Consider the following 72089-nt stretch of genomic DNA (forward strand, 5'->3'; position numbering starts at 1 on the left):
CTTCATTTTCCCATGAGTCTTCTCCCAGTGCATGTGTTTAATGGATAGTCCTTAGAAAATGTTTCATATTTAGTAAAAGTATAAAAAGAATATAAACAAACCTTTGCCACTCTTACATCTAAGGAAAATGTTTTTAAGGTAATACAACGTTTAAATTACCAGGACCGGAGAGATGGCTGAGCTGTTAAGAGCACTGGCTGCTCTTCTACAAAATTCAGGCTAATCCCCAGCACCCACATGGCAGCTCCTAACTGTCTGTAACTCCAGTTCCAAGGGGTCTGACAGCCTCACCCAGACATACACGCAGGCAAAACACCAACATGCATGAAATAAACACAGATTTGAAAACCTTTCCTTAGCCGTCATTTCATGACTTCAACGAGACTTCAACTACAAAACCCACAATTTCTCTTCTGTATCAATAGATTTTTATTATCTCACCTTAGTTTGGCTGCTCTCAAGGATACCTTCATCTAACAGTTGCTCTTTCTAAAGACTATTTTTACATCAAACTGTAAACTGAAAAATTGTGATTATATATTTTAATTATAACTAAATGAAGAAAACTATGCTGTAAAATGTTATAAAGCGTTACTTTATAACATTTTATTTATGTTAAGATATTACATACTGCTTTACTAGGCGATTATATAAGCATGCATGTTTAAATCCTCCTTACTATATTTTATATACATATACAAATATATATATACATACACTATATGTATAACTCTTGATACATGTGTGTTTCTATGTGCATGTGCTCGTGTGTGTAGCTAGGAGTCAGTTCCAGGACCCTGTATATTCTAAGCAAGCACTCCACCCCTGAGCTACATCTCCAGCCCTTCAGGTATATTTAATGTACCAAAAGAAACAAACCACCAAATGAAGCATTGTATTGACATAGTTTTTTTATTTCCTTTTTAATCTTTGGATCCTACATTCTTTAATACTTTCATTATGAAAATCAATATATTTGTTTTTTGTATAATATTATATTTTATCATATCTTACATTTAAAGGAGTATCTATATGACAATAATTAGTTTTGGCCTAATAGAAGTGACTGTATTATCAAATAGCATGTAAATACAAACCTGTATGGCTTCACTTTTTCACACATTGTTACTGAATTAACAAAGTGGAAATTGGGGAATCAGAAATTTCTGTGAATGTTGTGGCGACTATTCTTGATTGTCAACTTGACACACCTGTGAAAAGGGACGCGCCTATGAAGATGAGCCTACATCAGAATGGCGTGTGGGCATGTTATGAAGCATTGCTTGATTGGTAATTAATGACGGAGGGCCTAGCTCAGTGTGGGCAGCGGCATTCCCTAAAAGGTAGTACAGGATTATATAAGAACGCAGGCTGAGTAAGCCATGAAAACAAATCTTGTTCTGCACAAGCAGCATCCTAAGCAATGACACTCCGAAATTGTGAGATGTTACAGACGTGCTTCTGGGCCTTTACTTCTCTCTTTTTAATAAATCTAATTCTTCACCTCTTAGAAGCCTTCTGTTTGTGTCTGTTGAAAAAAAAATCAAACTTAAATACTTAAAGTGAAACCCAAAATATGCTGGCATAAACAGCAACGAAGTAATGTTTCCTCATAACTTTGTGAACTGCTCACATGGTTCTTTGGGGAGTAATTGCCTATGGTTATCCACCGGATCGCACTCCACTGGTGCTGGGCAGGGAGCTGTGCTCAACTGGAACTTCTAGGATGGAAGGGTTCTTGCTCCCCCATCTCTCCTTCTCTTCTCTCTGTCTCCTTCTCTCCCTGCTTTATCCCCTTCCCCACAAACACATACTCTTTCACCCCATGCTTTGTCACAGTCCACTCAGGAGCACATTCCGAGGAAGAGAAAGAAAAAGGTAAAATGTTTCCCTTATGTTCTAGTTCTAATTGTGCAAATACTACAAGGTCAATAGTCAAGAAAATGAAATGCTCTTCTTGGCAGAAGAGACAACGAAGCTGAAGTGCAAAGGCCATGCTTGCTTACTGGAGCAAAAAGAATTTGTTCCCAACATGCAGTCTTCCACACATTCAAAGACAAAGTTGGAGGCTAGTTCTTATTCCAGTGGTCATCTGACGATGGCTAGCTATCTTTGCAAGGGGATAAATTCCTGCTGGGATAGGAGATTATACTCTATGGGGAGAGAGTATCTTATCACAGGACAAATGGGGATGAAAGGCAGCCCAGCTTCCCTTCATCCAGCTGAATCACACCACATCACTTTTAGTAAGGAAAAACTGTCATTCACTTGCTAGGGCCTGGACCCAAATGTGAACTTTACAATGTTTCATGACTTTCCTTGGGGAGATCTACAGGTATGTCTATTAATTCCAGTTAGGACACCAACAAACAACTTCTTACAAATCCAGCTTGGGAAAACCAGTGAGAAACTGGGATTATTTAGAAAAGCATTCATGAGAAATTACTTCCAGGAGCATGGATAACTAACCAAAACTCAGTAATATTCAGAGCCAAAACTCAACTAAGCATGAGGGAACACTCATAAAAGCTGCACCAGGAGAGTCTAGCCAACATTCTGTTTTCTATATATTCTAGCACATCTCAAGACAGCGTGCAGGGTTATATGCTGCTGGGAGAGGAGCTAAGGAGTGTTAAGAGATTCTTGAGAGGTTCTAGATCTGCTCTGATGGTCAAACCCTTGGAAGACAGAGCTCCACAATACAACACCCACATTTCCTACGGCACACATAAGACCGTTCAAGTGATGCCATTAGTTACTTGTTAGGTTGCTGTATTGTCAGTAGCAACTGGGAGGGAAGGGGGAAGAAAAATAGGGGTGGAGGGAGGGTAGGCTTATTTTGTCTCACAGTTTTAAAGATCACAGTCCATTCTGGGAGGGACAGCACAGCTGCAGACACAGGAAGCAGAGAGCTGAGGAATAATGAATATTGTTGTTCGACTCCGTTTCTTCTTTTTGTTTATAAAAAGCTTAGGGCCTTAGCCCATAGAACGGCGTGGCTCACATTTAGGATGGGTATCTCTACTTCAATCTAACCTAGAAAACGCCTCACAGACATTCCCAAGGCCGTGCTTCCATGGCTATTAACAATTCCATCAAGTTGGCAACCAAAAGTAACCATCAAAACCACACAGGCCTTGTTGGACACTGTCTTGGTCAACATTTGGTGGGTGTGAAGAAACACCATGACTTGGCAACTCTTATAAAAGAAAGCACTTATTTGGACTTGCTTACAGTTTCAGTGGCTTAGTCCATTATCATCAAGGCAGGAGACACCAGCGTGAAGACAGGCACGGTACTAGAGACGGAGTTGAGAGTTCCACATCCAAGTGCAGGCAGCAGGAAGAAAGAGACTCTCGGCTTAAATTGGATTTTTGAAACCTCAAAGTCCACCCCCAGTGACACAATTCTTCCAACAAGGCCACACCTACTAACCCTTTCAAATAGTGTCACTCCCTGACCAAATTTTAAAATCTATGAGTCTATGGAGAGCATTCTCGTTCAAACCACCACGGACATCATTCTTCCAAGAACCAAATACACTGGATTCCAGTGAAGTCTAACATCCTAGCGACACTGTTGAGGCAATTATATCAAATCTCTGTGGAGCTGAAGACCGTTGGTACCACTCCTGGTTTAGTTCTTTTCCTGTATACTTTCTGAAATGAAGCCTCCTTGACTAGACCTTGATGTGGAAAGTGTCCCCAAAGTCGCCTCAGGCCTTCAGAGGATAAACCACATGACTGATTTGTTTGTGTTTTATTCTTCCACTTCTCATTTATAATCCAAAGTCCTCAGCATCTTTCCAACTATGCCATCCAACCCAAATACTTCTTTTGTGGTATCCATCAGCTATCTTAAGAGAAATAAAGAAAATTATTATAAATGTTTCAAGAGATGAAGGTTGCGGTTGTTCCAGAACCGTCTGAAGCAGCGAAGTTTGGAAGCAAGAATCATTGTCCAACAATAACTGACAAATAGATAGGACCAGACAAAGGGATACCAGGCAGCCACTTGAAATAATATTGAAATGAGTCTATTGACTCAGAAAGTTATGTTTAAAAAAAATTGTGGCTATAAAACAAATTCCCCAAATGATCTTGCCTTTTTATTTGACAAGCTGCTTTCTATGTTCATTTTTCTACTTTCACAATGCCTTTAATAGTAAATATATCAGGAAATATATTTAATAGAAAATGTTTGAAGAGCCATGAGTGTTGCTAAGTGGTAGAATGCTTGTTGCTTCATACGTGAAGTGGTCCTGAACTCAACACTCACTATCCAGCACACACGTGCACACACGCACGCACGCGCGCGCGCGCACACACACACACACACACACACACACACACATACACACACGAAGTCATGCATCTTGCTATGAACAAATCTTCCTGCAGTGAGTGTGAATTTTTTTGCCATGAAAAGAACTCACTTTCCAGAAAAAGAAATATCAGTCTAGGAAGAGTATCAGCCAGGGATGTCTGGAGTAGATCACGAAGGTCCACATCATGCAAGACCATTGTCCTATTTTTTTTTCCTATGAAATGTCCTTTTGTGCCACTGTCAGAATTCAGAGCTACTCAGATTGAATATTAGTCTGACTCAGCACGGCATTTCTTTTTGCTTTTATGCTAATGCTTAAAAGCCTGCAACTCTTCTCTCTATTCAATATATTTCATCAAATATTTATTAAGCACCTACTGTGTGCCAATGATCAAGGAAACAACATTAACTAGACAATTCGACTGTAATTTAAGTCAATAAACAGCTTCATAAATTTGTCTATCTCTTTCCAAAACCCGGATGGTCATTCTGACGCTATTCTTAAGGCAGCCCCTTCAAAAAACCCCAAGAAGTCCAAAACAGTTCAAACATGAATAACTTCTTTCTAATGACTTCATTGTGTCGTCTAGTACAATACAGGGTTAGCTGGTTTATCATCTTGAAAACACTCACACATATTTGGTGTCACCTCGCAGACACGCCAACACTGTTGTCCTCTTTGAACAATAGCATTTCAGGTCTTTTGTTCCTTTGAGGTAGAAATTGCTCCAATCTGTTTAGTTTCTGAGCCAAATCTCTCAGTTAGGCTTTGAGCTCAGGAGGAGGATGGCATGAGGTAAAACTGTTCTCAAGTCTCAGCCAAGGCATATGCTTCAAACTACAGTGAACAAGTCCTGTTGAATCGGCAATGAAACAATTAACAAGCTATAAGTAAATATATAAATGCCGCACGAAGGCCACAATTTCATTCATTAAATTGTATATTTTACAAAGAATTTTTACTAATTTAATTTTTATGTAAGTTATTTCAATGTTTCTTCCTTGTTGTACATTTATGTATATATGTGTATAAATGTACATAATATATATTATGTTTATATATATGTAGGATTTCTTAGATTCACGACAATTCTTGCATTATGGCATTTAGATGAATTTGATTGTAAAAGAATTTTTTACACATTTACATTTTACTTTGTGGAAAGGAATATGCCTCGTGAGAGTGGAAAGAGCTTGACACAGCGTCTCCGAGAGGAGAGGCATCTGAAAACTGGCCGTACTTCAAACCATGTACTTTAGATGACCAACCCACCACTTCCCTTGCCCAAGATGATTTCCCGATATGTGGCCTTAAGCCAGCCATTCTTTGCATCTCTATTTTGGTAAAGATGCCACACACATTGTTTTGTTTTGTTTTCGTGGCATCTGGTGGACTCGTTCACACGTTTCCTGTGGAGCTGGTACACAGCAAGTCTTGATCTTGGTAATAGTTTAAATGTTAACAGAAATGATTTATCAGTGAGTGCCTCGGGTCTACACAACTGAGCAGTCTGTGACTAGCTCTACATGTTTGAACATACATGTGTGTGTTGAGGAGAGAAGTGCTGTTTGTGGCACGTCTCTCCTGTGTAAAATCTGCCCAGTTTCCTCATGTAAGTATAATCATATGCCAAATATGTACTATTAAGTAGACTTGTTTCAGAGACGCATATGTGCACGAAGCCTCCTGGAGTTTATTGTGCGCTGAGATGTTAATTTTACTTCTATGAAATGAATGCTTGGTTTCATAATTACGAATAGGATGGTACTTTCAAGTTTCTTACGTCTAATTAGACTTCGGATATTAAATTTTTCAGCACAATAATACTTGTTCTTAGCCTTTAGCATTCTAATTTTGATGTGAAGAAGAAAATTTTGAAATTAAATTTAACACTTTGCTCTCAGAATGATGTAAAATAATAGTTCAGATACTGTGTGAACGGAACAAGCAATGTTAGATTCAGAAATACTGAGGACCTGGGTACCATCTCTGTCCTTGTAAAACTGGCAGTGAATTTTTCCCATAACTCAAACACCACCCACATCTCCTCTGTCCACTCATCTTGCACCATTGGGCCTGTTGTCTCACACTGTCTTGTGGCTTGCCTGCCCTAGCTGCCCTTCCCAGTCCCTCTCTGCTGTAACTGGTCTTGGTGTCACCGCATCTCCTCCTGTGACTTTAGGATGCCATCCTGTATCACGTGCTCTGGCCCTGCTCAGTGGGCACTGCCACAGCCCTGCCTCATTCAGGGTGGGTTGTGCACAGCAAGGAGGCAGGAATGTTGTGGTTTATGCACTAGGATTTCCTCTAAATTCCCCCAAAGATCCTCTCTCCATTTAGATACAAACAAACAAACAAAAATCACAGAACCAACAAAATAAAATGAATTTAGGAAATTCATGTTTTTACTTCTTGGCCTAAAGACCCACCGTGGAAAGTTGTTATGGTAACTCACACAATATGCACGTGTCTCTTAAATCTTTATTTTCGGAGGAAAAAAGAAGAAGGAAAGTAAAAATGCTTTTAGATGCTAATGCTAAAATGTCACACAAAAGTTCCCAGATTCCCATAAAAACAATCAGAAATATGCAAAACAAAGAATTATCTGAGTTTTAAACCTAATTATAGGTGTTAGGACTATAAAATGGTGCTTGGCTAAAATGAATGTTGTACACAAGTAAAAATAACCTCTGTTGATAGTGTCCTAGTGATTTTAAACCTTAGTTTCAAGACACATTTAAAACTCATAAGCTAGTAAAGCGGTGTCAGTGGCGAAATGTAGGAGGAAAGCCTTCGTTGTTTGTTACAGGAAAACCTAACCCTACATGATCAAACACGTTGCCTGAAGTCCTTAGCTGATTTTCCCTGTCCCCACATATTTTTGAGAACAGTCAAGTACCAATTGCATAGGACCGCGTAAAGGCAAGTTGAAGCCCTAGTTTTGGGTGTCAGGGTCCCAGGAGCGGAAGGCATTGTGAAAAAGAAAGGGGGAAACACGACTTAAGTGTTTTAGACACATCGGCAAAAACCTACCATGTTTAAGAGTTTAGGTTCTCACCTTGGTCTTTCAGACCACTCTTCAATAAAAACAATCCCTCTCCAGGAAACCACAAACTCTCGTTCCAAAACCCTGGCAGAGGGATTCTCCCAAGGGCGCTGCTATGCCTCTCCGGTGGATACTGGCTCGCCTTGCAACAGACAGCAACTTACGAAGGGATTTGGTGGTGCACCTCAAATCAGCTAAACTTGACCAAATACTAGAAGCTCTACTTTGGAAGAGGGGAGGCGCCTCCTTGGGACGTGAGGCATCCCTACCCTAGCGCCCGCGGCCAGAAACGGAAACCACTAGCTGCGCTCAAGTGAGTGGGGTGATGAAATCAAGGCTACCAGGGGAGGAAGCTCACCGACCTAACTGGTGATAAGCGGCCGGGCCCCGTGAGAAAGCCACGCGGTCCCATCGTGGTCCCCTCCGCATCCCTGGCTTTGGACCACGCGGAGAAGCAGGGGAGCCGCGTAAGGGGCGGGGGGGGGGAGTGAGTGAGGCTCAGATTTCGCAAGGTTCCCCCCCGCCCCCCGTCTGTGGGCTCCGGGTACCGGGTGGCCGCGGCGCGGGGCCGCGCAGAGCCGAACGCGGCGGGGCTGGGCAGGAGGCGCGCGGGCTGCGGAGGAGTTGCGGGGCGCGCGCCCGGCCGGCTCGCCCGCCGCTCACCTGGAGCGCTCAGGTAGGACCTGGGCGGGGCGCGGGGCTGGCGCGCAGGCGCGGGATCCGGCCTCGCCCCTGCCGACGTCGCCGGCGGGCGCTCACCTGGGAGACTCGCAAAGGAAGAGGAGCCTTGGCCGCCGCCTCGCCTGGCAACGCGGGAGGCCCGGCGGGCAGGCAGGAAGCGGCGGCGGCGGCGGAGGAGTTGAACCGAACGGCCCACGCGAGTCCCAGCCACCCGAGTCGCCCGCGCCGCCACCTGCACTTGGCTCCGGGCCGGCGGGCAGCGCCCCCGGCCGGCCACCGCTTCCCGCCGCCTGCCCTGCCCACCTGCCAGGTAAGCCGGCTCGGAGCCGGCGGGGACCCCGCGATCCGGGAGAGGGACAGGCTGCGGGACGGCCCCCCGAAGCTGCCCGCGGCCGGTTAGACCCGGTCTCGAGAGCGGGTTTCAGTTGCCCCACTTCGGGAGCGGGAGAGGCCGGCGGGGACACGGGTCACTCCTGTCGCCGATGCCCCTCGGCAGCCCCGGGGGCAAAGCTCCAGCCCGAATGCTCTACCCGGACCGAAAGTCCCTCTGACCCCGGGCTGGTCCTCGGGAAGGCGGATCTCCGGCGGAGGCGCTGGGCAAGGCTCGCCAACTTGGGTTAGCAGGTTGCCTGCCCGCTCCCCGGGTACCTAGTGGGGCCAAACCCACGACGGGGAGGATTGTGGCTGTGCCGGGCAACTTTCCCCGCCAACCCCCAGACAGTCCCAGACTGGAAACCGCGGCAGCTCCGAGCCATCTCGAAGCTTTCCGAATGGTTTGGAAGGCGCTCGGTGGTCGGGACGCGGGCATTCGCGCTCTGCACTTTCCGGGTGCACTCCCGGAGCCAGAGCTGCGCCCACTTTCCGGTTGAAGGTGGCAGAGTCCAGGTCTTCGTGGCAGGAGGAAATAGAGCTGCGGTTCACCAGCTGCACACCCTCCTCTTAGAGGACCTGTTGACTTAAGGACCAGTGTATCTCGGATCTGGTGTGCCTGTGGCAAATGACTCAAAGGTTCAAAAAAAAAAAAAAAAAAAAAAAAAAACTTTGTTTCAGCATCCTGCCACGTCTGAACCTGGGAGTGCCAAGCCCAAATTCCTGTCTACCTAATTAGGATTTTCGAAAGCCTAAAAATTAAGGTTAAAACTGCTCTTACCATAGACTTAATTCCTTCCTTCTGTTTTGGGAATTGAATCAAGTTACCCCCTTCCCTCTTTTTCTGACTTATTTTTAAGGAACATGTTACTAACATGACTTGTCATTGAAGTTACACTACATAATGAACATCTGAATTCGAATCCTTTGTTAAAAATCCAGAAAGTTACATTTGCGCTTCAGAGTTTCTGTGTTGTGAGAAAATCTGTAGTCAAACCAACTAACTTTAGAGTTTGTTTCTTAGGCATCTAAGTTCAAGGCAGAACCCTATAATTATTTCTTTTTAACCTTTACCATTATCTGAACCTAACATGCAGGTTAGTTGAAACATTCTGGACAATATATTACTACCAAGCATTTTTCATACATTTTTAACCAACATTTTTCATAGAAAAAAAATTAATAATAAATAGTAATTCCACTCCCTAGGTGTGCTTAGTTCTGCCTTTACTAATTTTTAAAACATATATTTAGATTGTATGCTTAACTTAAAATGCTTTAGGCTATACAGATGGACTTTTTTATGAGGTGCAATTAAATCTTTAACAACAACATCATAGCAGCACATAATAGTTAATTCAAGCAAAGGCCTTTCAAGAGCCTCACCTACCTTTAAGAAGGTCTTGTCTCCATAGTGAGAAACTGATGTGCTAAGTGCTGTTTGAACACTAGTAGTTTTCACTGGCTCTTGGGCAGGTTTTATCAGACTATCTTGACTCTAATTTGAGGGGGAAAAAATGTAGCATGTTTTTGTTAGTTGCAATAACAATGCAGCCTTAGTTTCTGTCTGTAAAGTATTGGGGGGGGGGGGGGGGAATGATTTCCTCCCCTAAGCTCACGAAGCCTTAAGAACATTCTTGGTCTTCCCTTCTTGTCTTGGTTGTCCAGTCAAGCCATCCCAGTTGACTAGCAGGAGCCCCGAGGGGTGTCCTAACTGTCATGCCGCAAGTGCTAGCGATGGCCCTGTTGTGGTGGCTTTTGTATCACTCATCACAAGATGCTGATCTTCTCATTCCTGCAGCCTGTAAGGGTGGTCCATTGTCCTGGGTCCAGCTCTGATTTCCTCTCCTCTCCACCTTGCTCTGCGGAGTCTCCGGGAGGCCGGCGTGCGTCCCCTTGGCTGAGAATTCCGCGTGTGTGTCGATGGGGCCATATGGGCTGGAATTTTTTAATCCCTTTTTGGTATTTCAGAGACACTGTTATTTTTTGAGCCAGTTTGGAAGATATTAGCCAGTTCTGATCTTTTATTATATTGGCTGGGACCGTATTTTATAAGGCATAGACCCAATGTCTTCCCTGCGCTTGCAATAATCTAGACGTTTGGTTTCAAGCACACTTCCTTAATACCAGTGCTGCAAAAACATTTTTTTTTAAACCCACAGTCCTCTAATTTGAAATATTCTGTTTCAACTCCACACATTGGCAAGGGTGTATGTACATACAAGAAAAGAGTTTCACAAAACAATATCTAGCCTTGCGACACAGATGCTTTTTTAAAAAAAAAAAATGCATTGATATACATTTCATGTCGGCTAATGGATGGTACCTGTAATGCTAAAAGTGTCCTCTGATTATGTGTTAAGGCTCATTGTTCTAAAGGTTTTCTCTCTCTCCTCTCTCTCTCTCTCTCTCTCTCTCTCTCTCTCTCTCTCTCTCTTTCTTTCTCTCTGTCTCACACACACACACACATACACACATGCACACACACATACACACACACAGTTCATTAAATCATATTGCGCTCCTTTTTTAATGGAGAGTTTGAGGCTCTAGCATATCGACAGTGGATAACCTCTCAGACATCAGGGGCTACACAGAATCTCATTGTACATGATTATACTCTAAATGGGTTCCCCTGCTGTGGTATATGTAGAGATGGGGGGGGGGGCTAGAAATGTTTTGTGAGGACATTTTGATGGTAACAATTGTCACGTGAAAGTTTGAGAAAAGTAATTCTGTCATTCTTCCACCCCTGGTGCTAATTTTATTACAAGTTATATGACTGAGTTAGTCTTAGGGATTATGAAAAATATTTACTAGGGAATGCATAGTCTAATTTACTATTTTATATATGTATTATATATATATATATACTGTTAATATTTTAACATTTATTGTGAAACAGGTATAAGAGATGAATTACAGGACTCACTTCCTCTCCATAAAAGACTAGATTCAGTAATTAGACTCAAGGGCTGGAGGTATGGCTCAACAGATCAGAGCACTGTCTGCTCGTCAAGAAAACATCCAGTTCCTAGCACTGTGATGGCCATTCACAACAAACTTACACCAATTACAAGGGACCTAACGCCCCCTTCTGGCCTCTGTGGGCACACATATACTCAAGCAAAGCACCTATACACATAAAGATAAAGAAATAAATTGTAATAAATCAGTAAGTTAGATTAAGACCAGGGGTGTTGTATTTGCCTTTAAATATAGCACTCGGGAGACAGAGCTATGTTTGAGGCTAATCTAGTCTACATAGTGAGTTCCAGGCCAGCCAGAGCTACATAGCTGAGACCTCATATTAAAACAAAAACAAAAACAATCACACACACACACACACACACACACACACAAAACAAGATTAGATCCCTAAATGATTTGTAGGGATATAGTCCTGGGCAGTCTGATTGGGGATAATTAATGTTTTCAAAGACACTCTTAATTTACCCCACCTTTGCATTCTTGGTGGAAATAGCTCTTCTCCTGAAGAAAATATTTCTGCATTTTATATTTGGGGAATGGCTAATACCAGATGCATTCATTTCTCTGGTCCACAGAGTATAGTGATACATTTGGAATAAACAAATCAGTTATTAGTCTAAAAGCTGATCAAGAAGAAAGGAGTGTTTTCTGTTACCTATCCATTTTTGCATCTGGTTAATTCAGTATAATTAGTATTATATAATTTGGGTGATTTTAGCATAATTAATGTACTGTTGATGACAACATTGAATTTAATCAGTTCCAGCAATGGCCGGAGACCAAAGTACTTTAATTTCTGGTAAAAACACAGGCAAGTAAGACTCAGAAGCCTGGGTCATTAGTGGCTACTGATAACTAAACAGAAGCCTTCCTGAGTCATTCTCTGAATTGGGCTTGTAATTCTGGAACATTTTTCCCTATCCTTGTTTGAGTTTCAAACTGTGTAAACTAATTTGCTCGTCTGTATGATGGCCTGCTGGGTGTCTCTAACTTATCATCCTAATCACTGGAGATTGATTACACATATGTAGAAAGGGCCCTCATCACGTCACAAGCAAAAAAGAAAGAAAAGAAAGTTTCACTTCCTGTAGTCCATCTATAGGTGTTAGAAATCTTGTCATGTCGTCTTACCCACAAACAATCGTGTGACTCATTTGTTAGCCAAACTTGAGCAAGTGAACTGTCAGGAAACTGCCAAACTGCCATCTCCACCACTAGTAGGATGGATATTGCTGCAGAAATAGTACTGGCTTTGATTAGATAGTACTGCCCTAGGCTGTGGTGAGGAGCAGCATTATGTCAGGTACATGAACCATGTCGCTATCCTAACTTTCCAAAACATTCTGATGTTGAAACACATCCGGCTAAGAGATTGGGAGGAATAGACTGCGGATCTATAGTGTTATCTGAGAATCAGACCACAAATACAGAGTTGTTTTTAACCGCGTCTAACCGGCCTCCACAGTAATTACCATATGAGGATTTGTGCCCCTCCAAAATACATGTGTAGACTTCTAATTCCGTGTGTGTTGGTGTTAAGATATGAGAGCTGACAGCTATGGTGGTATACACGTTTAGTCCTAGTACCCTTGGAGCACAGACAGGCTGTCTTACCTAGCAAGCTACAGGCTGGCCAAGGCTGCATAGTTTAGACCCACCTCAAAACAAGACCCGGGCCTTTAGAAGGTGATTGGGTCGTGAGGGTTGTGCCTTCACTGGGGCTAGGAGAGCTGGAATGCTGTCAACTTTTGGTAATTCCCCTAAGCGGATGCAGCTAGGACAAGTGTGTCATCTGTGGGAATGGTCCCTCTCTGTGCATTGGTCTGCTAGGGCGTCAACCTTGAACTTCCTAGAATGTGGGCAGTTAATTTTGTTTCTAAATGAACTGGGGCAGAGTACTTTATTGTGGCCATCTCAGACTAGCACAGCCACCATCCGCTTGCTCACTTCTGCCCAACGTTTTACTGGTTTCTCACCACTAAGACTCCTCCCCTGCTTCTCGCCTTTAGCAGGGAGTTAACAGCTCTTGTCTAGGCTTCCATACTTATCCTATCTGAATCTTAGTGTGTCCTCTTGCCATCCTCAAATCCACCCTCGGCAGAACCCCTGAGGCAGTGATTCAAAACAAATGAAAACCATAAACTGGAACTACTTTCTTCCCCGAGCAGAGCGCATCTCAAGTTTTCTGTAGCTCTCAGGTCTCACCAGATTGGAAGTTATTGGTGGGTCTGCTTTCTGCACCTGTTTGTGTGCGCGGGCACAAACATCGTTTGGATGGTTTGCGAAACATGCAGCCATTTTCTGCAAGCCAAGCCTGAAGTTTGAAGCAGTGAATTGATGTGGCTGGGCGGGTGGCATAGTGGTAGAGCACTTTCCTCGGGGGGGGGGGGGGGGGGGGGGGGGGGGGGGGGGGGGGGGGGGGGGGGGGGGGGGGGGGGGGGAGCTTTAGGAAATGACCAGCAATATGAGAGAAGCATTTCACTGAACTTGCCTTTTTAACTTAGGTTGCTATTATGCCCATCTCATTCCTTTGACTTCTGTTATTTAGGGACTTTGTGTGCAAATATTCAATTTTCAAAAGTGAAAAGTTAACGTTGTGGTTGAAAGACCATGAAGCTTTTGTTTATAAACACTTTTCAATCGAGGAAATTACTCCTGGTGAGACAGTATAAGAGGGCAGGTTTCACCTGAGTAAAGTATGGTTAGGCTAAACCAAAAGTGGGGAGTGGAGACAGAAAGGAAAGAAAGGGGACCTTGATATTAGGTGTTTTCCTTTAAAATTTCTATCATGACCAAACTCTCTTAATTTTATCTTTTAAATGCACATTTTCCAAATCTATGCATTTTTTTCTCCAGGCCGGTTAAGACCATCATATCTTACCTGGACTTTTGTGATGGCCAGATGGCCAGCCTTTCCAAACTACTTCTGACTTCTTTCTGGTTTGTTCTTCACACTGCATCCAGAATGAGAGTTTTTCAAAATACTTGGCCACAGTGACCCCTTCTCAAAACCCTTCCACGCCCTTAGGGTAAGACAAACCCTTTAATGTGGCCTAAAGTCTGGGCATGACTCAGCTGCTGCCACCCCACCCCCTCCTGCCTGCTTCTCTGGCAACCTCTTTTACTGCCAGGTTCTTCTTGCCTCTAAGTCATTGCCAAGTGCCTGTAACAAGCACCTCCCAACCTTTGGGCCTGTCAGCTAATACTCAGCCTTCGAGTTCCAATCTGAGCTTCTTCGTTTTTACCTCTAACTATAACTGGAATTTGTCTTTCTCTGGAATTTGCACACCCCTCCCTTCCAGTCACACACTAAATGTTAGCCTAAAGAAATAACGAGCTACTTGGTACTCGGCTGTGTATCAACCTTTATAATGAATATCCTCCCAGAAGAGGGTGGTCAGCTTTAATCATTACCCCACAGGTTGAACTATCTTTTCAATTACTAACCGCTATTATATTTTTTAATCATGTAATAATTCATATTTATTACCTTAGTAATTTCTGATCTTTGTTTACTGTTGCTCATTTGTCCAACATACTTACAGCAATACATGTAACTCATTAAATTTTTTTCCAACCTAGAAATTTTTTTAGTCTTAAATTGATTGTATCTATAGACCAAAAAAATCCACTTTTAGAAATCTATTCTAAGGAAATAATAAGACTTATGAACACTGGGCACAACTGCTTGCACTCATGGATACGGCATACAAGCATTATATGTATCATCTACTGATGTAAGAAATTGATTAGAAGCTCTTTTTTTTTATTTTATTGAGCTCTACATTTTTCTCTGCTTCCCTCCCTTTCTCTCCCTCCCCTCCAGCCCTCCCCCATGGTCCCCATGCTCCCAATTTACTCGGGAGATCTTGTCTTTTCACCCTTCCCTTGCTATTAGATCCGTGTATGAACTCATTAAATTTCCACAGCAGCTTGTGAAGTATATGCTGTTTTTCTCCATTCCTTTAGAGAGAGGGGGGAAAACCGAGAGGTTAGCACATTCACTGCCTCTAGATGGTTCATTCTTAGCCCTGAGAACTAAGACACGGCCATGGATGTCTGATTCTAACTCAGGGCGTCCATCTACCTTATGTGTGAGCAAAGAAAGTGAAGTGTGATTACTAAATGAGTCACCACGGTGATGGCGTCCAGTCAGGCATCCAGTCACCTGTCCCCCCCTCTTTAGATGCCTCTTCTATAGTGCTCTCCCTTGGAATGATACCCTGAGAGAGCTGTGTCCCAGGTCAGGGTCTGGCACTGTCTGCGGTCTTCTCGTTATGGCAGATAAATATCTTCCCCACTCACACGTCCACCTCTGCTCTTCCTTCCTCCGCATTGAAGTCTCAGTCTTCGTTTGCGGTTTAATGTTTATTTACTATGGTTATGTAGATACTGCTCACTATACATCCACCCAGGTCCATTGAGGTGGTTTTGTTTGGCGTTTGAAGCATGGTCTCATATATAAGCCCCGCTCGGCCTAGCGCTCACTGTGCGGTCCAGGATGGACTCTCTTGCCTCCGGCTTCCCAGCGCTCTGCCTGCCAATGTGTACCTCTACCCTCAGCTGGGTATCGGTCTTTATTTGTGTAACTATTTACACAAATAAATTTATTTTTTAAATTAGGTGTAATTTAAATTTATTTTTTAAATGAGGTGTGATCAGGTCTGGTCTGTAGTTGGCCAGGTTGGTCTCAAATGCTCCTGACATAAATTATTCTTCAGCCTCCAAATAGTTGAGACTTCCGGCGTGTGTCCTGTGGCTAGCTTAGAGATCGATTTTAACACTTTGTTAGTACTTAACTAATTTAAGAAAATAGCCTGCCTGATTTTTCCATATATAAGTTGGAGTCTGACTTCTTTATATGCCAAGACCTTTAGTTTTATATAATGTAAACATTAGATTATTGGTACCTTCTCTCTTGTCTTCTTGTCCTGCTTGGAGCCATTGCTAATTGGGCCCGTTCTGAAACTTCTATTGGTGATCTTCCTTTGATGATATCTCTTGTGTTGTTATTTTTTAGATGATGTGACCAACCCTTCCTACTTGTTCCCTTTCCTATTTTGTATAACATATCTTCCTGAGAAATGGTTTATGGCATTAAGAAAGTCAAGATACCACATTAAGAAAATCATTATTACCTTCACACATTTCCTTCATAATTTATTTTTGCTGTTAAGCTTTTCACGATGGTCGTCATCTGCAAACATAGCGTACAGTGTTTCTTTCGTTGCTGCTGTCTGACACAGTTTTCCTAGTCTAGTGCAGAGAGGTTATCAGTGACTTCCGTTCACCAAGCGAAGGGTCATCCTCAGCTCAGATTGAATCTCCCTAGCCTGCTATCAAATGGTTTGCTGAGCTCAGCTGCCTCTCAGGTCTTTTTTCCAAACCTCCATATCTCTTTTATCCATCTCTTGCTCACATTATTTTTAATAATCCCCTAATTGCCTCTACCCTCCTATCTGAGCTCCTCTTTCTCCAAAAATAATGTATATCCTGCACAACTTTCAAGGGAGATCATTTTAGGTTTTGGTTAACATACTGCTTAAAATCCACCGGGGCCTCACCCATTGCTTAGGGAATTAAGTTTAAATCCCACAGGATTATGGACCCTCCCTATTTGGAGCTTGTCATTCAGCAAAGGGATCCTCAGCCTCCCTGTGTGACAGCTGACTGCTTGTGGCCTTTAGGAAAACCGCCCTGAGGTCAGCTATTGAAGGAGCAGTTATGTTTTAGGCTGAGACAGCTTTATGTCCGACGTAAACTTATAACAAAGGAAGTTTTGATTGCTAAAGCACGAGGCGAGGGTGATGCCGGGGCCCCGGAGAAAATTGAAGCAGCAGGCAAAGCTATTTTATGTTTCCTATTAGGCCCCTTTGCCACTGACCTTAAAATGCTGTGAATGATTTGAAGATGGATGTGGTTGTGTTACAGCCAGGTTGGTAGAGCTAGGGAGGGAGTAAGGGGAAATTTGCTATGTTGAGATTCAAGTCTTTTAGGAGTTTTAGAGCAAGGGTTGGAAAAGTACAGCCCCTGGGCCAAATTTGGTGCACAATTTGTTCTTGCAAAAATAATAATAGGAACACAGATGTGCTTTATGCTTATTTATTTATACATTGTCCTCTCCCCTCCCCCACAGCATTGAGAAGTTGCAATAGAGGCCATCTGGTCTTTAAACAAAAGAAAAAAAAGGAAGGTGGGGAGGACGGGAGTGATTGACTCCTTATGAAAAGTTCGCTGTCCCTTCTACAGGCTGGCGGGGCACTAAGATTCAGGCAGGAGTGGAGAGGAAGCCCATAGAAAGGTGAAAGTAGCTGAGCTGAGCGAGGAGGAGTCTTATTGCTCTGCCCTCTGTATCCCCATCCTTCAATACTCTGGGCCTTCCGTGGAAGGCGAATGAACTGAAATGGCCTTCTGCTTAAGAGTTGTGTTCTACCGCCCCCCCCCCCCCAAAACCGGGCTGGCTGACGAGACTTAATACCAAGTGCATCCCGGACACACACCCTCCAGCCACATTCCACAGGGTCATTCCCTTAGATGTTGTGAAATACATCAGTGAGTCGTGCCTTCACACCTGTGGATAAAGCAGTCTGCGGTCACTCTCTTCACATCGTTGAGATCAGCTTCCTGATTTCAGTGCAGTTAATGGGATCCCATTGCAGCCGAAGCAAAGAGGCAAACACACCTTAACCACCAAAGACAAAGTAGATACTTCTCCTATAATGGAAGGTGGGGCTGTAGAACCACCAGAAAACCGTGAGTGCCGTCTACAGCACAGCTGAGATGTTTTTGACAGATGCCTAGTGGTTACTAAGGACTGGAACAGATAAGCATCTTTTAGTTGTCAGAACTGAGAGCTTTCGTTTCAACTGTTTTCCAAACCTGTGTCAGTTCCCAGATCCAGTATCTTCCCTAGCTGTGCCAACAGCCGTTTTCCAGAGTATCCTGGGAAGCCCTGAGACTTTCCCCCCAATTCTTAGAAACAGAAAGTATCAAATTAGCAACTCATCGTGGTGAAGTAGCAGAAGGAACTGCTGCCCCCCGTTAGACTTCCCTTCCTCAAGTTCTCCCTCCTCTGAGTGGGGGTGAGGGCAGGCGAGCCTTTAACACAAGGCTCTTTGGGTGACTCTGTCCAAAACAATAGCCCTTGGTCTCTTCCAGCTCATATCTGTGACTTCTTGGGGGGAATTAGTCCAAATGATAGAGAAAGAAATCTCAGAACTGATTCACAGAAGAAAATGCAGTTACGCTGCAGCACTGAGAATAGGCAGCCGCCAAATCCAGCCCTGCCCATTGTTAGATGTAAAAGATGCCCTCCCCCAAACAAGGAAATTCTTCCAACAGGTAGATACTGTGTTTGTCCACTGGGCTTAGAACGAGATGCCCAGGGATATAGATCTTTATTGGTTGGCTGGAAGTTACGATGCTTTGTGCGGCCATGGCCTTGAAAGAGCTGAGCCTTTAAGACTGGTGAGGCTGGAATCTGAGGCTGTGTATCTAAGCTTTTCAGAAGGGGCAGACCCTGCAGAGGTTTATCTCATGTAAATACACCGAAGGATTTTTCTCTTCAAGAGAAAGCTTTTACTGATGAAACGGAATAAGGAACACACGCCATGGGCCATGAACGTCACCAGCACCCCTCCCCAGCTACCTGAGGGCTTTGTCCGTGGCTGTGAGTAGTAGGCTTGGGAAGCAGGAACGGAGGCTGTCTCACCAGCTCTGCTGCTGAGGTCCTAATCTACAGAGAACAACACTGAGCCCTGTAGTGGACAGGAAAGGCTGGGGAGTGGAAAGCCTTTACTGCTCGCCAGCTTATACTGTCTGTGTGCTTTAATTATTAGCCTGCGTGCAGTATTAGAACAGAATCTCATAAGGGTTTGTCCTGCACCAGCTGATGCAGTGTTCAGCCAGGCCAGCAAAGTGCTTCAAGGACACTGAGCAGAACAGGGGCTTCCCCTCCTGGCTTCAGGGCTCTTGGTGAGCATACTTATACCGCTGATGGACTCTTTCCATGGCTTGCTATAGTGCTGGGCCCCCACAGGGAACAGCTTTCCGAGAGCCGGCCTCCCCACTCTGTCCTGTTTACTGGACTTGACTTGCCCTGTAAGGCTGGATCCTTCTAGCCTAGGTAGCTGCTCCCCAAACTCTTTCCCAGACTCACACAAAGGCCTGAAACAATTGGTCATTTGTGGAGGTAGCTCTCTACCCTCTATCCCAGGCAACCAGCCCAGAGCTATCTTGGCCTCAGCTACACGTTAAGAAGTGAGTTTGACTTCATAAGCTGGCACTGCCCCTCAGCAGCTACCTGGCCCCGGGAACTGGTTCCTCTCTGCGAGTAGCCTCTCCTAGGACTCCCCAAGGCAGGTTTCTGGCCAGTCTCAGAACTGGTACCTGCCTCTGTCAACTCTTTTCTCTGTAGCCATCCGCTCCTGTTCTTCTCTTAAATGTAATTAATTCTGTGGCTGGACTCTTAAGATTCCTCTCTACCTTCTGGTACCCCTGATAGTATCACTTTTACTAAGGCTGGGTTTTCCAATACATAAGATTGATTATGATCGTGCCTTAAAGTCATCAGCCCCTAAGATAAGAAGAAAAGGGTAAATTCTGGAATCCCCAGAAGATGCGCAGGCTTTCTGTGAATTGGTTTTTCCCTGGCCTCCCCGTGTCGTCTCCTGACATTTCCCACCTCGGCTCGGATCAGGCTGTTCCTTCTTTACTTCCAAGCCTTTAAATGTGCCAGTCTATCTCTCCTCTCCATCTTGGCAATCTGCCTAAAAGTTTTTTATCTCTCAAGATTCTGTTCAGTCGTGTCAGCCACTCCTGGGCGCTTTCCTCTAAGACCTCCGCCAGCGTTCCGAGTCACATGACCCTGCTGTGCCCCTTGGCTTGCCCTATATTACTTTGACCACTCAGCCATTGTGCCCCGAGGGGAAGTATTGGAATGTTGTGGCCAAAGCGCAGATTAGACAACTACACGGAGTGTTTAAAGACAGGTGGAAGCGTATCTGGTCACCTTATTCTACCATGAAGCTCCTAAAGCTAAAAATGCCCAGAAAACATTGGGGTCTCACTTTTATGGGCAAGAGACATCATATCTGAGATATCTTTGGGGGCCAAAGTTAATTTTTTTTCCTTATTTTAAATTGCATAATAGCATTGGAGCAAATGCCCAATAAAGTGTCCAAGTCAGTTTTCACTGTTACAAATGACATTTCCTTTCATTATTTTGTAGACTGGGGGACAACAAAACAGGCAATGTTCCTTTCGTCACCAGTGTTAATAGTTGGGAATGGCTTGGAATCATACTGAGCCCTTTTACGTTGTTATTATCTTATTTATTTATGTATTTATTTGGGTTTTTCAGGACAGGGCTTCTTTGTGTAGCCTTGGCTGTCCTGGAACTCACTCTGTTGACCAGGCTGGCCTCAAACTCACAGAGATCCTCCTGCCTGTGCCTTCTGAGTGCTGAGTGCTAGGATTAAAAGCATGCACCACCACCACCACCACCACCACCCAGTTTACACAATATATTTTCAAGGATCACGAAGAAACTCAACTTCCAGCCTGATTCAGGCTGCCCTCCACTCACACTGGTTCACTTCAGGGCCTAACAAACGCAGTGTTCTCGTCTCCTGCTCAGTTGCAAGCAGCCCTTCCTCAGGCCAACTTCTGCCTTCAGATGCTGGAGGCCCAGAGACACCTCAAGCAAAGCCAACACCGTTCTCACTGTGCTGTTAGGTTTTGCATTTGCCCGAGTTATTGAAGTAGCTGGAAAAAGCAATGACTTAACTTGATTGTAAGTTTTAAATTAATCTACAGTAAGGCGTGTAGCGATTCTGCCTTGACTCACAGCAATGCCCTGTGAGCAGATCTGGGAGAGAATGCCAGCCGACTTACAGGTGCAGCCTCTTGATCAGCTTGCTTAGCTGGAGCGGTGCTTCATTGGTTAATGGCCAAGCACATGAAAAGAAGGTCACTGTGGAGGTTGTTGCGCGGTGCACGCCAGCAAGACTTCCCTATGCATCTGCCCTGTTTATAATCCACTTCCCAAAGGCCTCCGACCCCTTGGTTAGCAAGCTCAGACAATCCTTTCTGAAAATCTGAAAACTATATTTGCAATGCAGCATTTTGTATGTATCATACAGTAGTAGTAGTTGTTGACAGAGTGAACAAAATGTGTGGTTTGGTTTGATTTGTTTTGTTTTGTTTTGTTTTTTTCCTGGCAAGGAAGTTTTCTTCTTTCAAAGGGCACAGTCAATCACAGTTAATGACCACAGCTATTTTCTTCTTAAGGTGTCATTTTGTTGACGGTGAAATGTCTACGTGTTCTTTAAGCCCTAAGAGGACATTGCAGCTCATGTTCAGTTGTTGGCTGAGGTGATGAATTGTACCCTGACTTTAGAAAAGAATCACTACTAACATCATCTGTCATCTCTGTTTGTAGGTATTACTATTTAAAGAAACCTTTTACCAGCAAATCTATGATACAAACTATAAGTAACAAAGAAAACCGTAGCTGTTATAGGTCAAGTAACAAGCGCTTAATGCCAGAATGGCTCACCTAAAGCGACTAGTAAAATTGCACATTAAAAAACATTACTACAAAAAGTTCTGGAAGCTTGGTGTGGTCATCTTTTTCTTTTTGGTCGTTTTGATTTTAATGCAACGAGAAGTAAGCAATCAATATTCCAAGGAGGAATCAAAGATGGAGAGAAACTTGAAAAACAAAAACAAAATGTTTGACTTCATGCTCGAAGCTGTAAACAATATCAAAGACGCAATGCCAAAGATGCAAATAGGAGCACCCGTCAAGCCGAGCATCGACATCCCCCAGAGACCCTGTCTGCAAGGGTACTATACAGCAGCCGAGCTGAAACCCGTCCTCGACCGCCCACCTCAGGATTCTAATGCACCTGGTGCTTCCGGCAAGCCTTTCAAAGTCACCCACCTCAGCCTGGAGGAGCAGAAGGAGAAAGAGCGCGGGGAGGCCAAGCACTGCTTCAACGCCTTTGCCAGTGACAGGATTTCTTTACACCGCGACCTTGGACCTGACACCCGACCGCCTGAGTATGTTGAAGAATATTCCCTTACTGTTTTTCAGCAGGGTCTTCAAGGAAGAGGCGCTAACTCAGGCTGGCTCCTTAGGCACTCTGAAGCAAAACAGCAGCCAGTGCTGTTCGTTTGATGTCTCCTTTGATTTTCTTTATAATTATTGAGGCAGAGTATCCGTAGCTCTTGCTGGTTTGGCAGTGGAGACAGGAAATGCACCTTCTGAGTTAGAAAACCGTGTTCTAGATCTGATATATACTCAAGGGGAAATCTCCCCCTGCCCCCCCAAAAAATGTTATCATTTCCTCATCCACTTAGGAACATTTGGACAGGTTTTATAGAAAATAGAGGAAGTGAAGGGATAGTTCTCAATTCTCTGATATGCTATGGAATAGAAATGTTTTTTAAACTGTGCCAAGATTTTGAAGCTATTAGGTAGTGTGTTGGCTTGTAAAGTATGTCACACACTCTGTGTACTGTCGAGACGTGATTAGATCTCAGGAGGCCTGGATTTGTACACTTCCTTCTTAGAGAGGACGTTGTTACAGGTCACTTCCACCTGCTCAGAGGCTCTGCTCCTGTGCTCTCATGGCTGTAGAATTAGAGGCAAATCGGCCTTCTGAAGTGATGTCATTTCTAATACTTGTCTCAACCATACCGAATCTTTCTCTGTGCCTTTCATTAAGCACTTCGTTACCTATAAGGTGAGGTTTAAATACTGTATTTGAATTGCAAAGGGTGGGATGAATTCCTGAACTCTCGAACCATCCATGAGTTTTTTAAGAACACAAGACAGGCAAACAGTAAGCAACTGGTGCCTACTACATATTTCGTTTACTGTTTCTAACAGACTACATCTGCACGCAGAGAGTTCTTACTAGATTTGCAGCGGTGAATTCCTACTCTGACTACTTGCATCCCTGCAGGTTGAAGCTGCAGGGGAAGGATGCTGTAACTCTATTCTAATCGGTGTGGTTCGAGGTTAAGTTGCCCATCCCTTCAGAGTAAATGCAGGAAGAAACGGTTGCTCTATAAAATACCCTAGTGTATCTGAAGATGGTTCTCTCTTTTATCAATAGATTCAGGGGCAGTATTTCATTTTACTGATTCTGGGAGACTTGGTGACCGAAAAGCAGTCCCCATAAAAACTCATTTAGTATAATTTTTGTTCATTACATGTCAGTCACTATCTTCTCAAGATGAACATTTTAACTCTAGTGTTAGTAAACTTCAGTAACGTTCAGTAATCTAATTACTGAGGGAGAAAAAAACCAGCTGAGCACATTAACAGCCGTTATTAGTTTGGAGTTGGAGATCTGCTTCTCCGCCACTTTCTGGATAACATTGTGTGGGGAGTGCTAAAGGCTAGTTGTTTCTTACTTTGAATATAACCAGTATCAGCGGGACCCCCCACACACACTTTTCTGAAAATTTCACTAGCGTTTTTTATTCAAGGCTCAGCAGCCCTGTGGGTGGATCTAGTGTCTCCTAAAGCCAGAGGATGGCCTGATTTATAATTTAAGCGCTTTCTAAATGCTGAATTTTACAAATTGTCCTACAGTAAATGTAGAGTCTCTGCAGCAGGTTATTTGATTGCGCTTGTTTAAATGAAATGAAATGGTTTGTAGCATAAATTTACTGTGCACATTATTTCAGAATGATTGCAGTTTATAAAGTCGTACTGAGAAATTTTATCGCTTGCATTAATGATGGAATCAACACTTGGCCTGTGACCCTCTTGCTTTCATTTTTACTAATTCTCATTAATAGTTACTTGCCAGGCAAATAAATTCTAGCGTACTTGAACAGAGGGAATGCCTCACACAATTAAATTGGTAACATTTTACTAGGGACACATATGTGTGTTTGCGTGTGTGTGCAGTTTTATCTGTTGCATCTTTAATGTCATGTAATTCTTAATTGTTATTGTATTAATTGACTATATAGCAAATAAAGGTAAGTAAAAATCCTTAATCCCCAAATTCTCTTCCTTCCTTCTAACATGAGAAAGTGTCATACTGTGGGATTTTCCAGAACTGTACGTTAGTTTATAAACCTTTATGTATTAAAATATAAACTTATATTTAGTAATCTATTTCTATATCATTATGATCAAATGAATATGTATGTTTGCGTTTTATTTTTACTCGGTAGTTTATTCAAAATTCAATTTACGAAAAGTAACTTGCTGTAGTTGTGTGTGACGCTCTACCCCCAGCAGCGCTTTTTCCCTGTCCTCTCTTTTCCCTGTCCGCTGACCAACAGGTCCTCTTCTCAGCTACCTCTGACTAATTCCTTTTTCCTTCCATAAACATCTCACCCTACTGACCTGCTTTTGGGAAAGCATCCCAAGCACATTTCTACCAAGGTACGGTTATGAGGGCTTTTCATGAGAGGACCTGCTGGTTTGTTTGGAGGCTAGGCTGCCACGCTGGAGAAGGCCCACTGGCCACTCAAAGCAGCTGAAGTGTGCTGGATCTTATCTCTACGAGTGAATCATTTACCTCCTTCCCTTTGAGTCTGAGCAGCAATCTTTGATTGTTTGCGTGCTGTTTTTATAGGGTGGGGGAATGGTATAGTCTGCGGCCTCCAATGGAGCAGTCCTGTATGACATTTCGATGACCTTACAGACACTGCTGTCTGGTCAGCTTATCTTCTGCACAGACCACACACCGTTAATGTCATGCCCTGGGTTGTAAATGCCTCGCTCTGTCCTCACCTCCACTCCAAAGACTGGTGACCGTGTTCAGCATGGCATCTCGTCTCAAGGGCTGGAGGCTCTACCAAGCCACAGTTGCCTTTCTGTCCAAATTAGTTTGTAAATAATGGTTCTAAGAGGAAGACAGTGTTGCAAAAGTGAATTGGATAACAATCTGTGATACTTTTAGGTAATTGATACTAGCACTAATTAATCAAATCAAGACCGCTTAGGAATACTTTCCCTGTGTATATCAATGTAACAGATGGTAATATGCATAAGACTTTTATTTTTTTCTCCTAAAGATAGGGTCTAAGTATGTAGACTTGGCTGGCCTGGAATTTGCTATGTAGACCAGAATCACCACAAGCTCACAAAGATTCACCTGCCTCTTGCTCCAAATGCTGGTACTGAAGTCATGTACCATCATGACTGGCCCAGCATAAACCTTTGAACGTGGATATATAGACCTTTAAATTTCTAAGTATGTCACGTTAAAAGATAATTTGAAAGTGATAGGTCTTAATCAAATAGCAAAGCACATTTTCAGAGTGAAATCCTTAACACAGATAGTCAAATGGTCCTAAGCATTTGATGATAAGAACCTAGGTTTAGTGGGTGAGCTTACTTCTAGTTTTGATTCCATATATAAACTAAATTTGATTAAATTAACTTGGGAAATGAAGTTGTACAGTTTAAATCAATAAGAAAAATGTGTGACTTAAGCAAGAAAAAAATTGTATTGAACAATAGTTAGACATTTTGATTTTTGCACATTGATTCATTTGTGGGTTAGGTCTCTTTCTAAAAATGGACAGTGTAGAAAACCTGACCTATGTTGCCTGTATCAGTGAGCGTGATTAGGAAGAAGAAGCTGCTTCTAGAATTTTGCTTCAAACTAGTTATACTTATGTACCATTAAAATACTGTCATATTTGAATAAGCATTGCTGTCTATTTGGTTCTAGTTATTTGAGTTGCTTTATTCATTTATGTTTATTTGAGTTGCCATCATTTCGAGTGATAATGATTAAATAAATGATAACTTAGCGATGGTATAGAAACGGTGAAATAAATCAGGAGAAGTCATCATTGCTCTCCCACTTCCTTAACTTCCCCTAGATGTATTGAGCAGAAATTTAAGCGCTGCCCTCCCCTGCCTACCACCAGCGTCATAATAGTCTTTCATAACGAAGCGTGGTCCACGCTGCTCCGCACCGTCCACAGCGTGCTCTATTCTTCTCCTGCAATACTGCTGAAGGAGATCATTCTGGTGGACGACGCCAGCGTAGACGGTAAGAGAGTGGATGCTTACCCACAAATCCTGGTGCTCACAGTCAAAGCCTGTCTGGTGTACGTCGTACTCCCTGGGGAGAGTCTCGGAACCTGAACGGGTTGGGTGGCACGGCGGCGAATGGTGAAGTTTGAGCTCTAGAGTGCCGTGTTTGGAACATTGTGGGTTGTAGGACTCTCTGAACAGTGACCTTCGTAAGTGTAGACCCGGGGAACGTGGCTTTCACTATAGAGCACGCTGGCGAGGGGCACAGATGTGAGCGTGAAGTAAAGATGTCTGGGCTGGAGCCCCACCTCTGGTCCCAACCAGCTGTGTGAATTTGTCACGTCTACTCTTGGGCCCCGGTTTCTTTATTCATAAGATGGAGATATTATCATTGCTATATCAAATTTAAGTAATGGCATTACCTTAAGCCACCGAAAGGGAAAACTGCAGAGAATTTAATGAATATGCAATTGATTATATGACGCATCCCATGGTGTGATTTAGAACTGGAGCCTAACTGGGTTTTTTGATATGAAGGAGTTCATGTGAGTAACGTAATTCACAGGTAATGGTGTGAGCACCTGACGCCACACCGTCACTCCCTTCTGTTTTATTTGAGCATTTTCCCCCCATGGTCGTGCTGAGGATTCAATACAGGCCTCAGGCATGGCAGGCAAACGCTGTGTGGGAAGTGTGTCTGTAGACCTGGGCTTTTAAAAAATTAATTTAGCATCGCTTTCAAAATTAGCAATGGTCTTTAAATGTTTGTTTCTAATCATAATGAGATACTAAGTAAGATATCTTAAATTGGAATCATAAGTCTATAAATATTCTCATCTCTACCTTTTTTAAAGTTACAATTCCTTTAAGTAAAAAAACAATTTATTTCAGTGATTACGAAATTTGACTCCTGTATAAAGCCAGGTTTGGAATTAGATTCCCAGAGGCTGAATCCCAGCTCCTCGTTGTTCCTTCATTTGTAAAATGGGTACAGCACGCCCCCACCAAATCCAAAGTGCTGTTACGTATACCATCATTTCTGTACATGAGGAAAGGAAAAGCAGGTACTCATTAGGTCACATTGCTTGTATCCCTAGTCCAAACACGGTAATCAGTGGCCATAAAATGAAACCATTAGCTCATCACTTCTACATGCAATTCTGTGTATTTTCATGGCTTCCAGCTAAACTCACTCTGAAGAGAGTGAGTTATATTCTCAACAGAGAGAAACATTTGTGCAGAAGAAAAAAAAAAGTTGTTCAGTTCCAGAGATTTTTACATGAAGGCGAGACCAGGTCTCCAAATGAAGAAGTTTTATGATTCGTGTCTCCTGGATTCAAGTTAGACTCCACCAATTGGATGTGGTGTCGTATGCCTACAGTGTCAGATAGAAAAGAGCAGGCTGGAGCAAGAGAAGGAAGAGGAAATGAAGTTACACACTATAGAGATCTTTGGATTTCTAACACCCTTTCCTATTACTTTACCACTTAATTGTAACTAACTGGTATTTTGCTCTCTAATCCAATTTTGTGGTTCTTCCTGGTCTGGTTGGACAGCGGCCAGTGGGTCTTAGGTCACGCTTGATTAAGGTTTTCATCCCCTATAAGTTACCTGAAAGAAAAAAAAGAAAAAAAAAAAAAAAACACAGCACTAACATAGTCTTGGAAATGTTTTCTCCCCCTTTGAATTTTTGAATGCCTTTTCGAAGATGGTTTTTATTTTGCTTGATTGTCCCAAGTGTGAGACAATGGAGGCATGGCAGATTGACTTCCAGCAGGGCGTTCAGTGGAAACATGCATCTTTATTTGAAAGCTCAAACAACCATTGAAGCAAAGGACGTGGGAACGAAGACACACCCGTTCATTGTCTTTCTGCTTCACCCATTTCTTGTTTGCTTTCTCTCCTAATCACTTTCAAAGTAAGCATGAGACTTACCTAATTACATTAGACTCATACCGATTTAACATTTAACATTCTCACGTAACACCATGATTAGCTCCCCTGTTTTGGCCTTCAGAAAATTCTCTTTCATGAGCCAGACACATTTTCCCCCCATGGCTCATGGTGTCTTTTCCCACACAGCGTCATTGTCTGTCATGTAGCAGGGCCTGGAGGAGCTTGAGTCCCTCAGCTTGCTCGGCCCTTCACCTCTAGATAAGGTTAGAGAAAGGACATCTGCTTGCTGAAAAGGCCTGCTCCCTTTTCGTAATAGTGGTAAGAACTTGACAATAAACTTGAGCCATTTTCCTAACAAAATGTATGCTTTGGTGCTCTTGTAGTTTGTCTCATAGACTCCATCTGAAACCTACCCACCAAGCACCCACTTGGAAAATATGACTGTATGGAAACGGAACAGCTAGGAGGGTGCTGCACGTTTGTGAGCCCGGCACTCAGAGACTGAGGCAAGAGGCTCCGGTGTTCAGAGCTAACCTAGGATGCTAGCCTGTCTTCAAAAAAGATGCGCACACATGCATACACGCACGCGCATACTAAGCACATACATACCCACACCCACCCCACACCCGCATATCAGTGAAGTAAAAACTAGTCCCTGATAGCAGTTTATTGAGGAAAAGCAGAGTGAAGATGAGGATATTTGGGTGCCGATAAGGTAGTTAAATCCTAGTGAAGGCGAAAACCAGAGCCGGCATGTTCAGACCAGTGCCACCTGATAGAGCCTGTGTTCTGCTGTCCCCTTGGGTCCCTCTCCTCCCCCCAGCTGTCACCTGTGCTGCTTATGTCCCATCCCCCCTACAGATAAGAGATCTAAGTACAGAAAAGGTAAACTAACTTTTCCAAGGTCAAACAGTTGAAAGGAATGGTCCTCTAACCCAGGACTTCTGATTTGATAGAATTTTGTGCTGCCCTAAACAGAACAGGGGTTAGATAAAATTTAGGGAGCAGATAAGAATTTGAACATATTTCAGCTGTTTGGTTTAAAAAAAAAATTTCCCATTTTTTAATGGGGGTGTTTTGCCTTCATGTATGTTTTATGTCACATGCATGCAGTGTAAGGAAGCCAGAAGAAGAGAGGGTCAGATCCCCCCAAGAGCAGAGATCCAGACAGTTGTGAGCCAGCGTGTGGATGCTGGGAATTGAACTTGGGTCCTCTGTAGTTTAGGTCGCTTAAGCTGAATTACATATTAACAAGAACTGAAGAATGGAATGGCAAGCTAGATGCCCTGGTATAAAGCCGTAATGCCAGGAATCTGCAAGCTGAGGCCCAAGGACCACCCTGTCCACGTCTGGCAAGACCGTGTCTGGAGCAAACAGAACACCCACAGCGACAAAGACAATCTGATGGCGAAAGGGTTGACTGAAGATGTCCACAAGTCTGACCAGCACTAGATGGATTTGATCCCGGTTTCCTTTGACCTTTGTGCCTCCACGTTTGCTCCTTACTTATCTTATCCAACCGCAGATGTTTAGTATTCTGAGTTATGTATGTTATGTAGCTTTGTCTGTTTTTAGCGACCTTACATGCCTCTGCAGGTTTGTGCTGACGGTGAAGTGTCCCCAACCTACTACTGCTCTCAGCAACCCCTGCTTGCCCTTTGCTTGGCATGTGGGCAGTGAGCTGCTTTGACCACTGTCTCACCGCTAGTGAACCGTATTGATTGCCTGGCATTCCTTGTCATGGTTCTCAAATTTTAGTGCCAGTTTAAATATTGGTTGGAATATTTTTTTATTAAAATCTGTTTCTCTGACTCTGAAAGCCACTCAGCTCAGTTCTTACTGCGAGCTTTCTGAACTCCTGGGGTCCTCTCCATGGTGGCCTCTCACTTGTCCCTAACATAGTAGCATGGATTTTCTATGAAGTGGACAGAATAAGTACAAATTAGAACCGTAGGCATGACGTGAGTTATAATTTGTATACATAGTCTCATTTTCCTCACAGACTTAAAGGTAATGCCATGCTGCTTTTACTGGCAGAATGAGCAAATGTTGACATAGATTTAGAAGGGTCACTGCCTCATGATTTCATTACCTCTCAGGTGTTAGATATAAAAATAAATATTTTTTTAAAAAAAAGTTAACTGGAATTTTTTTTTCTTCTTTACAGACTACTTACATGAAAAACTAGAGGAGTATATCAAACAATTTTCTATAGTGAAAATAGTCAGACAGCAAGAAAGAAAAGGCCTCATCACTGCTCGGTTGCTAGGGGCAGCAGTAGCCACTGCGGAGACGCTCACGTTTTTGGATGCTCACTGTAAGTGCCTGTGCATAGCTGGCTCGCAACCTTCTCCCTCTGCCCCTTCATCTCAAAGTTACTTTTCTTTAGGTGTCTTCTGAATAGCATGTGTTACTGATGTTAGCTCTGGCAGGCCTAGCGGCTAACGACTCTGTATACAGACTTCACATATAGAGCCCTTACCGATCTCAATGTTTCTAATGCCCAGCTTTCCTTGCAGATGATTCTTACTTAGGGCTCCTCCCTCACCCCAGATGTTCATTCTGCCCTAAGAAAAAGGAACAGCAAAAGGAATTTCTCCTTGCAGTTTTTCATTCCTACACTGTGAGATTAATTTTTTACCTACGTATTCATGATCAGTACTATCATTGAACTTTGTCTCAATACTGCCACTTGTAACATTTATAGGGTTTTTTTTTTCTATTAAAGATTTGTTGAATCTGTTCTGCCCAGCAAGGGCTATCCTGCTATCTCATCCATGTACAATGGATATGCTAGGTATTAACAAATGCTGCTTGGTCCCTGGAGCTATAAGTTTGGGGAGTTTTGCTCTTCCTATGAATGCTTGAACTTGAACTGCCTAGCTTGTAGATAACTCGCCACCCAAGAACGGGTTGAAGCGTACACTGACTGTCACAGAAAGGCTCTGGGGTTGGTTTCTGTTGAGAGCCATTGCATCTGATAGGCTCTTAATCCAGCCTTTGGAAACTGAATAGAGATCTGGAAGTTTCTCAAAGGACAATGGCACTCTCTAGTATTTCCTTTTCCAATCCAAAATGCGGTAAGATCTGACTTGGCATTCTCCCCTGCTAGACAGTGATCCTTTCAGGCCACAGCTGACGAATTTAGCTGTGGGAAGGAGAGTGATCTGGTGTGGAGTGGACCAAGAGCATAATCCTGACCTCCATGGGACTCTCCGTTCTTCTCCCACTTCCATCAGGACTTATAGTAGTTTTGGGTGATTTTTCTCTAGTCACTGAATTCAAAATATCCTAACTTCCTGACTTACTTTCTCCCAAGACCCAGGAAGAAAAATTAAGCTTTCAATTACTATGCCTTACTGGATCAAAGGAACAAAAAAAAAATTAAATAATCTAGAATAACTTTAGGGTTAAGTGGAAAATTTATCTTGATTCATAGCCCGTTCTTAAAGGAAAAGGGCTTCCATAACAAGGATGGTAAATGTACTAGAGCCCATCTGTTGTGCTAGGAGGAAAAAAATCTCATCTTTTAGGAGAATTTTCCTGATTTCGTTTTTTTTTTTCTTTTTAATCCTACTCTCTCAATAAGAGCCCTTGAGAAGTCCCTGCTTATAGAGGTCTATTGTACAGCGTGTCTATAGTTAACACTGTGTTGCGTACTTTAAAATGGCTAGAAGTAGGTCTCACGTATCTCCCTACTCTTCCCTAACCCTCCCCCCCACGTGAGGTGATGGGTAGATACCTTAATTGGCTTGATAATAGTAAACTTTAACAATATGTTACAGCATGTGTATCAAAAACACACCATATACTCTTAATTACATCATTTTACCTATTATAATTAAGATGAAAGAAATCACCCATGCGTGTATATTCAGAAAACAGTTGATCTTTTCTTCATAATTTCTCTATTAATTTTCCTGTAATATCAAAGAAAACTCTTTTACAATTTCCATGAACTTGACCACAGCTTCTGTTTCGGGCAGGTGAGTGCTTCTATGGTTGGTTGGAGCCTCTGCTGGCCAGAATAGCCGAGAACTACACTGCCGTGGTGAGTCCAGACATTGCATCCATCGATCTAAACACATTTGAGTTCAACAAGCCTTCTCCGTATGGAAGCAACCATAACCGTGGAAACTTTGACTGGAGCCTCTCCTTCGGCTGGGAATCGCTTCCTGATCATGAGAAGCAAAGGAGAAAAGACGAAACCTACCCAATCAAGTAAGCTGCTTGCCGCCACGTCTTACCTTCACGCCAGGAGCACCGAATGCTGCATGTGCATATGTGTTTTGCTTGTGTGATAATCCTGAATAACAGAAAAAAAATGCATTCTATATGTAGACTAGTAATGTACAAGGCTCTTTTGCACAATAAGAGAAACCATTGAGATTAGGTGAATTCTCATGTCTTCATAAATTATAGTTTAAGAATATTAAAGCAGGCTAAGGATGGAAACGATAATATGGAAGATGATATTTTTAAAGTTCTTACTTCCCCCACAACCCTAACTGTGAGGAAAAAAATTTCAGCTATTCTATATCTACATAAAAGAGTTAAAATGTAATATCTCTTCACCTCTGTTGTCAGTTTGGTTCTTTAAACAGCCTTTCAGCCTGTTCAATTTCTGTATCAAACTTTGGCGATGTATTTCTTTTCAGGACCCCCACCTTCGCAGGAGGCCTATTTTCTATATCTAAAGAATATTTTGAGCATATTGGAAGTTACGATGAAGAAATGGAAATCTGGGGAGGTGAAAATATAGAAATGTCATTCAGAGTAAGTTTATGGAGATTAAACATCGCATACATGCCAAACAGTGTGATGTATTGTGTTCTGATCGTCTCATACAGACTGTTGCAGATGTATGCTGTCTTTATGTATTTAGTGCTTTCTATAATGTAATTGCTGGAAAATTGGCAATGAGGCTATTTCCATTTAAGTTGTAACTTGATATATTTATTCATGGTTGCCAGTGTAACAAGAGGAATCAGTTAAACTCCTGTGTCCAGGCAATAACACCAATTAATGCACTTGTAGCTACTGAATTCCAGCCAAGATAAATATAATTAAACCTAGTGCTTCAGGAAATGAGTTGATTATCAAGGGAGTCAGTATGGAAAACATTTATTTATAACTGTAAAGGACACTAGGCTTAACTCTTTGCATCATATGAACTGTTCTTTTCATAATGCATGTCATAAATTAATATAAACCAAACAGGCTTTTAGTAGGCATGACATGTGCTTCATATATTCAACTTCATGACCTCATTTTTGTGGCAACCATGCCACTCACGTTTTGTCCTTTAGGTTGGAATGTGGTGGGGGAAAGCCCTGGGAGTTGGGTTTATGTGTTGGCTCTGGCTCCATTGCACACCGGCAGTAGTGGGCCCTGTCTGCCACATCTGAACTGCTGAAGGGCAGGGTCTTTTTAAAGCTGACTCTGCTTCCAGCCCTAGCCCAGGCTGAGTCTCAATGCAGCTTGTTGTACTGAACATGTCACTGAGCCATCTGTTTTATTATAATGGGGGGAAAAGGAGGTTTCAACCACTTGTCTCGTTCTAGCGTCCACTTTTGAGCGTGGCTTCATTTTAGTTTTTTTTTTTTTCTTACTGATTGTTGATGGCGGAACTAACCAGTAGGGCATTTTACTTAGAACTACCGCGAATTTTAGACACATTCTACATAGACGTGGGCTTTTCAATATGATAAACTCCCTTGAAAATATATTGGGTTATATTCTAGCAATGATAGCTTTCTCGAATGGTTTTCTTTAATACCAAATTGAATATCCAAAGAGGAAATAGAGTCTGGGTTCTTTTGTACCCAGACAGCTAGTTCATGTCTTAGGAAAAAGTGTGTCGTTTCAGTCAGTGGCCATGTGTTTCAGGGGGACGTCAGCTAAACCAGAGAACCTTGTTTTTCTCTGCATATTAGAACACTTGCATAATTATTGGCCAAAAAGAAAACTTGGAATTAGTTTTTATGAAGGACTCAGAACTCCTGCTCTTGTAAACCTACTTTCTGAAGGTGTGCGTTTGTTCTCTGTAGTTCTCATTTCCTTTATTAAAACCACTGTTTACATCTATAGAGCATAAACTGAACTGGCATAGAGACTTTATAACACGCTAATAAATCTCTATATTTTGTATTTATTGATATTTTAAAGGTAAACTTAAAGCAACAGTTTTTTTCTCCAAATACTGTAAATTTAAACAAATATCATTAATTATCAGGTGTGGCAATGTGGTGGGCAGTTGGAGATTATGCCTTGCTCTGTTGTTGGACATGTTTTTCGCAGCAAAAGCCCTCATACCTTCCCAAAAGGCACTCAGGTGATTGCTCGCAACCAAGTTCGCCTTGCAGAAGTCTGGATGGATGAATACAAGGAAATATTTTATAGGAGAAACACAGATGCAGCAAAAATCGTTAAGCAAGTAAGTGAGGGCCAAATAATGAAACGACAGTTAAAGACTATCCCAAGTCCATAAACTTTTTTTTTTTTTTTTTTTTTTTTTTTCGAATCACCTCGGGCGGGGGGGGGGGGGCATTTAAAAAGTATTTTTGAAGGTAGGCCTTTAAACTTTAAACCTTAAAATAAATAGCTTAGGGCCATCAAGCTGGTGCAGGAGCTTGTCACCAACCCTGATAGCCTAAATTCAGTCCCTGGGACTGACACTATGGAAGGAGAGAACTGATTCCTCTAAGTTGTCATTTGACTTTACATGTATGTGCCATGGCACATGTACACACACACATACACACACACACAAATGATAGTAGTGATAATAATTATAAAATAGTAATAATAAGGGCTGGAGAGATGGCTCAGAGGTTAAGAGCATTACCTGCTCTTCCAAAGGTCCTGAGTTCAATTCCCAGCAACCACATGGTGGCTCACAACCATCTGTAATGAGGTCTGGTGCCCTCCTCTGGCCTTCAGGCATACACACAGAAAGAATATTGTATACATAATAAATAAATAAATATAAAAAAATAGTAATAATAAATGTGTATATAACTTATTCATGTTCTCCCTAAAAGAATAAGATTAAACAGTGTTATAAAATTCCGGCATTTTTAATTGTTTCCCTTGCCCCTGAAAATAAAGGAAAATAAAATACAATTAACTCAAAATTGCCTTTTTCAACTCAAGTTCCAGTTGGGAATTTTGTTAAGATGAAAACACTTAAATTAGAAAGCACCCGACTGTGCAGTTTGGGGATTATTTTTTTGCCCTTGACCACAAAGAGATACTGATCTCACTGGGTCTTAGCACTATTTGTCCACACGTGTTTCCTCACACCTCGCGCTCTCCGGGTCCTTTTTAAGTAAAGAGGTGGGATGAGTTCAGAATTCTCCCACAATCAGCCCCACATCCTCAGCATTTTTGGGAGACCTTTGTTCTTTAGACATCCTGTCCACAAGCAAAGTGTATTACAGCCCTCCAGGGGACTTGATTCTTTTAACCACCAGGGACCAGGCAGGCAGCACACCCGTTGCTTGAACGAATGGTCCATTTATTGTTCATCCTGCATCCAGAGTTTTACCGAATACCTAAATGTCAATGCAAATAGGACCGTATGCAGGGTTCATCAGAGCCGATTTGATTGAGGACTCCCTTCATGCTCTCATCTGTTTCCAGAAATCATTTGGTGACCTTTCAAAAAGATTTGAGATAAAGAAGCGCCTTCAGTGTAAAAATTTTACATGGTACCTGAATACCATTTACCCAGAAGTGTATGTACCAGACCTTAATCCTGTTATATCTGGATATGTGAGTATTTTTATGTTCCCCCTTTTCCTTGATAAATTCCCTCCCATACCTTTTAACTTACTGCTTTTGGAGTTTTCCATTATTAATGCCACTTCCCTGAAATTAATTGAAAAATAGGAACTGCGCAGTTTCGATATATATATATATATGTATATATAATTTAAATCTTTTACTTAGATTAAGAGTGTCGGTCAACCTCTGTGTCTGGACGTTGGTGAAAATAACCAGGGAGGCAAACCGTTGATTCTGTACACGTGCCATGGACTCGGCGGAAACCAGGTGAGCGCTTCCGGACATGGTCAGGTGCTGTGTGTTCCTCAGAAGTCTCAGCTCAGATTGACACTAAGGCACACGGCCGTGCAGATGTTTTCAAGCTAAGCATGACGTTGCAGAGTATTTCCATTGGCTGGGAAAGTAATCTGGAGTTAGCCACTTGATCAACAGAAAGGACCAAAAACAAAGCAGAAAATTGTTATTTGATGTTGTGTATGTTTAATGTAGCTTTCGACCTTGTGTGACTGCCGGTATGGAGGCTTTGGGAGTCATGGGGGAAGGCAGTATTAACTGTAATAGCAAATTGCTTCCAGTGATAATGCTGGCACAGCTGCACTAGAAAGTCCTTTGAGGGCAGAGATACTGCTTCAGACACTGAATCTAAATGCTGTTTCTCACCGACTCCCGTTTTTTTCTCTTTGATTACTGACATCCTTGTTTCCACTCAATTTTTTCTATTAAGAGCAAATGTGACCTGTAACTACCTAGCCTACTAAAGTTGTAGAAATTATTAAGTTTCTAGCTGTTAGCTTATTTTGACCTTATCCTTAGCAATTTAGCTCAGAGAAAGATTTGTTTTTCTCCACAGTCAGTCAGCTAGTTCCCCGAGTGAGCCCTGGGTGAGCTTCATCCATTGGCTCCTAGCTCCATTAGGAACCCAACCTGTAGGACCAGCATCTGCAGTCAGTAACATCAGGTCAGGAGTAAGGAATCCAGGGGCTTTGTGGATGTATCAAACAGCCTCAGGATTAGATGAGGGGCCCATGGACTTTCCTGAGAAAGATAACATCTGAGACTTTCTATTGAGAGGTGTTTAGTGGAATGGTAAGGAAATAGGCAGAGTATAAGGAAGAATTACAAAGAAAACCATCTAGAACTTTTTTTTTCTGGGAATTGCCTGTGTGTTGGCACAGGATTTTCACAGGCTTGCATGTTTGTGCTACTGTGTAAGTACTTCTACAGGGCTTTGAAAGAAAGTATCAGGGTGAGGAAGAAAGGATCAGTGTGTCTCCTGGCCAGTCTGTTTCTGCACATCTTCCTATTCATTAAATTCAGCTTAATTGGTTTCAGTCTTTATTTGACCATATACAATCTTTTAATTTTTTTCCTTTCTTTCTACATAAGAATAGTTATAAAAATAGTTGTTATTTTGTAAATAACAATTTGCTTATTTCCTCATTTGTAAATATATTATCATGATTGTAAACACTTAGGCATTTCTCTCAAGGTTTCTCCAGAATAACAATTATCTTAAAATGTATTATTACTACTATTTTTGTAATAATTTGCTGCAGGGTACTATCTTAAAAATATAGTGTGTGAGTGTTGGTTTTATGCTTTTCTATTATCTTTTTCCGCGTATATATTTTTGTAACGAATTATAAAATTAATTTTAAATTATCAATAGAATAGGCTGTCTTTAATAAATCTGAGAAGAAAATTCAGTCATTAAACATATTTGTATAACTTTATCATACAACTTGTCCTGTTGCAAGATTTGACAGTCACTGACTGACCTTGTGAAACCTGTGTCACGGAAGCATTTTTTTTTTCATAAGAAGTGAAACCTATAATGTAGTTTGTGGTGCTAAAAGAGATAGAGCAGGAAGAGATAATGTGAGTGATGGATTCAGAGGTTGGACTTGGAGTTAAAGAAGATCTTTCTGGAGCAGTCATCTGAGATGGAGTCAAGCATTCGGGGAGAAGAGCATCTTGAAAGGGGTCTGGGTGAGAGCAGCCATGTAGAGGAGGTTCAGAGAACACAGCAGGCCAGCATGGCCAGTACGCAGTGGTCTAGGCAAGGAGAGAGGGAAATGAGGTCAGAGATGCTGATAAGGAACCTGGTTGTATGGAGCTCTGCAAACCTATTAAGGAAGATGGATTTGATTCTGAACTCAACAGAAGCCATCAAGAGGTTTTTGAGTGGGCGAATAATGTGATCTGGCTTGTATTTTAAGATGGCTCTGGCTTCTGTCATCCTAACGCACTTATATCTTTTACGTGTTCATTTTTTATTTTTGAGATTTAATAAAATTTTAACATTTCCCCCTTCCCTTTCTACCCTCTCATATAACCCTCCCCACTCTCCCTCAGATTCATGGACTCTTTTTTCCCTAATTGCTATTGTATGCATATATGTGTATACACACAAATTCCTAAATATAACCTGTTTACTCTGCATAATGTTACTTATACGTATGCTTGGCACTGGGAACACAACCAATTGATGTGTTTTTCCCTGGGAAAGACCACTTACCCGGCTCCTAGCTTTCCTCTGTTGCCTATGGTTCTTTCAGTAGGGTTGAGGCCTCAGTGGGCTTTTCCCTGTCTACTTTGGCATGTCTATTGGTGTCTTTGTTCAACTCACTTTCAGGCAGTTCTGTTTTATTTTAATCAATTATTTCCCTCAACTATTTAGCACATTTTAGTTCCTTGAGAACTCAAATTCAGACGTCTCATTTAATTTGAGCGTTTTCTCCTTTTCTTCCATTTTGATCATTTAATGGTGTTTTATGACATGTAATCCTTTTATAACAGTATTTCTGAATGCAAAGCAAAGTAACTGTTTTTGTTCTGTGGCTGGATTGGAGACTGTTCTGGTCCAGTGCAGTTATGTCATTACAGCCTTATGACAGTTAATATTTCATGCGCATTCTCCTCTAGAGCATGCCTCCCATAATTTCAGCTGGTTACTTATTTACTTTGTCCTTGCTACCAAATTATTTTTAACCATTTTCCTTTCCTTCCAAGTTTCGTCTTAGTGACCCTTAAATTAATAATATGTAATAGCTTTTCTTCTCGTTTTTGAGTTCTTAAGGCTTATCTTAGTTTAAATTACTGAGTTAGGAATAGTTAGAGTGTTGTTTCTTTCTCCTTCTTAAGTTACTTTCTACAGAGTTTCCCCCTGAAAAGTTGGTTATAAAACCAATTTAATGTTTGACGTGTAGGAGAGAGAGAAATTAAGCGTGAGACTGAGACAAGGAGCTGGGGTGGAGGCTCTGGGTTCTGCTAATGTATGTGGAGTGTTTCCTCTAGCACAGTGCCTGCCTAGCATATAACAAGGGCTCTATAAATATTAGTGCTAACAGGCGTTACTGCATTATTGATAATCAATTATGTTAACACATTTCATCCTTAGAACCGCCAACATTATTAAATAGTTGATTTATCATGGGGCTGGGACAATAGCTTGGTCAGTAAAGTGTCTTCCACGGCAGTGACTGTCACTAGATAATACAATGCTTAGCCTTGGCTCACAGAGAATCCAACTAGCCACGCATGTAATTCTAGTAGCATGGGACAGGCTAGCTCCGGTGTCCTGTGGAAGCCTTGAAAGTTATAGTTTTCCACCAAGGGAAAAACTGAAGAGAAATAAAGAGGTAAAATAGGACTTGATCTAGTCCTTAAGGAATGAAAACGACTTAGCAAACCAGGAAAGGGTCAAGGATTTCCAAGCAACAGCCTGGCAATAGAGCCAACTCTTGGGTTATTCTTTAGAGGTTGGTTTATATTAAATGAGCACGGTCTGCTACAGCTGAGGCAGTGGCTGCCGTGAGGGTAAGTCCTGAACACTGTACACGTCAAATAGCGGGCGGGGTGGGGGAGGAGCCTTGAGCAACACAGGTGATTTTCGTGAAGCCAGTTTATCAAGCCAGAGCTTTAAAGGGCTTCCAAGCAGCTGACAGGATCGATGCATCCTTGGGTCAGAGGTTGGCACTACAGGATAAATTAAGAAGTGGTCCGAGTCAGAGAATTGAGGACGGAGGGGTAAGCATGAATGAAGTGACATCCGAGAAGAAAATTCCACAGAGCTTAAGAGACTCGTTAATTGGTTGTGGAGATATACATTAGTAAAGAGCTACAGCGTACCAAGCGCTGACGCGTGCATGTTGGTCTTTGCTGAAAGTGCTCCACGCCTATCAACCCATTCGATTAGTGATTTCAGGAATGCTATGGGCAGGTACGCTTGATACCCATCTCACAGGGACAGAAGCATCTCTGAGAGTCCATGATAGCTTGTGGATTAGTGCAAATGACTCAGCTGAGATGATGAGAGAAGGAGTGTTGTGGGGGAGAGAGAAGCAGCAGCAGCCACTTAACTGCTCTCTAGAACTTTGCGGGCTGCTTTCTGCCGGCCTCCATTCTGCCGTGGAATTTGCAGTGTCATGTTTGGAAAGGAAGGGTTCCCATGTTTAGGGAGTAATCCCCGAGGGCAATGGACAAAATCAAGAGCTTGCTGTCTTCTGTCACAAGGACCCTGCTTACACTTCTGACCTCTGTATCATGGTTGTTAAAGACCTCAGGAGCTTACTGTTGAGCAGGGAGCTGGTTGGCTTTCACACCGGTACCTTTGCCAACAATGTCACTCTCCTTCCCACAGTACTTTGAGTACTCCGCTCAGCATGAAATCCGGCACAACATCCAGAAGGAGCTATGTCTTCATGCTACTCAGGGGGTCGTCCAGCTGAAGGCGTGTGTCTATAAAGGCCACAGGACAATCGCCCCCGGAGAACAGATATGGGAGATTCAGAAGGTGACTGACTGCGGCTCATTCAGCCATTCACTAGATTACTTTGAATAGCTCTAATTGCTTTACTGTGCCAGATATCAAATTACTTCTCCTTCAATAGTTCCGCTATTTTTACGTGTTCCCTCGGTGATAAGAGAATATATCTAGGGATTTAGTACCCTTGGAAGCTACTAATCATAAAGCTGAAGCCTGTCTCAATCAGGTGAAAAACGTCTATAATATTTTTTTTTTTTTGAGGCAGGGTTTCTCTGTAAAACAGTCCTGGCTATTGTGGAATTCACTCTGTAAGACCAGACTGGCCTCGAACTCACAGAGATTCACCTGCCTCTGACCCCACCCCCACCCCCGAGTGCTGGGATTGAAGGCGTGTGCCACCACAGCCTGGCTATAAACTATTAATTAGTTTCTTATCCTTGACTTTCAAAGAGTTTTTACAATAGACTTTGAAAACTATGTTTATTCCTTAAAGGGACAAAAAGTGTGCTTTTCACATAGAATTGTTATGTCTTCCCCCATTTTAGTACATTTTAAATTAATCTAGAGTCGAAAGAATGCATGGCGGATCACCTGTTCTCAAAAATGTTTGACATTTAGCTTGATCATAGTACTTTTTTATCAAAAACTAGTTTTGTGTAATAATAGCATACCATAAGACTGGCTTTTCTGATTTTGAAGTTGGTCATTTGAAATACCTGAAATGTATTTTGGGTTTGCTCTCTACTTTCCTCTTCGTTTTTGAAATGACTCACATTGACTAGACAGCAGTAAAGTGAACTGTAGAGTTATGAACAAAAGTCATCAATACTTTACCAGCTCTAGGTGATCTTAGACTTAAGGTTGAGAATTGGACACATTTGTTATGCAAATCTCCCTTCACCTTTAGAGAAACCGTAAAGTCATTTTCATATCTAACTTTTAGCTGTAAATCATTAAAACTTAATGTATGTTGTGTGTTTCCTTTTTTTCCAGGACCAGCTTCTGTATAACCCGTTGTTTAAGATGTGCCTTTCAGCAAATGGAGAGCATCCAAACCTAGTGCCATGCAACCCAGCAGACCTACTCCAGAAATGGATTTTCAGCCAAAATGATTAAGTGTTCCTTAAAGCTAAGGAGTTGAAAAGGACATATTCTTCCTCATAAAACTGTGACGAGGCATACACTGTAGTTGTTAAAAATTATGCAAAAGCAGCTAATTGTAACTTATTCCAAGTGCATTTTCCTTATTTATGTCTTAAGATGTCTACGTAGTTCCGCGGCAGAGACCCTGTGGGTTTCTGTCTAAAAGCTCAGCACCTAGAAATACCAAAGACGATTCTGAAATGTCCAGATGTAGAAGAGAGATGTTTACAAAGACAGTAATTTTCCTAGAGAAGTGACCTGTGCTTGTACCCTTGGGGGTATGCACAGCTACATCCGCACATTCGCCACTTAGAATATTTCCCCCAGTTGTAGGGGAACTGGAAAAAGATTTGATACTGTATTTTTATAACTGTGTAGAAATCGATCAATGAAGGCCAGTCATTGGCCTTTCTGTACAAACCAGGAAATTTTTACAGATCTAGAATTTATTGTTTCAAAATCCAGGTAAACTTTTGTTGTCTTAGTTTACTTGTCTGTCACATATTTCCATAAACATGAAGTTGAATAAGGAGAGGACTATTTTTAACACTTCAATTTTTGGAAAATTTACAGATATTTTTTAGTCTGAAGCCCACTGCACTTGATGCACGGGAGTCTTCCCCAGATGGCTTTTTTGAAGCGGCTACACTGTGTGTTTTCCCAGAGCACTTTTAAAAAAAAAAATTTTATAAATTATTAGCTGTTACTACAGGGGTTCCTTCTTCCTTTCTAGTAGTCTTATTTTCTTAGCTCAACTCACTAATCCCGAATATTTATAATGCTGGATTTCAAATGCAGTCTACTTGACTCAATTCTAAATGTCGTTGTTGATTCATTATACAGAGTGGATTTGCAATGGATCTTTCCCATAAAAAGTAGCCTTACTTTTATCTATGTGAAAAAGACAATAAAAAAGAACCCTGAACACTAGTGCAAACTTTTGTTTCTGTTCTGTCCAATTTGGGGTGGGTGGAATCTGTAATTGATCATGGGTAACAGTTGTTTTATGGTACGTATTAATTGCCCGCTGTTTGTGGAGCCCCAGATTCTTTTAAGGAACACCCCAACTGTGACAGTAGCATGAAAACAGGATTGAAGGTGCTGGTAGATTTATGAATTCCTGGTAGCTTTCTTTAATGTTCTCATAAAATTATACTGGGAAGTCACCGTTTCCTATTTGGCCATCGTATAGAGAGAGGTCTTGTATTATTTCAGAAGCAAAATAGAATTTGTTTTAAAACCAGTGGGGTCTCAGTTGTGCAACAGAAAACACTTCCTAGTATATAGCTTTAATTAAATAATAAAATATTAATTAACTTTTAAAAAGTTGAATCAAAAATTCCACGTTCTCTAACCAGTTACTTTGCAGAGATTTCAGTTAAAGGAACGTCCACCATTTTACTAACTAGATCAAAAGCTAGAGGGAGTGTAAGACTTTGCCGTTCAGCTGTCTCTTTTAAGGTAGAGAGAAAGATACACAATTCCGAATGAAGCAGTATGCCACCATGTTGCACTGTATGACTGAGATGACTTCCTACCTTTTAGCTTTGGTGGCCCATTAATATATGAACGTTTTTCTATCATTATAGCTAATAATGCCATGAAGTGCCATGAAGTAGTAAGCATACTGTATGTTGCCTCTTGGGTGTGCAATTTCTCTTCCTCAGCTTGTTCCACTAGACTCATGAGCCAAGGATGCTCTCAACACTTATTTTATCCCTAAAAACAATACAAAGCGGAGCAGTCTCTTAATGAAATTTTAGAAATGATCTTGAATAAAACATGTTTTTAAAAAATGAAACCAATATGCTGATGTTCACAAAAAATCATATGTTGATGCTTTGTGGTCCAAGTCAAGACACTTAAATTGGGTTGATCACGTTGTGGCTGTATTAAATATATCCACAGGAAAGATCCTTTCCTGACACAGCCACCTCAGGCTGCCACTCAAGTGTCATATCAGCAATTCGACTGGGGACTGGCCCTTTGTGGAGAGATTCCCTCCAAAAGTGCCCTGAGTTCCGGACCTGTGTTAGCAGTAATTCAGAGAGTCTGGATGCCATCTACTTGCATGACTTGCCTGCACTCAAGTGTAAAATTGTGGAACTCTTGCTCAATTTGAAGCTGACAGGGCAAATGGTCTGGTTTCTGCCGAAGACCTGGCATGCTGCCGTCATTCCAGAGGACCATTCCAGAGGCCACCACAGCTGAGTCCAGTATCCTGCCCGGCTCAGGGTCAATTCCATGGTCAGGCTCACTAAAATTTGAGAGGTACCTACTTAGTTAGCCATAGGAGAAAACAATGCATTAAAACTGCTGGTTGTGACGAATTTTACATCACTATATTACCAGAGAATGCACATATATAGTCATCAAAACATATATGAAGGGTAGTGCTGTAGCTCAGTTGGAAGAATGCTTGCCTAGCCTGCTCTGGATTAAATCCCAGCACTGCATTAAAAACAGGAATGGTAGCACCTGCCTATAATCCCAGCATTTGAGAGACAGAGGCAGGCTGATCAGAAGTTCAAAGTCATCCTTAGCTACATAGAGAATTTAAAGACAGCCTATCTTAAAGGAGACCCTGGTCAATAAAACAATATAAATATAAACATAAACATAAATGGGAAAAAGTCATTATTTCTGGGAAAATAAGTTTAAATTCTTAGGAGAATTTCATTTCATTGTCTTTAAAGTGAGTTGCGAGCTTACAATTCATTTTATTGACAACAGAAATAGATACCCGAAAACACTGTGATTGTACTGCGACTTGTGTGAAAGATGCTCAGAGCTCTGGGGAACTGAGTCATACTCAGATTAATGCCTTGACTCTGCAGCGGCATGTGTTTGAGGGAGTTGGGATGCAGAAAATGAACAAGTGTATGTATGTGAATATGCATGCCCTTTTTCAATTAAAATATTTCATACAGTTTTTTTTTTTAAATGAATTTATGTCTTCACTCCTTTTCTCTAGTCAGCACCATTGCACCGGCACGTGATTCCCCTTCTCTTGCACACTGAGTACTAGGGTTTGGGTTGGAAACTCCCAAAGGTCATGGGTTAACAGGCATCATCACCGACTTAGATTATTAGAAGGTAGTTGAACTGTTCAGAGGTGTGGTGTGATGAGAGAAAGTGATGTTACTAAGGTTGTGTGTGCCCTCGGAAGGGGTTTTGTTCCCCTTAGTTCCCCCTCTTGCTTCCTGGATGCTTTGAGGTAAGTATCTATGTTCCAACAAGAGTCAACACCCATGATCTGAAGCCTCTGAAGTATGAATCAGAATAAGGCTTTCTGCCTTTAAGTAGGTCTTCTCGGGATTTTACCACAGGGAAACACATAGTGGCACTGTGCTCTCCGCTTTTCAGTAATGCTTATGAGATATCTTTTATGTTTTACTGACCATACTAAGTATTAAGTACTAGTAATGTACAATAATAATCCCTGTCTCATGAAGATCATAATCTAGTAATGAAGACATCCCATAATTATGTTACAATGATGCTACAGAGAATAAAAGTTCTAGGAGAAGCTGATGGCTTCATCAGGAAAATACAGAAAATAGGCTCCAGATTTTCATGATAATTAAATGGCATTAGTTTAATTGCCAACTTAATACAACGTAGAATTACCTGGGAAGGTAGCCTCTGCGGAACCGTCTACACTGGGTTGGCCTGTAGGCCTATGCTCAGGTTGCTTTGTCTATTATTGTGATAAAATCACTCTGACCAAAGCAACGAGGGCAGGAAAGGGTTTGTTTGGTTTACACTTGCAGATCGCAACCCATCTGGGTAGAAACTCAAGGCAGAAGCTTGGACGTGGGAACCACAGAAGACCTCGGCTTGTGGCTTTCTCACTGGCTTGCTCAGATAGCTTCCTTCTACAGCCCAGGCCCACCTGCTTAGGGATGTGCCACCCACTGTGGACTTTGTACTCCCCTGTCAATCAAGATAATCTCTTCTCATCCTTAAGCAGGCATCAGAAGACACTAATCTCCGTCTACCTCTGTTACTACCACCATGGCTTCCTAGTAGTCTCTACCCCCCTTTTCTGTACTGATTTGATAAAGCGCTCCCTCCAGGGAGCTCCCTCCAGGGACCCTTGACTCTGCCAACTCCTACTCTTGTTCCTTGTTCAGGAAACTCATTTCTATGAAAACCATATGCCTTATCTTGTCTTGAACCTCTGCTAAATGTACATCTTCAACTTCTAGAAAGAAAGGAATATTTTGTTTTTGTTTACTGTCCTTCTCTTTCAGTTTTATTACTAGGCTTGGGAATAACTTCCTTCTGCCTAGCTATTGGCCGATTAGCTTTTTATTACAACAATCTCAGCCATACATCTTCACACAGCGTGCAAATATCCCACAACATCTTTCCTTATTTGAAGCCATGCCATCTGGACATTTCTTCCTTTCCTTCTTTGTGCTACTATCAGTCATGAACCTATGGTCATTTCAATTAAAAAAAAAAGAATAAAGAAAAAGAAAAGAAAGAAACTCATTTCTGGCATCTACAGCACCAAGAGCTTCTCTGTGTAACCCTGATGCCCTGCTTCAAACCATACATGGAGATGATCTCAGGTGCTTTTATAATTATTTTTCTGACTTTTGACCATTCTCCAGTTGATTTTTTTTTTTCACAGCAACTTAAGTTACCTTTTAAAGACAAACACATTGGCTAGCTGCTTTTGTAAGCTTCCAGTGGCTCCCAAACATTCTAAGAGACAGTTCACTGTCCTGTCTATGGCCTACCTGGCCTGGGTGTGATCAGTCAGCGCTTGCTGTAACTCTACCTCCTCTGCATTCATTTTCCTCAGCTTGTGCTCCAGGCTCAGCAGTGGTCTCCTTCCTATGAAAACCACTATGATGTTTCTGAAATTGTCCTTTTCCCTGGATTGTCTTCGTAACAGCATCCTGTGCATCTTTTAGTTCTAAAACAACACACGTCTGAACAGATGACTCTGTGGTACAAGCATTCGGTTATCACGCTTAGTCCTGCGTTAAGCTCACTGCCACCTGAAATCGTCGCCTTACTCTGTGTGGGAACATGCCTTTGTATCCACAGAAAAGTCATCTCCATGAAGGTGAGGTGAGAAACCGTGTGGTCCTACCTAAGAAGAGGCCTCAGCAAATACGAGTACCGACCAACAAGTCTGAAGATGTGAATTTGTTCTCCCAGAACCTATGTGGCAAAAAGAGAGAACTGACTCCCAGCTGTCTTCTGGCCCCCACTCCAGCACATGCCACACACACACACACACACACGCGCACACACACACTACACACACACACACACACACACACACACACACACTGCAATAAACATGTATAATACAAAGTTCTAAAGAGAAAAAGTTCGGAGCACGTCTTCACACTTTTCAGGTAATGGATGTAGCAAATGCCACCATTTCCTTCATTAGCAAATCAGGCACAGTGTGCTCTCCCGTGGTCAGTCATGGATGCCTGTTGCTACTTTATAATGTGATTTAAGGCATCCCTCTAAAATCTCAGCCGTCTATTATGTAAATTATTACTAAGTCCAATTTTCCAGTAAGTCTTTCAAAAATACCTCCTCATTAAAATATGATATTCATCATAAAAGTATCCGTCTTTGAAAGTATGACTAGAATCCAGGATGTTACAAAAGAGTTCCTTATTTTCCCCACAGGAAGTCCAGAACCTTTTACTTAGCTGTGGAGTCTGGTTAACGAGGAGGGACACCATGCCTGTTCCTCTGTGTTAGCGTGCTTGTTATTTTAGTGTTCCGTCAGAGTTCTCACCGCCAGCATCAAAATTAACTCTGGGTGATTTACGAGGAGAAAAGAGTTCGCTGAAAAGAACTGAGTTGTTCGCAGAATAATCTGGAACCCCGGAGGGAAGAACAAAAGGGATGGACAGGCAGAATAAAGCTGAGCAGTCAATCTTAGCTGGTGAGGACGTAGTGTTGGCTGCCATCAAACGCTCCACGGATGGGCTCCACCTGGCTCTGGCTCATTCCTGGGTGTTGCCCAGTGGTTGACGGCTCCTGAGTGTTGTCTCCAAGCCCATGACAACTGTGACTGGATCCTGGAGTTAACTGTTGCCAGAAGCTGTTCCCTACGGTCTCCTTATTTTCTCGCTAGGTTCCAGATGAACAGAAAGGCTGAGCAGTTTTGGAAACTGAACGAAGATCAGCTGTCAGTATCTGTTTAGTCACCCGTGAGGTCCCCTGTAACTGGATCACAACGTGAAGAAAAAAAATGAGAAGGAACTTCTGGGTGCAGAAGAGAGCACAGGGTAAGAAGAGGAGACCTGAGTGGGATTCAGGGACCATCCTGTTGTCTAGACAATAGTTCGTTCTCATGAGCACTACCTACGTGGAGCCAGCGTCAGTCAGTGTCCAGAAAGCTGCCCCAGCATCTAGCCAACTTCTACCCCGAACTCTGAAACGGGACAGGTCCTGTTGGGTTGGGGGGGGCGACCCTTCATCATGGGACTGCTTAGCAGCAGATGGAAGCCTATTTCTGATTTGTTTCCTCCCTGCAGGTGTCTAAGCTTCCATTAAATTGATGTTTATAACAATGACTTATATTTGCTAAAATGCCCAGGTTTTAAGGATTCAAATTGATGAGCTTTCACGTGGAGATGTTTGAAACTGCCACCCAAGTTGAAATAAGTTTTTATTCTGTCAGAAAATGCCCTGTGTCTCCTTGGACTTGAGTTTTCCACCCAGAATGACATATTTGTTGTGACTCCTCTGAGCATATATTTGTGTTTATTGTTTCTTTCACGTAAGTATTATCATACATTTCACATTTTATAACTTCCTCTTTTATGGGTTATATAATGCATTGGAGATTAAATTGTGAGCTCTTTTTTACCTCTAGACTTTCTTGTTTTCCATTGCTGAGTAATATTTCATTTATACTCATTCCAAAGCCTCTCAACATTAATAATCCCTCCTTCCACTGATAGAAATGTCAAGGTTTTTTGTTGGTTTGTTTGTTTTGCTTCCCTTTTAAAAATCCTTTTGATGCTTTGAGCATAGGGACTATGAAGAGCTAAAGACAAACCTTTTGTGAATGCATTTTCACATTTCGGTTTGCCCTGTGTGAGTCAGACTCCGACAGCCAGGCTGGTCTAGAGTGTTCCACGTGGTTGACCTTGACCTCAAATCCCCAGTTCCCTTCCTCCCACCTCTAAAGTACCGGACTACAGTGCACGCCCAGGTTTTTCTCACTTTTTTTTTTTTAAAGGTACACACCTCAGGACAGACTCTTGGATTCCATAGACACTTAGCTGTGAAGGGTCCTTTCAGTTTTAATAATTCCTGCCACCAACCCATGCAGCTTCTCGGGGTCCAAGACCCTTGCTAACATTCCACAGTTTTTGGATTTTGCTTTTAGACATTCTAGTGAGTGTAGAATGGTATTTGTGGTGGTTTTAATTTTTGAGTACATTTTCATGGTTAAGTTGGATTTCTGCGAGTATCTATTGAACAATTTATTATTAGATTTTATATATACTAAATACAAGTCCTTTGTTGGGCACGAGGAGAATTGCATATTGGTCTAGAATTTGCCTGCTTATTTCACAATGCCCGTTTATGTCTGAAATTTTTTACCTTCCATAAAAAATCATCACGTCTTTAATGTTCTGCTCCTGACATACTCTCCCGAGGAGGTCTTTGTCCTCATGTAGCAGGTCAGACACTGGGCTTTGTTGCCCTGAGATGTTTTTACTGTTCTCGCCTTCATGTGTGGTCAGCAATACCTGTGGAAATAACTTTTACACGGAATAATCAAGGGTGTTGAGATTTCTTCACTTGATTTTTCATAAAGGTGTCACCTTTCCCAATACCACTTGTGAACTTCTCCAGAGGGGCCATCTCTGAGAGCCCATGGACTCTGTTCTGGGCCTGGGTAGATCTCCTTACTCAATGTCACAGTGTCTTGACTGCCACCGTTCCACAGGAAATCCTCTGATGTGGGTGGTGCACATTTTTTCCACTTCCTGCGGTATCCAGTGTCTTTCAACAATGATTTAGAGTCTACAGAGTATAAATTCTGCATTGCTTTTCTTTAAAATGGATCAGCTTTAATTGTGTCTGCCATAAAGATAAATGAGATTTTCTTACTTCCATTTTTGGAGTTTTCACTGCAGATGTATAGAAAGGAAAATAATTTTTACATACTGGCCAAATTTCTCCAACCTTGCTTGACTTATTAGTCCTGAGACTCCATTAATGCAGGCTTCAGAATTTTCTTTTATATAAAAGGCCATGGCTTTGTTGAATAGAAACAGCTTTGGTTCTTGTAATGAGCTGGTATTTTCCTCTTTGCCCAGTTTCCTTGGTTAGATCTATTCTAGTGTCTTTTCAGTATTGTGGTTGATGGTTCTCATACATGCCAGATAAGCAAGCATTTCTGACTCCCGGGTTTCTGAAGTCTCCAGTTCAGTTCAGTTGTGGTCAGGTGCCATACTTCTCATGATTTTCCCCTTAGAGATTTACTGAGGCAGCTCACAGCCGAGCATGGGATCAGGTTTTCCTTAGTGTTTCACCAAGACTCAACGCAGTGTTCTATAATGTTAACTAGGCAAAATTGTTTTACATTGTTGCTCAGACCTGCTATTGATATCGCCTGTTGCAACTGATATCGTGTGTATGCGTGTGTGTGTGCGTGTATGTGTTTCCATGTGCACCTCTATCATCGGTGAAATTCTCCATTTTGGATGCTGATTTTTTTTTATGTCCAGCATTTTCCTTTGATTCTTAATAGAGTTTCCCTTCTCCTGCTCAAAATCTCCGTTGTCCACGCACATTTTTCAAGTCTGTTTCCAAGTTCCCATTCATCATTTCCAATGTAAGGACATCCTGTGCCTGCTTCTGTGTCCTGCGGGTGATAGTTCTCTGCTTCTTTCCTGCTATTTCTTGTTTTGCACTGAGCACAGTCTCTAAAGGAGATGTGATATAAGCACATTTAGTATTTCCCACAGAGAACTGGGGGCGGCTTCCATCAAACTGCTAGAGGTGAGGTTGGCTCAATCTAGTCGGTCCCTGTACTGAACCTGAATTTTGTTACATTTCACTGAGATTCAAGTATTGACCATCTGAAAAAATTCTGAGGGCCGAATTGGTGTCTTTTCTTCAGCAGAACCTGGAGTTTGAGCATTACTGAGGTTTCATTGCTCTTTTTTTGCTGTATGGTATCTCTGTATGTGTGTGTGTGCTTCTCAAATCCTCCGCAGACCTCCTTCTCATTCATGCTCTGTCCAGCTCTTCGGGTCATGTCAGAGTTCTATTTTTCTGGCACTTATTCCCCTTCCCTATTTTGGAAACATAGGTTGTTTCTTTGGGCTGCATGTAAGTTCTCAGTGGGCAGCCAGTGAAGGTCAAACACCCCTTCAGAAGAACATTCTTAGCATGTCTGCCCAAACATGGCTGATGCGGAAGCTCTTTCAGACTCTGGACCCCAAATGCTAGTCATGGGCAGAGTACAGGTTGCTGATAGGTACTTAGGGAAGCACCTTATTCCACGGAATAAGGGGAGTTTATCTCAGTTGCTCAATTGTACCTCACAGTTCTAAGTATTGATTTGGCTTCTATGCACAAGGGGGTCCGATTCTTCACTCCTCTCTGTCATTCATTCTCCTCCGTCAGTGTCTTCCAGGTGGAAGCAACACCGTTTTAAGGAAAGAATTCTGTACTTTGTCAGAAAAAGGCACAAGTGAGTTACTCCTTCAGTGTTTTTGTGGAACATACCACAAACTGATTTACCACATTTGAAAACAGCGCGGATTTTACACATCTGTGACTCTGCTGTCTTCGCGTTCTGCAGACGCCGAGTGTGAAGAACTTCCCCTTTACTTACGAACACTTGGGGAAATGGCAGATTGTTTAATTGGACACGTGTTATTTGAAAGCTTCTCTAAACAACTTCTGACTAATGACTCACGTTAGAGCTTTTCTATTTTTCCACGTTTGGCTAACGACTTGCAGACAGGAATGTCCCATCCACCTGCGAAAAGCTTGCAGAGGTTTCCCACTGTTTGGTGTTAAGGGCTTTCCAGTTCTCTTCAACCTGGAGCTGCTTGTGAGTTCTTCACTTAATGGTCATGCAGTTTGTGGTTGATAAGGTCAACCTGACATTCCTACTTGGTTCAGCTGCCATTCTCACTGTGTCATCACTGCAGCCACGACAATTCAGTGGCACTACACCCCAGCCACGGCAATTCAGTGGCACTATACCACAGCCACGGCAATTCATTGACATTACACCCCAGCCACGGCAATTCATTGGCATTACACTCCAGCCACGGAAATTCACAGCTAAGTGTCCATGGGATCCAAGAGTCTGTCCTGAGGTGTGTACTTTAAAAAAAAAATAGCTCCAACATCTTCCTCCACCCTTCATGGGCATCGCATACATGTGATGTACATACTCGCAGCAAAACATCCATATGCATAAAACATATATCTTATATCTTTGAGACAGAGTCTCATTATGTCATCCAGGCTGACCTCAAGCTCACAGAGACCCACTTGACCCTGAGAGCCAAATGCTGAGGTGAAACGCAGGGACCACTGTGACCTGCCCTAAAAATCATAAAATATATGTTGGGTCTTTTAGCTAAAATTTGCAATAACCAAAATGCTTGTTGGAATGGAATTGCTTTGACATATGTTCATATATTATAAAAATAATATTCACAGGAAACTTTGTGTATGAAATGTATATATGGGAAAGGAATGTTTTAGAAAATGAGGCTAGACTCAGCAAACCTAATTCTCTCCCATAAAAACCTACTTTTTAAAAAATTTGGTGGGTGTTTTTTCTTTTATTTTTATATTTCAGTTTCACTATATATGTCAGGTAAAACTGCAGAGATTTAAAAGAATATTTACTGAAATAGGAAGATCCTTGGAAACACTACATAGAAACATCTTGTTAAGAAGTAATACAGCAGGTGGAGAAAAATCTCACTGGCTATGAACGCTGGCTACTCTTTCAGAGGACCCAGGTTTCATTCTCAGCACCCACATAGTGGATCACAGGCATCTGTAACCCAGCTCCAGAGCAGCTAATACCCTCTTCCTGACCTCTGCAGGCGCCAGCCACACAGTAGTACACAGACATAGATGAAGTCAAAACATCCATACACATTAATATATGAATAGACAAAAAGAAGCAAAATCCAGGTAGGATCATTGCTCAGCTGTGGAGTACATACTTATGGCCAAGGTCTGGAGTGTGGGTCCAAAGCTCAAACTCAAATCCATCACCTCTATAATCCATCAGTGAGAGAAAATATTGACAAAACAGTAGCATCCATCTGAATGGGGCAGTGCCTGACATTTTCATGCACTTCTATTACCTTTTACTTCAAGGGTAACTTAAAGCAGCAGAGATATTCTTTTGAAGAAAGCTAAGGCTGAAAAAGTTTAATTGATTGCAGCTTTTTCTGGTCTTAATTCTATGGCTGCTCACTTCCTATGGGTTTTATCATAAAGAGTAGAAGAAAATTATTAAAACGCAATTGGTTGCCTACAATATACGCAAATTAGTAAGTGAAAATTTCATTTCGCACACCACTTCTTTTCTCTGCCCTGTTGTTGCGAAGGTCTCCCGACGTGTGGAATGACCCAGAACCTGAACCGTGAAGAAGTGTGCCAGGCCAAAAAAGCACAGAGGATGCCAGAGAACTCGGAGAACCAACTTGACCCAAGGGAGACTCAGAATGTTCCCTTCCTAATAAAGTCAGTGAACCAGGAACACAAATATCACCTCATAATTCTTCCGATTTTACATTTCAAGAGACTGGGGTTTGTCCAAATTTATGTACTCAAACAAACATCAGCTGACCTATTAAAAATGAATAAGATAATCCACTCCCTCCAGAAACACCCAGTTTAACAAGGAAGAGACTATCTAGCTGGGCAAGAGGGATGAGGAGGTAAGCACAGAGTGCAAAGGGTCGGACAAGTTGACCCTGGGGCACAGCGTCTCCTGTGTGGGTGTCAGAGCCGTCGTGGAAGATGACACCCGCTGGATTCCGTTTTGAGGAGCATGGTGGGGTCAGCCCGCTCGACTGCCCTTCAGGTCCCCAGCTGTTATCTGAGGCTTCAGCATCTCCCAGGTTAATAGGGTGATCTTGTGCCTGCCCTCACTCAGAAGGAGAACTACAATCCTGACCTTGCAGCCACCTGGCCTCCAGCTCCAGCGCCGCCCCATGCTCTGGTTAGCCTGGTGTTGAAATAAGAGCGGCGGTGGGGCTGCGTCACCAACACCCTGGCCGCTTGGCTAGCTCATGCCCGAAATAACAACACACAAACTGTATTCATTTAACTGCTTGGCCCATGAACTCTAGCCCTTACAGGCTAATTCTCGCACCTGGACTAGCCCATTTCTAGTAATGTTTGTAAGCACCCCAAGGTGCGCTTACCAGGAAGATTCTAGCCTATGTCCATCTTCATCGCGTGTGCCTCAGAGAGCAGAGCTATCGCGTCTACCCGGGAGAGCTGAGCATGGCGTCTCTTCGGGAGCAGAGCAGAGTCTGACCTCACTTCCTCTTCCGCCCAGAATTCTATTCTGTTTACTCCTCCCATCTATGTTCCAAGCCATGAGGCCAAGCAGCTGGTTTATTATAACTTAACCAATGAAATCAACAGATTGATATATGACACTCCCACATCAGCCTGGTCATACCTCCTTCTGTCTTGCCTCCCTTCCCTACCAAGTAAATTGCCCAGGTCTGTGAAGGCCTCCCAAGCCCAAGCACCTTGCTCAGCTCATTTCCTCTGAGGCCTTGTCTCCTCTCACCGGGAAGAACTGACTTTTCCTCCACCTGGTTTGTGGTTGTACTGAGTGGTAAAAACAAAATCATGTTAAGGTAAAGCAAGGGCAGGGAAGCTTCCAGCGGCCACAGTTGAGGTGAGCGTAACCCAGAAGTAGCTGGGAATGTGGAAGAGTGGGCATGGGATTAGGAACAGACACCACAGGACCTGTAATTCTGTCTCTTTAAATAATTGTGAATTCTTTTAAGATTTGGTTTTAATTGTGCGTGCGTGTGTGTGCACGCATGCGTGTGTGTGTGTGTGTGTGTGTGTGTGTGTGTTCACATGCGCCCTTGAGGAAGTTGGAGCATCAGACCCTTGCAGGTAGTCACAGGCAGTTGTGAGTTACTTGGTAGGTGCTAGCCCAGGCCCAACTAGCAAACTATCTCTTTAGCTTTTGGTTCTAGTTCTCAAAGTGGATGAACATGGGTATATTGGTTTTTATTGCTTAAAGTGCAGGTGTATTTTATGCTGTCTCCCCTATACACAAAACACAATGTGGTTAGACGTGAAAAAGCAGATAAAGGAGACAGGACATTTCCTGTAAGCGGAACAAGGGTTATCTGGACTGCTGAGGTCGGTCCCGGGTGTGGCTGAAATGTCCGAGAGATGATAAGGAGGAGAAGCCAGCAAGCCTGTACCACGAGGGCACAACATTCGCCATCACTTGGTTCTCACTTTCTCTAAAGCGACCGGTAGTCTCGAACCCATCTTAGTGTACCACCAACAAACCCTTCTCTATTAGGATAAGAATTTTTGCTAAGTAACAACAGGCCCTTGAGTTAGATGTGTAATTTACATTGAGTTAGAACAGCCCACCGGATATGAAAGTGAACATCAAACTAACAGCCCAGAAGGACCTGCAGTGTGCTTAAGCTGGGGGGCCATTTACTGGATGGAACCCTAGGGGAACTGTGGGAACTGTGTGTTTCTATCAGAAAGAGAGCAAAGGCAACAGCCACTGCTTCAGCAAAGGCGAGCTCTGAAGTGACAGAGGCGGTGGCAGAGCTGCCTGGTGCGTCTGAGAGAATCAGAGAAAACCAGTTTGAACTGGTGGGGGGAAATGCTTCCAGCTTCAAATTGTTTGTGGTCGTGTTGCAATTTTCACTACGATGGTGCAAGAGCTGCCGACATGGTGATCTCCAGAGGCCTGCAACAGATTGCCCAGGAATTCTCCACCGTGGCTTCCACCTCCTCCCGGCCATCCTTTTTCCAAACCACGAAACCCAAATGAATGTGTTTTGTTCTAAATGGGCACAGCCTCAAATATGAAACCAGAAATTTTGGTTTGAGAACAGTCAACCGTTGATGACATTTATATTTTCTGGTCTCTGTTTTTGAAGCAAAGATAAACTAACATCCGCCATCTGTGCTTGCCTCTTTCCAGTCAACCTAAAAGCGGATCGCCTCTTGCTGGTCCTTCTCATCGGCTTGCCGCTTATTTTTAGATCCGTTTCTTCAACGGTGGAAGTGGGGCTGCCTCTTGGCATTCAGATTTATTTCATACTTGATGGGAGAAGAGAGCAAGTTACCAAAACCCACAGGCCAACGTTCAGCAGGGTCAGTCCAACAGCTCACTTCTGCTTTCCTCTTCTATTGGGCCGCTGTTCTCATTCATTTCTGTTGTCTCTCCCCGCCGTCCCCGGGTCCTCTGGCCCTTCTATGGAGCAGGATTCACCTTTGGAATGATCTGTGATTAGCTCTCTGAGAAGGCAATCGGGAATTTCCTCCTGCGGTGTCCCAGGATCTAGGTGGCGGCTAAAAGGGGACGTTTAAAGCAATTGCTTAAAATTAGCCCTACCAAAAAAAAAAAAAAGGAATCAGATTGTTGATATAAATATTAGTTAAGAACCTAATAAGGGTGGAATTATTTTCCTGTGCTCTATTTTAAATGATTCAGATTTGTTCCACCGCAGAGAAAGACGCGGCCCTGGCTTGCCAGCTACACGGAAGAAACCTCACTTGGTTGATTCCGTGCTTTATTTTTAGCAATCAAGACTCATTTCGATGTAAGTATTCATCGTACATAAGGCTTCAGTCTTCTCCTTTATTTTGCATTCCTCAGTTTGTTTTACTTCCTTGTGGAGATGCTCAGAGGAGACCAGCGTCAGCTCCCGTCCTCAGAACTGCACTTTCCTGATGAAAGGCAGGCGCAGCTGCAAGCCGAGGCCGAGTGACGAGGGGAAGGCGCTTGTTCGATCCTGCGCACACAGCCTCTCTGACTTCGCATGTTAATCTATCCCTCTATACTATGGTGCTGTTGTAGAGGCAATGGCGCTAATGCTTTTTTCCCCAAATAGTCGAGTTCAAGTTTTATTTACCCCTTTCTGAGCATCAGCCTCCCTCTGGACTCAAAAGCTACACGTCTTTAGGAACGGGAAACCTGCCCACCGTGCATTACCTTGTGGACTCATTTGATATAGTGCTTCCATGAACTGATGTTTAATAAATATTTAATAGGGTATGCTCTGCTGAATTAGGTCAGCAACTAAGATGAGAGGAAATACATTTTTTTTTCCATAGTGGAGCAGCTTCAAATGTTGAAAAGCGTCAGGGAAAAAGAAACACCTGACAGGGTTAACAATTGTTACTGCTTTTTTCTGCTGAATTTTTTTTTTAGGTGAGTCCAAAAACTGTTGCAAAGTCTTGAAAAGATGTTCTAACCAGTTGAAACCTGAATCCGATGTTAATTTAAAAGCTCAAGGAGTTTATGAGTATTCATTTGTTTCTGTTTCTTTTCCTGTTGCTGCAATACAAGGCTTGGATAGATTCTAGTGTGTAGTTACTGCCTCCGCTCTTACCCAGTCCAGTATCTGCAGCCTAGGGGATGGTGCCACCCACAGTGGGTGGGTCTTCTCATTTCAATTAGTGTAGTCAAGATAAACTCCCACAGACATGCCCAGAGGCTCACCTCCCTTGTGATTCTAACTTATGTCAAGTTGACAGTTGACATTAGTTTATCATACCATTCTCCATATTTTGCAGAGGTTTAAGGCTCACCCAGGTAGCAGAATGGATTGAATCAGGGGTGAAGCATTTAGTGAGGAATGGACATCATGTTTCTACTTATACTCCACGGAGTCAAGTGGAGACAAGGTTTGAGAGAGAAAGCAAATGTAAAAATGGAATAGCATGGGAATCTGAGTTAATTCTGTGATAATAACTCATTGACTTGAGGTGTTTGTGGATAAAAGGAATTCATCTTTCACAGCTCAAGGAGCTGGAATTTTAAGACCAGAGTACAAACATGGTCGGGTTCTGGCAACGGCTGTTTCCTGTGTTGCTAACTTCTACCTTCCCACTGTTTTTTTATGCGGTCTAGAAGGTCAAGAGAACTCTCTAGAGTCCCTTTTATAAAGGCAATGGTTTCACTCATGAGGAGTTCACTTTTCCGCCCTAATCACCTCCCAGTGGCCCCATCTCTTAATGCTATAACATGACACAGTAAAAGAACAAGATTTCCTATCAATACCTGAGCAATTTAACTGAACAGAGACTTGTTAAATGATGCATTGTAAACAGCTAATAAATGAATGAAAAAATAGTCAATACTCTTAGCCATCAAGTGCAAATGAACACTACATTAGAATGTTACCCCACCCCAGAATGTCTACCATTGACAAAAGGACAATAAATGTTGGTGAAGATGTGAAGAAAATAGGAACCTTATTCTTTGCTATTGGTAATATAAATTGTTATAGTTGCTAGGGAAGTCAGTATGGGGCTGCTCAAAAAAAAAAAAAAAACCTGAAAATAGAACATACATACAGACACACCATTTTTGTGTATATACTCCGAGAATCAAATCGGGTTGCCATAGTAATACCACACAGCCACATTTATCTCTGCCCTGTTCACAATAGCCAAATTAGGGAATCAGTATAGAAGCCCATGAATTCTGAGTGAATCAAGAGAACGTGTTATAAGCACACCAAGGAGTTTTACTCAGCCTTAAAGAAGACTGCAATTATGTCCTGTGCAGGAAGATGTGCAATAAAACAGCTCCACAGAGAAGTTTTTTCTCTCATAGATACATAGGGGGAAACAAGACTTGAAAGCACAAAGGGTGTCACTGGAGAAGTAGAAGAGAAAGAGCAGAGAGGGCAAGGAGAAGAGGAGGAAGAAAGAGGGAGAGAGGCGGTTAAGAGAACTCGGATGCATTATATGCATGCATGCAAATGCCAGAATGAAACTCTTTGTGCTCGGGCTATAGGTGCTGTTCTGGTTAGGTTTAGGTCGCTGTGGTAAAACACTGACCAAAACCAATCTGGGGAAGAAGGGATGCACTGGCTTATAGGTTACAGCCCACCATGTAGGCAAGCCAGTGCAGGAACAAAGGAAGAAACTAGGAGGCAGGAACAGAAGAAAAGGCTAAGGAGAAATACTGCTTACTGGTTTTCTGTCCATTGCTTGCTCAGCTTACTTTCTTATATAACCCAGGATCCCCTGTGCTGGGTGGGCATCCATAATGCCCACATTTGACTGGGCCTTCCCACATCAATCATCAATCAAGAAAATGCTTCTATAGATACGACCACCGGCTCAGCTGATTAAGACAGTTTCTCAGCTGATATTTGCTTGTCTCAGGTTGTGTTGAATTGACAAATATTAAGCAGCGAAGCTGACTCTTTGTCTGCTTGACACACAAATACAACTGTACTATCCATAACCTTCTCACATCTTGTCACCAAAATCTCATGTTAATATAACAATATGAAACATAGCCCCATTTTTAAAAGTCCCATAGTCTTTTAAAAAGATGCAAACACTCTACACATTCAAGGTGTGGCTAGAGATGTTGCTCAGTGCTAGGGATCTCTCAGCATGCACAGGCCCTGGGTTCGATTCCCAACACCACAACCCAAACAAACAGAACTACTTCATAGGAGTTTGGTCTCTTTAAAGGATTCACAGTCTCTTAACTGTGTGTTCCTGAAAAATAAAACCTTATAAAAAAAAAGTTAGATGCTTACATTCCAAAAAAGAGGATCCAGGACGTAAACACAACCACAATAAAATGAAACCAGAGTCCAGCAATACAGACTTCTGTGGCTTGATATCTGATATCTGAGATTCACCATGTTCTAGGGTTTGGGCAGTTAATTTGGCTAAGAGTTTGCCAACCTTTTCTTTTTTTTTTCTTTCAAAGAACCAACTCTATGCTAATCAATTCTTTTCTTTTTATTAAAGTTCTATCTCATTTTTCCACTGATGGTAGTTTTGTTTGTTTCTTTGTTGGTTTTTTTTTTTTTTTTGAGACAGGGTTTCTTTGTGTAGCTCTGACTGTCCTAGAACTCTTTCTGTAGACCAGACTGACTTGAACTCAGAGATCTGCCTCTCTCTACCTCCAGGGTGCTGGGACTAAAGGTGTGCACCAACACCACCCAGCTCTATTTCATTTATATCTGTCCTGATATTACAATATTCTGTCTTTTTAGTTTTGGATTTGATTTTTTATTGGTTTTCAAAGGTCTTAACATGTATCTTTAAGTTATTGATTTGAGATCTATCTAATTTTTGTAATGTGGGCATTTAGGAACTTAAAATTTCCTCTTAGAATTGCTTTTACTGTTGCCCGTGGGTATTGATATGTGGCATTTGCATTGTCGTTTGATTCTAGGAACTTGCAGCTTTCCTTCTTGATTTCTTCGGTGATCCAGTCCTTAGTCAAAGGTAATGGCTAGTCACCGTGAGTCTATATATCTTCTCTCATTTCTCTTTTAGTGATTTATAGCTTGATTTCATTGTAGTCAAATAGAATACAGAAAATTACTTCCATTTTCCTGTCCTTGTGGAAACCAGCTTTGTGCCCCAGTATGTGAGCTATTCTAGAGTGAGTCTTTGGGTTGCTGAGAAGAATATGCATCTTGTAGCATTTGAGGGAACTGTAGATGTCCATTAAATCCTTTGGGTCTATGATGTCATTTAACTCCAATGTTTCCGTATTCATTTTTCTGCCACCTTCCATGACTATGTTGGGGTTAATATATGACTTTATATATAGTAATATTTGTTTGATAAAATCAGGTATATCTATGCTTAGTATGTGAATGTTTAAAATTATAATGTTCTCTTGATAAATTATTCCCTTAATCATTATAAAGTTACCTTCTTTATTTCTTCTTACTGGTCTTGGTTGACATCTATTTTTCCAGAGATTAAAATAGTGATTACTGTTTCTTTCCTGGTTCAATTTGTGTGATAAACCTTTGATCATTCTCTCACCCTAAGGTAGTGTTTATCTTTGATGGTGCGATATCTATCTATGTAATCTGTCTATGTATATGTCTATCAGGGATCTGTCCATCTATATATCTATGTATATATGTACATATATATCCATGTATGTATGTATGTGTCTATCTATCTATCATTTCTCTATCAACCATCTAATGCTAGATAACGGCTTCTATTAAACAGGGTAGGCTTCATTAGACTATAACAAGGTAGCAAGGAGAACAAGCCTTTCCCCCTAAGCTGAGCTCGATTTTGCAGTGTTGGAGAAATGCCTGGTTTATTTCCTAAGTGAAGGAGTGCTTTATTGGTGGTTCGTCTGAGCTTCATGTGATACTGAAGTGAGAATATGCTAGAGACCAGGGAAAGAGAATATAGAAACAGCATTGAAAACCGCAATGGTGTTTCCCTTGTGGCAGATCCTTTTATCTCCTCCCTTTTTGCCCCTTAGTGCTTTTTGACACTGGAAAAATCTATCAGTCTTCTAGAATATTCTTCCCTATGTCACACATTTCTTTGACCATGCTGCATTCCAAGGAACAAATTTTGTGTGCCTGAAACTCATGTCCAGTCTAGCACATGGCAGGCACCATGCTAACACTTATCATACAGTGATAATTGGCAATGACTTTGCTTTGTAGAATCTGTATTTCCAGAAGAAATCATAATTAACAAGCAAATGAAATGTGTCAGATAATAATTACAAAACTCTGCAATAGTACAGCAGTAACACAGCAGAAAGTAAATAGATGCCACAGATTGAATGTCAATCACTGACTCTGAGATCTGAGTGAACAGGAGCAGTCATTTCAGCATGCTGCCCCTCAGAAGCACTCAGGGACAGAGAGTGATCTCACCATGCAGTTCCTGTTCAAGTCCTAAATTTGACTGCTGTGAGTCAAGAGATGCCCTAGAGGGCTTGATGATCGGAAATAAGTTAGTATAAAAGAGAGAGAGAGAGAGAGAGAGAGAGAGAGAGAGAGAGAGAGAGAGAGAAGGCTCTGCCTAGTGCTTTTAGGTATACCCAGTTTCTAGACTGTTATTTAGTCCAAACTTCTCTGCAACCTCAAAAATGATTAAAAATCCGAAGAGATCTCTCTCTAAAACAGACCTATAAATAATCAATATTGTATGTGAAAAGATGTCCGATATCATTATTGATTACAGAAATGTAAGCAAACGCACAGTGAGATAGATAACCCAGTAGTATGGCTATACTAGCCTTCATGACAAGGGAACGGAGAAATTTTAACACAGAGATTACCATTCGACCCAACAATTAGACTCTTAAGTGTATATCCAATAAAATAGAAAACATACTAATGTATCTCCCACAATAAAAATGATTTCAGCAATTCTTTTAGCAATGTTATGTCCATATTAGGTGGAAGATGGGACGTATTCAAGGGTTTTGCAAGGGGTGAAGGTACAAAAACGTACACCCAGACCACAGAATATTATCTAGTCACAAGGTTGCTATTGCAAGTTGCAACCCAAATGAGCTTTGGGAGCAGTTAGATAGGGGAGAGAAGCAAGCCTCAAATGTTCTTTTTTGTCAATGATTTAATTTAAATAAAATGTCCAGAATCAAGCAAGTCTATGAGATGAGCTGTTAGATTAGCAATTGCTAGTTGCTTGGGCAAGGGTGGATGGAAGAAATGACAATTTTTTTTTTTTGGAATAGAGAAAGCATTTGAAAATCGATGAACAGTAATGATTACACACAACTGTGAATACACTAGACCTATTAAATAACTCACTTCAACATGATGTTTTTACACTGTGCTTGTTAAATGTCAGTAAAAAAAAATATATATTTTAAAGGGCTGTATTATTCTATTGAGGTATGGATATTATCATCATCTTCAAATCAAAGAAACTTTAACAGTTAATAATGAAAACAAATATCTGCTCTAGCTTAGACATGGAATGGCACCTATCGGCCCATGAGTTAGCAAGGCTTTTCTTGAAGGTTGACCTGTTAATAGGAGATGTGGAGGCTAATGAGAACTTCTTAAGTCATTGTGGTAGTGCTCTCAGAATGAATTATGGGACCTTGTTTTTGCTCTTCTCTTTACTTCTGGTCATGAGGTGAGCAGTTTGCCTCTCCATTCTCCTGTATCCTACCCCGTCTTGCTAGAGGCCCAAACTCATTGACCCTCATTGAGCATGAGTGAGACCCTCTACAGCACTGGGTCCCAATGACCCAGCAATGACCTAAAATATTTCATTCTGGTAACAAAAAACTGACTAATACACTCTCTAAACTCACTAATTAAGTAAACAAATTTCACTGAGTATTTATTTTTTTTTTTTACAGAGTTATGGAAACCTAGTTCATAAGAAGAACTTGAAAATCCAGACAGTTGGCTTGGTTTTGAGGTCATGTACTTCATCCTCCATGTTACATTAGGGGGTGCTCACAAGCTGAGGAACTAATGGATCTTCACACTGAGGAACGAATACACTGGCGGTGCTTCACTGAGGTCACTACGGGGCAGCCGCAAAGACACAGAGTTCCAAGGTCAATGTCCTGAAGGGAGTCAGGCCTTGACCAACATTAGCACGCAACAGCTGCCCGAACTTAGTTAGGAGGTCAGCGCTGAAATGAATTGGCTGTAGTCAAATGAAAAGCATACCTACTATTTTGCTTCTCCGGAGGGCTAGGGACAGGAACACAGGATAATGTGGGGAAAAACGGAGTGAGATGACCTGCCAGAATGGAATCCTACTTTTTTCTGGGCCTCTTTTTCAAGTCCCTGGGTAAAGTAGGATAATGACTTCCCTGTGTGCTCTAGGCTAGTTTTCAAGACAAGGGAAGTGGAACTTGTTTCTAAGGAGGTGTTTCATTCGGGGGAATCCTCTGTTCCAAAGGCCACGGTGTTCATTTTGTATTATTGCTCTGCCACAGCATCGCCCACTCCGTGATTTCAAACCACACACGCTGTTACTGTAGAGACCGAAGGGGCAGAAGCGGGAAGCGAAGCTGTTAGCAGAGTATCAGTCCGCTGTAGGGGACAATCAAATGGAAACTCTGAAATTCAGAAGAGCTCGGAGCAATGTATTCCACAGTCTGAAACACCACGGACGTCAATCTGGGCTACTGTACCCAGAAAAACTATCAGCCACAGTTGAGAGGAGAAGAAGAAGAAAAAGAAGAAGGAGGAGGAGGAGGAGGAGGAGGAGGAGGAGGAGGAGGAGGAGGAGGAGGAGGAGGAGGAAAAGAAGAAGAAGAAGAAGAAGAAGAAGAAGAAGAAGAAGAAGAAGAAGAAGAAGAAGAAGAAGAAGAAGAAGAAAAGAGATCCTACAAATGGTTTAAAAGAATTTATATCCACCAGATGAGCCCTTGCGAGAATCCTGGAAGTAATCCTTCAGGGTGAAGGTAGGAATCAGCACAGCCATAAAACCCTAGAAAGAAAATGAAGTTCTATTCAATGGTGTTTTCAGATAAGCATGGGTGTCTTTGGAATCTGCTGCATTAGGGGATTCTGAGATATTGGTCTGCAGTGGTCCATGGGTGCGTGTGATGGTGGTGGTGGTGGGGTTGGTTCCTCAAATGTGGACCAAAAACCAAAAAGCGAAAGGAAATCTGAGTTGGCTGTGAACATATTACTGCCATGGTCTATCTGTTGCTCTGTGGTCTTCTGGAGTTGTGCAGATCGTTCACTTCCTGAGGAAACGCGCCCGTCCCAGTTTTCTCAGCTCACTCTCACGTTGTCAGCCCACAGGCTAGCCTCTGAAACCGCATCGCCTCGTGAGCACGGACAGCGTCCGTCACAACACCCGTGACCAAGGGAAGGAAGCAGAGTAGAAATACCACACCCGCTCTCTCCTGTCCGTCATCTTCTTCACAGCCCTTTCTTCCTGTTTCCCACATGTCAGAGCCTTCTAGACTCTAAGAGAGGAACATTATTTGGCATCAGCCTTCAGGAACAGGGTCCTGTTTGCATGGTGAGATGGCCCCCTCACCACAACTGAGCAGCTTCTCCAGGACGAATCAACAGCACAGAATGAATCAACCCACATCCAAAGCTTTTGTCCTGGGCGAGGATTCCTGAATTTACAACAGGTGGCTCGAGGCAGGAACTTTCTTCAGCCCCCTTAGAGCTATTCTCACTTTAACCTGCCCAGGGCAACCAAAATGGGTCACTTGGCCCATTCCCAGAGGATTCCAATTTCACCCACATGTGAAAGTCCCTGGCATCTGTGCTTTCTGAACATCCAAAGTTATGCTAATTCAAAGCAAAGATAAAAAGCCACTGGCTGAATTGGAGCATCTTACGTGGGTACAGGTTAGGACATGGCTAATAGAGCTGTTTTCACACTTTTAAATGGAGAGTAGTTAGGAATTTCCAACCTGTTTAAATGCACAGCACTCATTTAAATGGTAATTAAAAGTTGGAAGAGATACGAGAGCCGCTGGAATGCGATTTCCTAAGAACTTGTGCTCTGAAGACCCTTTGAACGGATGTGGGTTCTTTCAGTTATTAGCCGGGGACTCTCAGCTACTTAACTTTTCTAAGCTTCAGTTTAATGTTGTCATGTGCAAAACAACCCTTAATTTAGGGGCTGTTTAAAAAAATCACATATGAGATTTATGTAAGGCATGAGCATATTGTAAGTACACTCAATATTATGTCCCTTCAAATACAGAAACGGAATTTTCGGCAAAGCCGCAAAATGAGCACCAGCAACAATAACAAACAGAAACCAAAACAAAACGACTTGCCCTTCTGAGCATCCTCCCTAATGGAACAGTTGACTAGCAAAACATGGACACAGAGCTGTCATCGTCTAGCGGGGATCTGGCGTCCCTGCAGAATCACAATAGTGCGGCTAATAAATTATTTAGAGGCAGCAGCGTCTTTCCCATTTAAGGCTTGCTTCTGAAGGGTTATGACCCATCACTACTCAGGCCATCCTCCCTCCTGCTACTCCCTTTTAGCTATGTAATTAAGAGGCAGAAGTGGAATTTACAAGGACCAGTTAGAGAATACTACGGTACACTTCTCCGTCTGCCTTAGAGAAGGCAGTAAGTGCACAATTTTGAGTGAGAAACTGGTGATTTGGCTTCCTCAACGGCTAGGTAGTTGAATCTGAGTGTAATTCTGAAACTAAGCTTTCCATACAATATCCCTGGCTACATGTAGCTACTTACATGAAAATAAAGAAAAAGGAAGGAAGGAAGGAAGGAAGGAAGGAAGGAAGGAAGGAAGGAAGGAAGGAAAAGGAAGACAGAGACAGACAGACAGACAGACAGAAAGAAAGAAAGAAAGAAAGAAAGAAAGAAAGAAAGAAAGAAAGAAGTCAGATAGGAAATACAGTTACTGGTTATACTGAACAGATACCAATATACCAACATTGACCCCTCCCACGGAGCTGCCGGCAAATGTGTTTGGTGGCATATGGGCTCAGACACTGACTTACATGGCCATGGTCTGTAAGTATAAGATAGTCTGATATGTATAAGGTGCTCTGATAGGCAGTGCAAATGCTAGAGGACTTGTTTATGCTTTGATTTTTCTATGGAAAAATCAGCGGAGAGGAAGCATACAGGCCAAATGAGGAAATAGAATTGTTTTGTCTGAACTGACAGTGGGCAATTGGTAGTTCAAGCAAGAATAAATCTTCCCTTAGGTAGCGAGCACGGCGCGCCCCAGCTAAAGAGTTCACTCCGCTTATTTCTGGGAGGCTGGGAATGGCGCATTGTCTGACGAAACACCGCTCTGGCAGCCAAGGCATCCGCTGAGCTCCCAGTAGGTTCCTGCTGGCGGTTGTCACCATGACAACACTCAAGCTGAGGCCAGACACCTGAAAGCAGCTGCTCCCATGCCATTGCCCCGGTGCCTCACATCTATCGCAAGAAGCCCTAACAATTTAATCAGTCCATCACCGTGAAATCTCCCACGAGCTCAATTTAAGCACCATTTATTTCAGTAAAATGTTAAGACCTGGAAAGAAGTTCAGACATTAAATCCAACCAGCAAATAAATTGTTAGGCCTCTTTCTGTTTAAAACAAACAAACAAACAAACAAACAAACATAAATTGCACTGTATTCCCGTCAGTGTACTCGATTCCTGTGGGAGTGAGTGACTGGTGCTGTTCCCGGTCATTGTCCTCTTTCCAAACGCGTGGTATGGGTAGGGTTTACCGCTCTTCTTTGCTTTTTGTGACAGATTAAAGTGTATTTGTAGGCGATCACTTAAATAATAGAAATTAAAACCCAGTTCTGGGTCCATTCGTCTGACTTTGCACATTGCAAAGTTTGAATGGAAGGGGACATGTGTCACTCCCGCCTAGAAACCTTGAGGGAATAACTCGTGAATGTCCGTCTCTCCCAGTGTCTGTGTGTGGGTGGGGGACAGGGGCGGCGGAGGCAAAGCCTCTGTGAACCCCAGCGTCTGAGAGGAATGAAACCTAGTCCGGAGGCCTGAAGGCAGGCCGGATCTGGTGCACTGGATGCGACGGAAGTTCCTGTTTCTGCAAAATAATCTAGACTCTTGAGACTAAAAATATAAAGTAAAAAGGTATACAAAGAAGAAAAACTTGGAACAAACTATTTTAAGAGTGTCAACTTAGTACAGAATCTCCTGAAATTAAAAAGAAATCTCATAATAATGGAAACATTCCTCATGCTGATACTATTAGTTCTGCCCAGTAAGATGGCTTAGTATTGATTTCTATTAAAGGAAAGTATTGCTCTGGTACTAGCAACTCACTTGATCTCCAAAGACTTCCTGAAAACAAAATACACACAAAATGTAGGATATTGCCAGTACAACAATAATAAATTTATGGAGGCAAGTATTCCAGGTTTTTTTTTAGTCATCGACAACATGTATAACTCGATTGGGGAAAAGATAAGTGAGATACACTTGATGGATTATTTGATATTTTAATGACCTTCAGAACAACGTGAAGGCAAAGCATCCAATTTTTATTACTTTAGATACAACGGTTTGATTTTCTCAGTTCATCTGTGCTTCAATATAGTAGATTTTCAGTGACTTGTGATGGTCACAAAATGTCAGGCACATTTTGGGAGCGTTGATATTTGTCATAATTAAAGCAACATTTCAAACAATGAATCAATAGCTACCAAAAAAGAAAATGGTTATTCTAAACAGTGTCAACTTCCTTATTCCAGACTCCATTGAGAAAGGAGAAGAGGGAAGGGGTGGCGGGGAGGGGGAAGGAAGGGGAAGAAGAGAAAAGAGAGAGGATTAATCAATTCTGTGGTGCGTATGTGTCTCACCACCTCAGATGGCTTTGAAAATCTGTGCAATGTTTGGATGCTCACCTTACTAGACCTGGATGGAGGTGGGTGGTCCTTGGACTTCCCACAGGGCAGGGAACCCTGATTGCTCTTTGGGCTGACGAGGGAGGGGAATTTGACCGGGGGAGGGGGAGGGAAATGGGAGGTGGTGGCGGGGAGGAGGCAGAAATCTTTAATAAATAATTAATAAATTATTGGGCCGGGCGATGGTGGCGCACGCCTTTAATCCCAGCACTCGGGAGGCAGAGGCAGGCAGATCTCTGTGAGTTCAAGACCAGCCTGGTCTAGAGAGCTAGTTCCAGGACAGGCTCCAAAACCACAGAGAAACCCTGTCTCAATAATAATAATAATAATAATAATAATAATAATAATAATAAATAAAATTAAAAAAAGAAAATCTGTGTGATGTAACATTAGACAGTTTAAAGCAGTTATTCTATAATCCTAAAACCTAGCATTTAACTCTTTACATACACAAATCAACGAATAAAACTTTATATACACAAATCAAAGAATAAAACTGATAGGTTCTATAATAGGCACAGCTGTCGTTTTCTTTTCTTTCATTATTCAGAAAATAATAAAGTCTCCTCTAGTAAGTTGTTGTTGTTTTAAACACAGGAATTTAGAAACAACCGTGAATGCCTTCCATTTCCATTCAGGATCTGGAACTCGGGTGTTCTGCCTGTTGACCAGTAGGGGGCGCCATCACAAAGTGATTACAGAGGCCAGCCGCTTGCGAGGCCTTTCTAATGTCCATCTTGTTCAGTGGGATTTCTAGGCCATTGCCGACCGCGAAGTACCCTCCAGGCTCCCATCACAGCCACCGTAGGAGAAGCTGCCGCGGAGCTCAAGACTGAGCTTTTAGATTTCCTCTTTCCTAGTGCGGCACGCTGCTAAGCAAAAGCATCTATTCTCCAGGACGCTGGCCAAAGGCTCCGCTGAATTGTCTGCTTCTACTCAGGTTTCTTTATTAACTCCTCCCACTCCTCCAATATTAAATGTAAATTACATGTTTCTTTCCAGTCCGCCTACCCAGGCTTTCAGGAACAGCCATTTGTTCCCGTGCACCTGGAAGTCATTCTCTGTGTGTGTGTGTGTGTGTGTGTGTGTGTGTGTGTGTGTTTCCACTGAACTGCCCTGCCCTGCCCAGTCACCTCTCCCTACTTCCCTAGTTGCTGTTTGGTCTTTTCTACAGGACTGAGCAGACATGTTTTAGAGATAGCCAAAAATAAAATAATTCAAGCAACTGAGCTTCTCAGAGGTGCCCTTGTTTCCTGCACTGTTCCAGCGACCTAAAAAGCTGCAGACGGGCATTTCAGGGTGGCAACTAGCCACACATGGTTGTTTCAAGAAATGTCAATAATGGATATTACAAACATGTTGTGGTGGCCAAACACGGACTTCCAAGGATAGGTTTCCCCTAGCAAAACGAAGCAATTATCTCAATCAGTCAAGTGAAAAGGTCCATTTATGCTTCAATTCTCTGGCTAATTCAGGCAAAAGTAAAATTTTCATCTGAATGATCTCGGTAATTGGCTTACTGCTTTGCTTTCACGGAGAGAACTCGACAAAGAAACAGAAGCAGTTCCGCGCGCGAGCAGGGTAATGGTAACCCCGGAACGCGTGCACAGGAAAAGCACGTGCGTGGAGAGTTTGTATTGAAATTTCCACAGACAGCGCCTGGTTGAGGACAGTAATTAGTGGGGCTTTTAAATTCATTGTCTCTTGCTGTCCTCCCCCGCCGCCAGCCACCAGTCCCTCCTCCTTTAATGTTTCGGGTCAGCAGCAAACATACCACCCTAGACAAACGGGGTCAATCCATCTGTCATCCTTGACTCCTTCTTTCGGTCGAACCTTTATCTTTGGAGTGCGTTGGTCCCACTGTAGTCCCAAGGCCATTGTTTAGATAACCATCGGTGTTTTAGTTGACTTTCATTCATTTGATTTGGACTTGGGGCAACCCAATGCAGGTGCAAAGCCAGGGACGCAAATGGAGGTGAGTCAGGTGGACAGCCCTAGCTACTCAAAATTGCTACTTCTTAAATCCAACCTCCAAACCACTTTCAACTTCTGCAGCTTCGCCCCTGGAAACACCAAGCCGCTCACTGCTTAGCCATGTAATAGCAAAAGCCCCAAGTATGGCTTTAAAGGACTTGAGTTGAGCTGGCGCTGGCTTCATAGTCGGTCTCTTTCTTGTCACTCTCTTAGGGTCTTACATCTAATTAATTGGACATTTCCAGGGTCGCCTGTAATAGGTACTTTGGTCACAGAAGGCCCCTTCTGTCTTTTACCCAGCCTTATATCTGCATTGCTTTATTTGTTTTTAATTATTAAAACTGTTCCCTGACATTATAGCAATTATTATATTCTGGGGATTTTATCCCTTAATTCCACAGGGGATAATTTCATGACCCTTTAGGTACCTACTAGCCAGTGCTAAAAGTCGGTTCTTTTAACTAGTCCTCTTTTACCTTGGCTTTCAGTTCCTTTCCTGTTCTACCTCTCTCTTCAGAACACAGTTAGTGTAGGTGAATCCCTCTTAAATAGCACCAATCAGAATTTAACCCCCTATTCCATGTGGCCTATTCATGAAGGGCCAACCCCCAGACCAGTAAATACACCCATTCGAGTTTTCCAAATCCAAATTCAAGGTTCTCCTCGCTTCTTCACTCTTACAGTGGATTTTGTTTTTCTTATTACCTTCTTTCCATGCTTTTCTTTTGCCAAATATTTTTGTCACGGCAACGGGAAAAATCACTTACACAAGTGACATACTGATCTTTTGAAAAACAGCCAGCAGCTGGTCGCCAGGGCCTCGTGGAGACTAAAAAACGAGTGACTATGCCTCTGGAACCATGTATTGCTACAGAGTCAAAGGAAGACGCAGAGCTGCCTAGATGGCTCACCAGGTAAAGGCACCTGCCACCAAACCCAACGACCAGAGTTCAATCCCTGGAACTCACATAGTGGAAAGAGAAACAATCTCCTCATGTTGTCCTCTGACCTCCACACCAGTGATGGCATGTGCGCATCCACAGATAGACATACGATAAACATGCACCTCCATGCAATAAACAAACAGTTTCATCACAAAAAGAAAATGCAGACCTTACAGCTCTCCATCCGCAGATGCATCCTACAAGCCAGACACAAGGTTCCAGCATGAACTGAGCTGCGAGGCACACGGACAGTCAATCAGTGGGTGTGTGTTCTATGCCATCCCATACAGACAATCTTGAATGACCAATTGACGGAGAAGGGGAAACATTTGACTGCGCCTCACGGAGGGACTGGCTTACAAAGCGCTCTTATGTGGGTCCCCCACATGCACCCCCCCAAAATGCGTAGAAGTAACATTCTAACCTTATCCAGGAATAGTCTTAAAAAACAATGGCAAGGAAAACCTCCAGCCCACAGCTTTGGTGGAGCACTTGAACACTGAGTTTGTATGGAAGACGTGGGTCTTCCAGGTGAAAGGGGCCATGGAGTAAATACATCTAAATCATATGTCAACCACAACAAGACAGTACCCTCTGCAGGAGAGGAATCACATTCTGAGTCTGTGATACCCAACGGAGCATCCGCTAGCTACCCACATGTCATGACTCCAAGCTGAAATATATCAAAGCATCAAATGCACACTGGATTCCAAATAGTAACACGTGGATAAAACATTCCTAGTAATCGTATGTTGATCAGCCATCGAAAATATACATTTGTTTAGATAAGA

General features: G+C 42.4%; 1 protein-coding gene across 1 annotated transcript; it reads left to right on the forward strand.

Annotated features, from left to right (window-relative positions):
* The first annotated feature begins 8137 nt into the window (after nucleotides 1-8137).
* Galnt3 (polypeptide N-acetylgalactosaminyltransferase 3) lies at nucleotides 8138-42961 on the forward strand. The gene is made up of 11 exons (XM_050123235.1): nucleotides 8138-8364; nucleotides 21856-22478; nucleotides 26280-26452; nucleotides 30500-30649; nucleotides 32319-32553; nucleotides 32991-33108; nucleotides 34568-34768; nucleotides 35977-36108; nucleotides 36286-36387; nucleotides 40763-40915; nucleotides 41882-42961. Exons 2-11 carry the CDS (start codon nucleotides 21964-21966, stop codon nucleotides 42002-42004), a joined length of 1902 nt encoding a protein of 633 aa, XP_049979192.1. The 5' UTR covers nucleotides 8138-8364; nucleotides 21856-21963; the 3' UTR covers nucleotides 42005-42961.
* The last annotated feature ends 29128 nt before the right edge of the window (nucleotides 42962-72089 follow it).

Source organism: Alexandromys fortis, unplaced genomic scaffold (assembly GCF_014885135.2).
Source record: "Alexandromys fortis isolate MF-2015 unplaced genomic scaffold, M_Fortis_MF-2015_v1.1 scaffold_8_9099976_23576923, whole genome shotgun sequence".
Taxonomy (NCBI): Eukaryota; Metazoa; Chordata; class Mammalia; order Rodentia; family Cricetidae; genus Alexandromys; species Alexandromys fortis.

What these genes read in the sequence shown, in the direction of transcription:
- Galnt3 (XM_050123235.1), top strand. Translation starts at nt 21,964, where the DNA reads ATGGCTCACCTAAAGCGACTAGTAAAATTGCACATTAAAAAACATTAC. An exon ending in CCTGACACCCGACCGCCTGA is followed by an intron (nt 22,479 to 26,279) that starts GTATGTTGAAGA and finishes AACTTCCCCTAG; the next exon opens with ATGTATTGAGCAGAAATTTA. An exon ending in CAGCAAAAATCGTTAAGCAA is followed by an intron (nt 34,769 to 35,976) that starts GTAAGTGAGGGC and finishes ATCTGTTTCCAG; the next exon opens with AAATCATTTGGTGACCTTTC.